This window comes from Salvia miltiorrhiza, chromosome 5, assembly GCF_028751815.1.
Source record: "Salvia miltiorrhiza cultivar Shanhuang (shh) chromosome 5, IMPLAD_Smil_shh, whole genome shotgun sequence".
In the NCBI taxonomy this organism is placed as follows: Eukaryota; Viridiplantae; Streptophyta; class Magnoliopsida; order Lamiales; family Lamiaceae; genus Salvia; species Salvia miltiorrhiza.
The window spans coordinates 557,354-629,442 of record NC_080391.1 but is presented as its reverse complement, the minus strand read 5'-3'; the positions used below and the strand labels follow the sequence as shown (position 1 = coordinate 629,442).

The window sequence follows — 72,089 nt, the reverse complement described above, 5'->3', positions numbered from 1 at the left end:
CTATGTTCTCTGGGGAAACATATGTCACTTTTCTATCATTCATCTGATCATAACATCATAGACTGCGAAAATATGCCATGAAAGGCAAAACATTCAACATTTCATCATAACATGCTCTTCACATAAACATATTCATGAAGCATTTTAGAACATTAACATCTTTAAAACGTTGAAACTGCAGTTACCTTCTTTCCTTGATTGAGCACGATGCAATGGAGTGTTAAGCGGTGCCATATGAACCCATGTAAGTATAAAGAATCAAACTAGACTCGACTCTTTAGAATAAGGTTTCTAGGGTCAGAGCGAACGAACCGCTCTGATACCACTCTGTCACAGCCCACTATCCCAATGACGGGTTAACCGGGGTTATGACTTGGGTGAACAATAAGAAATAGAAATGGACAATTACTTAACATTAAAGTATATGGAAATGTCACTCATAGATAAAATGCTAGGATCATATATGATTATTTGGATACTTATAAAACATACACATAAATGAGAACTGATTAAGGTGGTTTACCCAATAACACGTGTAACAATTTCATAACATAAAGTTATCCTAATCAAAGTGTTTTGCAGCGGAAACGTGTGAGATATACATATGAAGATGTATACTCAAGGTTACATTTCTTGAAATGTCAAAGGAACACCCGCTCAACATCATTCCATTCCATCAACTGCTCAACCTGCACATTTAGAAATACATGCAGGGCTGAGTATAAAAATACTCAGTGGGCATAGCCGAAAATACAACATGCATACATATATAAATTGAACTGCCATAACAGTAACACACAGGGGTTTTCTTAAATGACCTGCGCTTACTAAAATATTTCTTTCATTTTCATAAAGTCGATCGGCCGATCATTTTCCTTCATATGATCCATATCTGTTCCTTTCTGTCACGCGCCGGGAAGGAGGCCTCCTTACCACGGACGCCAAGACCGGTCGCAAGCGACTCGCGGTCTCCATGAGTGTACACGTTAACCCTAGCTAGCGACCTTTGTCTAGCATAGGATCCCAATTGGATTTCCTTTAAAGTTGGCGAACCAACACAGATAGGATACATATAAAACATAAACATTTTTGGCAGTCAATCATTTCATTTCATAAACATTTCATTTTCATTTCATAAGAGTCATTTATCATTTGGGCATAATAATAAACTGAAATTAACAGTTAAAATCATCTCATGCATATATTCGTATAAGAGGCCTACGACACGCAGGGGATCTCTATATACGTATAGTAAAAGTAATGCCCACCTGGATAGGCAAAGCCTGAAGATCATAATCACATAACCTGTCTTGGGAAAACAGTGCTAATCCCCTTGGTCCACAAAGCCTACAAGAAATTCTATTCTTAATAGGTCTCCTTGAATCTAATCTTAAGTCATGGTGTAGTGCTTAACATTCTATGATTCACTTAGCCGGGTTTTAATGAATAAATAATTAAAAACATTTCTCTTGAGTTAAGAACACCAACAATATTCTTACTCATCTTTCTTTAATAATTGGAATTATAAATAAAACCAATTAAATCATAAATACTTTTATTTCATGATGCAAATGAAATGTCATGTCATGCTTAGCATATGATAAGTAATTACTTAAAATATGCACTTAATAATAATTTAATATTATTATAAAAATTATCCTTTAAATAAATTAATCAAACTAATAATAGTTCAATTAATTAAAAATAAGAAAGCCCAATTTAATTAATTGAAGGCAATCCAAAGTCTTTAAAAATAATTAATCAAACTAATTAATAGTCTAATTAAATAAAATAGGGAAGCCATTTAAATAGATGAAATAGAGCTCATGCTTAAATAAATAATAGCCCATATAAATTTAAAAGATGAGGCCCAACTCAATAAAATATGAATGGCCCAGACTGAATAAAATAAATCGGGCCCAGCTAAATAAAATTAAAAATCGGCCCAAGCTTTTAAAAATCGCAGCCCAAATCTATTAAAAATCGAAGCCCATCACTTATAAAAATCGGCCCAAATACTCGGCCCAAATAAGGAAATAACAAAGCCCAACCTTTAAAATTTTCGGCCCATATACTCAAGCCCACTCCAAAGCCCAACACCCCATCCCCCTTTTCTTCCCTACTCCCTCTCTCGGTCACACTCACAACACAAACGCAGACACATCTAGCGGCTGCGCCGCCCAGCCTCCTTCTTCCTCGTTCTCTTTTCCGGCGTCGACGGATAAGCCGCCACCGCCGCCTGGACTCCCTCTGATCTCTCTCTAACTCACAACCATGGTCAAGACTCACACACCCACAAATCAGTCCGACTGCTCGCCTCTCTCGACTGATCCGCCGCCGCCTGCTCCAACCCCGGCGAGAATCGCCGGCTCAGACGCCTACAATGACCAGCCGCCCCCATCAAACTCCCAGCGACAAACGACGAGGTTGCTGCCGACAGCAACAACCAGCCGCACCGCCGTGGAAGCTCGCCGGGGAGCAGCGACAGCCGCTGACGACACTCGGTTCTCCCTCCTCAGATCGACGGCAGCAAGGCCGCCGGCCGTCACCCCTCTTCGGTCTCCAGCGAGCAAAACAGACGGCCACCACCGCCGTCCGCCGACTCCGACTCTCTCTCCCTCCTCGCTGCTCGTCTCCCTCTCGACTGCTCTCACGGCCGCTGGAGCTCGCCGGAGCAACGGCGACAACCACTACCCCTCGGTTCTCCCTTCTCTCGGCTGAAACAGGCCCGACATCCCACCGCGAAGAGCGGCGCCCGAGCCCTAGCTCCCTCTCTCTCACCGTGGCCGGGCGACAGCAGCGCCGCTGCCGTGCCGTGCCTCCGTCCACCTCCCGACTCAATTCACACAGCCACCACACTTGTCTACCCGACTCGACACAGCAGTTCGAAAACAATGATAAAAAAAAAACAGAGCTTCAATATCTACTTCTTTTCTATTTTTAAAAAAAAACATGCTTCATGTATGTATGTATATGCACAGAGGATAAATAAAAATCATTGAGTTTGGGTCTTGTTGTCATATGCAAATTTATATATGATGGAATCAGTGTACGTGTTATGTATGGGTTCTAACTTGAGTTTCTGTTTCAAAAGAAGTGCTCGAGTAAGAGAGTTAGAGGTTTAACCTTCAAAAGAAATCTGTTGGGTTATCATTCTGCAAATCTTCTGAATTTGTTCAGTAGCTGATGTGCTGAAAATTGATGAGGGAGATGAAATATGTGTGATGATTGTGGAGGATTGAAAATGGAAGCTCGGATCAACCAGCTATATTAAGTTTGCAAAAAGAAGGGAGTAGGTGGGTGTGAGAGGGAGTAGGTGGAAGGAAGTAGGTGGGAGAGTAATATAAAATAAGGTCTTCCGGGTTGTATTATGAAAACTGTAATAATCGTTCAGTGTTTGCTTAAATAAATAGCTCGTGTGGATGTTAAATGCTTAATATTCAATTTAAATAAATATGAAATGCATAAGAATTTAAATGACTAACATTTACAAAGAGGATTTTGCAAATCGTTTGTTGGAATTAAAATAAATTCATTTTCTTTATATCCGGCGTGAATCATCTTACTTCTAAATTTTGAAAATAAATTCTAAATTTAACTCAGGGAAACGGGGTATTACACCGTCTCGCCCGAACACCCTGAATTTAGCCTTAAGTTTATCAACTAAGTCTAAATGGGGGGAACAAATTTCACATACAAGGCGCAAGCCTGTCTCGCCCCGAACACCCTGAATTTAGCCTTAAGTTTAGATAACTAAGTCTAAATGGGGGGAAAAATATACATATACAAGGCGCACGCCCATTTCAACCCGAACAACATCAACTAAATCTTCAAAATAACATCCGAATCAAAATAGATGGAAAATAATACAAACACTTGAACATCAAAGTCATATATAGCCGATCCAGGGGGCGAACCTCCCGACGATCCGGACCTGCCGGATCAATAATAAGTACCATAAAAGTCTACACATAGTCCAATGACGTAGAAGAAAGTTTGAAGGTACGAAGGCTTAATAAAGCATAAAATACTAAGGGCACACTCGCCCTGCCAAAAACTAGAAGAATAAGACGACATCACTCACCATCGGCAGCACCATCATCGTCCGAAGGCTGAGTAGCTTGGCCTTGGATGTCCTTCCACAACTTCAGAGTAGTGGCAGTGTCCCAACCCTGACACGACCCATCCAAGTACTGCTGAGTCATCTCGGCCCTGGCCCGGACGTCCGTCTCATAACAGGCTACTTTAAGCTCGTTGCACCGAGACGCTTCCATCTCTGCTAATTCAGCCTTCAGACGGCTGATCTCCCTATCCTTCATGGCCAACTGAGCCCGAAGGTGCTCCTTCAAGTCCTCAACTTGCTTGTGACCAGCCTCAACATCCTTCTTGGCAAGTTGGAGATCCTTCCTCAGTGCAACCCTCTCGGCACGAAGAGACTCTAATTCTCTCTCACGCTCAACCATGAGTTGTTTCATATAAACAACGTGTTGATAGCCCTGCGCACACGAAAATAAGAAAGAATTAACCAACAATAGCAACACCCAAACTAAAAGAGATGGATAAATATTAATACCGCAAAGACTGTAGAGGCAGCCATGTCAAAAGCCTTGGGAGTTCCGTAATCCTCCATAACAGCCCTGTCTTCCTCAAGCAGAAGCTTCTCCAGCTGCCCGGACAACTCATGATACCCCGTCAGGGCTGAAGCGCCGGAAGGCAGAGACACGGTTACCGAACCGTCGGTCAAGAAAGTTGATTCGTCTTCGGCAACCCTCTTGCCCCTGGAACGACCTGAAGGAGTTTCTAGGGGACGATCAGTCTCAACAGCCTGACTACTCGGATTACCCGACTTTTCACCCTGCTTCTTCTTCTTCTTCTTCTGTTTCATCTCCAGATAAGCGTCACGGTTCATCTCTGACGGGTCGTAACGAAACTTTAGCTCTGCCATCCAAGTGTCTGCATACACTCGTTGCTCTGGGGTCAGTTTATCCAAAAAGATAGTATAGGATTCTTCCCCCAATATCTCTAAAGCTCTAAGACCTAATACGACACTAGATGCAGCAGAAGATTCGGGGATATAGGTACCTTGCGGGGGAGTAGGTACTGCAGCCCAAATAGACGTCTGCTTGATGTGTCTCTCGTCTAGAAGAAACTCCCAATCCCGATACCCCAAAGGAATGTTCAAAAACCTGTTGTTCCTCCCAGCAATGTCCAACTGCACCGGAATGGTTTTCAAGCGACCTGCATAGCATACATGTTAGGAAGTATAGTAAGGAAAAATGAACGACAAAAACAAAAGAACAATCAAAGTCCTAACACTCACAAGCGTTAGACCAAGCAGCGGGAACATGTTTCCCATCCGGAACACCCAGAGCATCATATTCTATGAAAAAGAACTTATCCTTCCAGTTCCTCTCACCATCCCCTATATTGGTAATCAACGGTTCAGCATCTCTCTTCCTGGGAAGCATGAAACGACCCTTCTCCTTTGGGACTTTCAGTAAGTCATAGTTACTTTTTATATCGGCGATTGTCACGTCGATGTTGTAAAACTCACTCAAAACCTGCAGACTCAGTAAGACCCGCCAAGCATTCGGCGTGAGCTGCCCAGGGGAAATACCATGATAATGGCAAAACTCCACAATCAAATGTGGCAACGGGAGACGTAGCCCCTGATCAAAAGGAGCCTGGTACATACACACCCAGCCTGGAGCATAAGAATTGGCCCTTAGATTACCCCCCGGAGCGTGAAGGGCAAATTGGCTCGGTATGCTATACTTCTTCCGAATACCCCACATCTTCCTTGGATCCACGAGGATAGACTTAGGGTTGGGGTTATCTATAAGCATCCCCGATATAGGCGTAGCTCCCTGAATCGAACCAAAGCTATGAACCCCATAACTCTCGGAACGACCGTGACAGTCGTCACTCTCTTGCCGCACCTCAATTTCGCGCCCTGTTACACCCGTAAGACCGTCAATGCAACTATCTTCATCTCGAAGGCACATAGCTTTACTAGAAGAACTGACGGAACCACCCCGATTGCCCGACATAGTGAGAAAATTTCCTAAGGCAAGAGAAATGCTAAGTTCAAACAAGCGAGACACCCCGATCACCCAACCACAGGGCCACAAGATATGAAGAAAGACATAAATTCGGAAAGGCGGCTCTTCGGTCGACCGTTGCCCATTTTAGCTTAAAACATATAGGAATCGATGATTGATAAAGAACAATACCTGTAACACCACGAAGACATGAATGAATCGCATAAATGTGGAAAAGAAGATCATCTACACACACACACCTTCGGCCGTATCACCCCAAGACACCCGCACGAGCTAGCTCTACACTACCATTTATACTTAGAAAAACTCTCTACATACTTCTACAAACAAATAAAATGCTCAAGCCAAAATAATCACAGATCAAACGGTACTTCTACAAACAAGGAATCAAAGTTATACAAGTGCACAATACGACAAAAAATACGACTAGTCATGCTCAGAATATTCGAAGAACACTTGAGGAACCTTCGAAGAAAATGGGGAGAAGAAACCAACCTCTAGAGCTCTCCCAAAATCTTCTCTCTACTCCTTCTCCAAGCTCCAAATACTCCAAGTGCTCCAAAATTTTGTGTGTAGGGAATGAGGAGACAAGCTCCCCATTTTATAGGGACCGAACGGACTCCAAAAAAAACAATATATGTTGAGGTACAACACAATAAGAGAACTTCAAATCCGCCTATGAGAGGTCCGTCCCCCGTATTTCGTACACACCAACTAATGCGGCCCCACACGCCCCGCACCGTCGAACCAACCAATGACTCTTTTTTGAAGAAAGAAAATAGCACGGCCCTGCACACCCGGCATCGGCGGACTTACCAAAGGTCTTTCTTTGTTGAAACTAGACAACGCGACCCTGCATCGTCGGGCCCACCGTGTTCTCCCTTTTGTTTTGAATGTAACATCAACACCCCGCACACCCTGCACCGTCGGGCCCACCATGCTCTCCCTTCTTTTGAAAGTGGACATCAACACCCCGCATGCCCTGCATCCTTCCATTGACCACATGGGGGGATCCCCAGCCGCGCCCTCCTACACCGCGCACGCCATGCACGCCCCACACGCCCTGCATTCTTCCATTATCCACATGGGGGGATCCCTAGCCACGCACTCCTACCTCACGCCCGGCACGCCCCGCACGCCCGGCGTTCCTCCATCATCCATGTTGGGAGAGCCCCCCAACTTTACCACCCCGCGCCCGGCACGCCCCGCACGCCCCGCGCTCTTCCCTCATCCATGTTGGGAGAGCCCCCCAACTTTACCACCCCGCGCCCGGCACGCCCGGCACGCCCCGCGCTCCTCCATGTTGGGAGAGCCCCCAACTTGACCACCCCGCGCCCGGCACGCCCCGCACGCCCGGCGCTCCTCCATCATCCATATTGGGAGAGCCCCCAACTTTACCACCCCGCGCCCGGCACGCCCCGCACGCCCGGCGCTCCTCCATCATCCATATTGGGAGAGCCCCCAACTTTACCACCCCGCGCCCGGCACGCCCCGCACGCCCGGCGCTCTTCCCTCATCCATGTTGGGAGAGTCCCCCAACTTTACCACCCCGCGCCCGGCACGCCCCGCACGCCCGGCGCTCTTCCCTCATCCATGTTGGGAGAGCCCCAACTTCACTACCTCACGCCCGGCACGCCCCGCACGCCCGGCGTTCCTCCATCATCCATATTGGGAGAGCCCCCAACTTTAGCACCCCGCGCCCGGCACGCCCCGCACGCCCGGCGCTCCTCCATCATCCATATTGGGAGAGCCCCCAACTTTACCACCCCGCGCCCGGCACGCCCCGCACGCCCGACGCTCTTCCCTCATCCATGTTGGGAGAGTCCCCCAACTTTACCACCCCGCGCCCGGCACGCCCCGCACGCCCGGCGCTCTTCCCTCATCCATGTTGGGAGAATCCCCCAACTTTACCACCCCGCGCCCGGCACGCCCCGCACGCCCGGCGCTCTTCCATCATCCATGTTGGGAGAGCCCCCAACTTCACTACCTCACGCCCGGCACGCCCCGCACGCCCGGCGTTCCTCCATCATCCATATTGGGAGAGCCCCCAACTTTAGCACCCCGCGCCCGGCACGCCCCGCACGCCCGGCGCTCTTCCCTCATCCATGTTGGGAGAGCCCCAACTTCACTACCTCACGCCCGGCACGCCCCGCACGCCCGGTGTTCCTCCATCATCCATGTGGGGGGAGCCACACCTTCACTACCTCACGCCCGGCACGCCCCGCACGCCCGGCGTTCCTCCATCATCCATGTTGGGGGAGCCCCAACTTCACCACCCCACGCCCGGCACGCCCCGCGCGCACGGCACTCCTCCATCATGATAGGGGGTCCCCAACCTCACCTTCTCACGCCGCACGCGCCCTACGATCCAGCTAAACTAGGCAACACGCCCTCCTCTTCTCCGGTAAGCCCCTCTCGAAAATTATGCCAAGGATATACGGATCACACGAAAAACTTTAAAACTCCATAGTTATAATATAACTAAGGAGTGGGGGACAAACTGTAATGGACAGAATCCGTGCAACCCGAAATCATGCGGCCCAATGGGTCGGCCCAATGAAGCATGTCCATACGTAAGTCAATAGTAGTTGGTGTAATGGACAGAATCCGTGCAACCCGAAATCATGCGTAACCTATATATGCACCAGCCCATTGACATAAAAAGGGAGGGTCAATCATTCATTCCGACTCTAGCACTCACACACGATCTCTCACTCCCGCTATCCCCGCTCTTCCGTTCCGCCTCCACGCTCACAACTCTCTAGGGTTTCGATCGTCCGGCTGGCCCCGCTAGCCCCGACGTCCGTCGCCCCTTGATCCATACCGCTCATTAGCTCTACCTCTGACTACTGGATCAACCGGATCAGTCGGAGAACTCTCTCATTACCATCATTTTTCTATCTTCTCTCCGTCGTTTAATTATTGTCATTACGTTACTTACGTTATTTTTCATATCAATTCACTGACTTGAGCGTCGGAGGCCCTTCCATCGACACCCCCACCGGTGCTCTTCGGAGGGCTCTAACGTTGCTTGTGGTTTCAGGTTGCTAGTGCCCATCGATCCAGACGTTACTGACGTCACTTCCGTAATTGTTGGATTCACCCCCTACACTTAAAACCCGTGTCACTCCCTCCTAGGACGTTCTTTCATGGACGGAGGGAGTATGTAATATGCATATCAAATTAAAGATCACAATAAAAGCTTTAATTTGACATATTGACAAATTGATTTTTTGGGCTCAATATGTCTTACTTATGCTAAATTTTTGAAAATTTGTCTTACAATTGCAAGTACGAAAAAATTTGTCCTAAATTTTCGGCTCCTAAAAATTATTGACTTATTCATCAAAATTATTGACTTGTTCAAGAGAGTTCTGAAGCATTCTCAATTCTCAAGCATTCTCAACGAAATTCATTTCTCTCTCTCTCTCTCTCTCTCTCTCTCTCTCTCTCTCTATATATATATATATATATATATAGGGAGTGGTTCAATTGAGAAGCTCAAATGTGTTGAGAAGTTGAGAAGCAATCTAATAGATGAACATGTCAGTACATTTTGATGAACATGACAATTAGACCCAGATCAATAAATTCTTTGAACATACCAAATATAACTGACGAACGCATGAATCTATTTAATTTGTTAAAAAATACGCCACCGCCAATGATTGAACCACAGATCAAACCCACGTTCATAAAAACTAATTGACATGTTCATCTATTGGATTGATTCTCAACTTCTCAACACATTTAAGCTTCTCAATAAAACCTAACCCTATATATATATATATATATATATATATATATATATACATATATATATATATATATATATACCCCGACCAAGAAATTCTCTCTCATTCCTGAAACCGCTGCCATGGCTACTGTACCAGTTAACCCAAAGCCTTTCTTGAATAATTTGACTGGGAAGCCTGTCATGGTCAAACTCAAATGGGGAATGGAATACAAAGGTTACCTCGTCTCTGTGGATTCATACATGAACTTGCAGCTTGCAAATGCTGAGGAATACATTGATGGGCAGTGCACTGGAAGCCTCGGAGAAATCTTGATCAGATGCAATAATGTTCTGTATCTTCGCGGCGTCCCTGAGGATGAAGAGATTGAAGAAGCTGACCGTGATTAGTCGGCTTTCACATCTATCGTATCATTGTATGCCTAATTGAATTGGAGTGAGATCTTGCATTGTGTAGTAGTTGTACTTGACAGGCATTCTATCTTTGTTCATGTAAAATTTGTGAACATGAGCTATGTGGAAGGGATATATTTGTTTTTAACTGTTTCAGATCAGTCCAGAAAATTAAAAATATATATATATATATATATATATATATACATATATATATATATATATATATACATATAGGGTTAGGTTCAATGAAAAAGGCCTAAATGTAAGAAAGAAGAGAGAAGTAATCTCATCCGTTGATCTTATCTAATCTAACGGACATGATTTATTCACGCCATGTTCAACGGATTTTTTCGTTGAACATTCGTGAATATATACAATATTTTTGGGGGTTCTGGGTTTCGACCCCCCATATGTTCAACGAAAAAATCCGTTGAACATGGCGTGAATAAATCATGTCCGTTAGATTAGATAAAATCAACGGATTAGATTACTTCTTTCTTCTTTCTTACATTTAGGCCTTCTTCATTGAACTTTAGCCTATACATATATATGTATGTATATATACATATATATGTATATATATATAGGGGAGGGCTACAGTAAAAACACTTTTTAAAATATAAATATAAACGTTTTTTAATGTACGAATTTTATCCAACAGGGTTACGAATTCATCCAACATGGTTACGAATTGTGAAAAATAAATTTTTGCTACCTTTGGGATTCGAACCCAAGACCACGTATTCATCCAAAAGGGTTACGAATCAACCGTAGATCTTGATGATCTAAAGGCTGAAAATCATTTATATTGATGAACAAGGCAGTATATACTGATGAACAAGGCAGTATATACTGATGAACAATGCAGTATATACTGATGAATAACAAAATTTAAAATATTCTACTCCCTCCAGGATTCGAACCCTGCGAAAAAAAATCACCCTCCAGATACAATATCAGCCATAGGATTGATGAAATAAACGCACCAGATCGTGCCCTAGATCTCACTAAAATTAGGGGGTCTCATTGGAGCACACCCCTATATATATATATATATATATATAATACATGATTATATATTAATAATACATTACAAAATATACAAAAATGCATCCATATGGCGGTACTACAAGAAAATTGTGGATCAATTTATCACTTTGTGGGCTTGATGGGTTGGGCTGCATAGCTGGGCCCTCAATGATGGGCTTCTTCAAGTTGGGCATTTCGTGGGCTGCCTCTGTGGGCCTTGTTCTCTCTCTTCTTGTTTGGACTTCGGCCTGCTTTGTTCAGTCTTTTGTATATTTTTTTATTTGTTTCTTATTTATCTTTTGTATGTTTCCAATCATACGAATTCAGCAGCCAATGATTTTTTCATATATATTGAAATCAGTAGCCAATCATATTTAGTTTGGCTTAGTTGTAAGATATTTGATATATATCTAATTATTTCCATTTTTGAGTCGAATTAGGAATCCCTTATATATAACTAATACTATAAACTAACTACAAAAACATAGGTATATCAAGATCCCAATATTTTGAAATAAGATTATCGATCGTTACATTATGTGCAATCTCAAAATCCAAGAACGTCCCTTAAAAGCACATATTGCAAACTGAGGAATGAACCTCATTAAAACCTTTATGTCGAAAATCCCATGGAAAAAACAACAGTAAAGAAAATATAGTAATTATAAAATACAAAGATGAACGAAAAGGAACAATACAAATCCATCATGAACCAAAATAGATGAAGCCCGATCCGAAAAGAGAAACATCTTCTTGTCTGCATTGAGCAACTCGTAACATAGCCGGAGTTGACTCTAATTCTTTCTCGGAGTTGTTGTTCGTGACATTCATCATGAAGATTGATTTCTCTATGGCTAACCCCTGACTTCATTTCCGGCATTTCATCAAATACTTGGTTTTAATACGTCAGGCATTTTATCGAACAGGTTCTGTGCACCCTGATTCTTTTTTATCACATTCCCTTATGTATCTCTCACGTTAGGTGTTTTCTATATTTTATGTGGAAATATATAAAATATATCAATTTGTAGTTGATTAAATGCTGAAATGCTTTCTACAAAACTGCACAATTAGGAATTCTTAATTAACATTATTATATACTTCATCCGTCCATTACAAATGTCTCATTACTTTTGAACACGGAGATTAAGAAATGTTTAATTAGTAGATAAAGTGGGTGGATGGAAATTGTTTAAATGTTAGGTATAGAGAGAAAATATGTTGCCAAAAACGGAATGAGACATCCCATTATAGAAACTGAGACATTTGTAATGGGGGAGGGGGAGTATTAATTAGTTGGTGTAAGCATATTACATACGGAGTAGGTTGGGATTTTTTTGACTTTCCAACAGAAACATTCGGTTTTCTTAATTTGATACATTCTTACATCGTCGTTGCATCACTTTGAGTAATGCTTACACCAACTCCGAACAGAAATGCTTCACTTTGAGCTAATGCTACACCAATATTACATCACCTTAAACAACCGAATACTTTCTTGGATTAATTTCTTTGGAATTTCAGTTGTATGGGTTGCGTTTCGAGCTGTAATTCTAGTGTCGCATGTGATGTCTATGTACTCTAAATATGTAGTGAACATCTAAACGGTGTAATAGAAGTTATAACAACCTTACTTAATTAGGATTTGGAGCGCTAGAGACAGAGCTAGGATATTAAGAAAGGGCAGATGAAATTAAAATTTTATATTTAGGAACAAAGTAATATGGACAGACGAAATTATATTATTATATATGTATAAAAAAATTTAAAAATACAATTTAAATATAATAATTGAAAAAAAATTGTCCGAATGATCGTCGGGCTTTGCCTAGGTCTGGCTCCGTCCCTGCGGAGCAAATCGGCGCGCACCTATAAATATTGAATAGAGTTTCTCATTAGATATGTGCATATATAGTGAAGGGCTCTTGTAGAAATTAAATCTTCTCAATTCTAGAAAAAGAAACTAATCTAGCTAGCCAATATACATCTTTCATTAAATGGATGCATGAGTACTATAATGTTTCTTTATATATACAATAATATTTTTTTAATGATAATCTATACCTATTATAAAAGAGCCTTATTTTACAAAATTTGATTTGCCTATTTTATCCCTCATATATATACTTAATTTAAAGTCAATTGTGTAATTTAATATATTATACATATAATATATCTATAAATATATTATGGTTTATCCTTTATATTTTAATACTTATTTAAGTAGTAGTATCCATTAGGACTCTTCATCATATAAGTTTTTATTTTTTATTATATAATTTTAATAATTTAGAATTAAAAAATACAAAGAATTACAATTTTAATTTTGCTAGAATCTTTGGAATTAAAATTAATTAAGATGAAACCTATAAAATAAATATGAAGACAAAATTAAGTGCTGTTTAATTAAATAAGATTAAAATTTTATTTTAATTTTATGAGTTCTATAACATTATACCTTTATATTTTAATAGTTATTTAAGTAGTAGTATCCATTAGGACTCTTCATCATATAAGTTTTTATTTTTTATTATATAATTTTAATAATTTAGAATTAAAAAATACAAAGAATTACAATTTTAATTTTGCTAGAATCTTTGGAATTAAAATTAATTAAGATGAAACCTATAAAATAAATATGAAGACAAAATTAAGTGCTTTTTAATTAAATAAGATTAAAATTTTATTTTAATTTTATGAGTTCTATAACATTATACCTTTATATTTTAATAGTTATTTAAGTAGTAGTATCCATTAGGACTCTTCATCATATATGTTTTTATTTTTTATTATATAATTTTAATAATTTAGAATTAAAAAATACAAAGAATTACAATTTTAATTTTGCTAGAATCTTTGGAATTAAAATTAATTAAGATGAAACCTATAAAATAAATATGAAGACAAAATTAAGTGCTGTTTAATTAAATAAGATTAAAATTTTATTTTAATTTTATGAGTTCTATAACATTATACTTTTAAAATATTAATCATAATTGGTTCAAAAAATACATTAAAATGATAAATATTGCTATAAAATAAAGTAAAATATAAATTTACACGCATAACAATTTATTCAATAAAGTACTCCCTCTGTCCCAATATTGTTGGCCACATTTCCTTTTTAGTTTGTCCCACTATTGTTGGCCACTTTCCTAAAATGGAAATATTTATCACATTCAATCTCTTACTTTATCACATTATCTCTCATACTTTATCACTTTATTACATTCTCTCTCCTACTTTATCACATTCTCTCTCATACTTTATCATTTTATTACCTTCTCTCTCATACTTTATCACATTCTCTCTCATACTTTATCACATTCTCTCTCCTACTTTATTACTTTTATACTATATTACCCACACACTTAAAATACTAATCTACAACTCCTTAATTCCCGTGCCGAAACCAAATGTGGCCAACAATATTGGGACGGAGGGAGTAATTCCTTTTTACGTGCGAACGCACGTCATCTCTGCTAGTGTTCCTAAATGGCTCTTTTTAAAGTGCCCCACATATATAGATATTGAGGTTGGTTATCGTGAAAACTACATTTTTTTGTGAAAACGTGAAAATACTGCACCTGGCGTATTAAATCATTGCACCGGCTATGATTTAGTTGTACTAGAAAATAAACATAATTTTGCCCCTCGTATATGGGATTCGAATCTAAGTGTTGTATTCATCCATCAAAGTAAAGTATTCATAGTAGATCTTGATGGTTGAAGGTTTGAAAATAGTTTTCCATTGTCACAATAATTAAGAGTTGTCATTTGAACCCTTTCATATACATATGTACGCAATAAAGTACTTCCTTCGCCAATTTCAATAGGCCACCTTACCTTATTTGGACAACCATTTGAATGGGTCACCTTGCGTTATTTGGACGACCCATTTCAATAGACGATTACTTAAAATGAAAATTCAATACATAACAAAAAATCAATATAAGTCATTATTTACACCACATGTCATTGTAGCCTATAAAAAATTATTCCAGCTCACATGCCATTACTACACTAATTGTAGCCCAATTACGATATACCAATATTTCTCTCTTCTCTATCCTACTTTATTAATTGAAATTAATCTTTCCCTCTTTTACTTATTTTGACAAATTGATATACTTTTTAACAAAGTTACATTCTTTCTCCTATTTTATTACTACCTCCGTCCCATTATAAGTGACACAAAACTTTTGAGCACGCGAATTAAGAAGAAGATGTAATTAATTTGGTTACAAGTGGTAAAATCTATACTTTTTTATGGGTCAATTTTTGTCATTTATGAAAATAGGTCACATATAATGGGACAATTCAAAATGGAATATATGTCACTTTTAAAGGGACATAGGGAATATAAATTACTTATTTCTTAACATGTGTACTCAAATCAAATCTAGAGACCTATTGAAATGAGAGGGAGGAAGTAGTATAAATAGGAGCAAGAGAGACCACCACCATCCATCCCATCAAACCAAAAACAATATTCTTTCAACATAATTAAGCAATGGCCAAGCTTCTCCAAACCCTAATTCCAATCCTTTTCTCCATCGCCTTGCTCCTCGCCGCAGCGCGCTCACAAACCATCTCCTTCACCTATGATTTCTCCGGCGATCAGCACCCAAAGGACCTAACCTACCAAGGCACCGCCCACTTTTCATCGGACACCACCTACCTCCGCCTCACTGACGCGAAGGCGGCCCAAGCCGGCCGAGTCTTGTACTCGAACCCGGTCCAGTTCTGGCAAACCGGGGGCCAGGTCGACTTTGAAACCACCATAAACTTTATCATTACTCCCATAGAGGACATATTACCGGCCGATGGCATCACCTTCTTCGTCGCCCCCGTCGGCTCCACCATCCCCGCCGGTTCCACCGGCGGAAACCTCGGAATCTTCAACTCCTCGGGCACCGGCCCCACTGTCTTCGCCGTCGAGTTTGACCCATATGCCAACGATCATTGGGATTCAAATTTCCGCCATGTTGGGATAGATCTCGGATCTAGGGTTTCCAGCAATACGACGGAGGTCGGTGGCGCCATAACCGGGCAGCAGGTGGGTTAGCGAACGGAGAAAAAAATCTTGATAGAGGCTGTATTTTCTTAATTTCGAGTTCAAAAGTTTTAGAATACAAATTATAGTTTGGAGGGAGCTAAAATCGAATTTTTCCCACGATAAGTTCGATTCTTTTTTTTTTTATAAGAATATAAGGTAAAAAGTAATTGGTTAGGGGTGCTTGAACTGATCCTAGAACCCCCTTATATGGGCATATGCACAAAACCTCGCTAAAATATATGACAATTTGACTATTTTATAAGAATAAAATATAAAAATTTTGAGTCTTGTGGGGGCTTAAGCCCCTCCTCACCTCTTACTATGTCCACCACTGCTAGGTGACTGCCCGAATCAACTACGAGGAAGCCACGAAGATGATCACCGTTCATGTCATTGCCGGCACGAAGAAGTTCGACGTCAGCTATGAGTTCGACTTGGGCAGCTTTCTTCCTGAGAAGGTCCAAGTCGGGCTCTCCGCCTCCACCGGAGACAACGTTGCCACCCACGACATTGTGTCTTGGTATTTCAGCGCCACCATGGTGAATATGAAGAAGAATATGGACGCCATGATTCGGCAATACGTGTGATGTGTGTGTGTGTGTTTGTTTGTACCGTGAATAAGGGCTAGGCTAGCTAGCGATTGATTTTCTCTCTTGTTAAGTCTAAAAATATGATGTACTATGTGATGCAGCTTAATTACGTGCACATTAAATATCCACTAAATAGTAATTACACTCTAATTGCGTGCAGATTAAGCCTTTGGAATATGATGATCATTTTTCCTGATTGTGGCGTTTCATCAAACATATCATGTCCATTCGATTCTAGAGTTCAAGCGTTTTAACAAACAGCTTCTGCTTATAGATTTTTTTATCACATTCCTTTATCTTTATATATGAAACCATTAGCACGAAGCCAACGAGCTCTTCATATTTCTATTTCTAGTTCAGGCGTTTTAACAAACAGCTTCTGCGTATACTGATTTTTATCACATTCCCATATCTTTATATATGAAACCATATTTCTATTTCTTCACACCTATAGCACCCTTGTGGGCTGATGCAGAAACAGTTACATTAATTAGATTATTCTTTCTTGATGTATTTAAAAAAAAATTAATTTCTTAAAGACACTAACCATTATGTCGGCAATACAGTAGAGAAGTATAAATACAAGAGATCTGGCAATGTTGCATCCAAAGCATAATTCATGTGAATAAACGAAATACTACTAGTATAAATTAATTCTGTATATGTATGTGTCCCAACAAGAATAGTTGGTGTCTAAATCGTCGTTGTCAAATCTTCATTTTACTAGTATATTGTTAAGGTGATATTTTGATTGGAATAATTAATCTGCTATGCATCAATCTGACAACTTTTATATCCGTTGGGTATTTTCAAAGCACGTCGTCCCCCACGTACCTATTAGCACGAAGCCAACGACACTTGCGCGACGGTGGGAGCTTCGGCTCAGACCCGTCTCCTTCTCTGAGCGCACAACAACGTGCACCACAACAATATCCGGCAGCTCCACACACCCACGACACCCATGACCCTCTCCGATAGTCCCACGCAGTAGTTGCGGCGTGAAGACACGAAAGGAGGGAGGACAAGCAAGACAGGAAGCTTCTTGTTCGATCCACATGAGGAAGGCTTAGCACTTCTTTGCTCACTTTTCCTCACTAAGCAATTAGGGCAAGGAGGCTTAAGAAGGCAAGAAATGGGCCTGTCGGGATGGGATGGGCTTTGGCGCGTCGGTTTGGACTTCCGAGGAGTTGGGCCAAATAAGACTCACAATATCTTTATAATATAAGATAAAAGGTATGATCCATGAGTTATGTTAAGAGGTATATTATATTTGTAATAATAATCAATTTTATATTGCAAACTTGCTGTTTATTTTTATTATCTACAGTATTATTTATCATAATAATAGGTACCATATATATGATGACGGCGACTCTCTCTATATATATATAGGATTGGTCTCTTAAAAAATAAAATACAAATTATTAAAGTATGATGAATGCATTGTGAAAAATTATGAATGCATACCAATTTATTCAATTTCGAATATGAATGATTATATTTTTCCCTCTTATTATTAGTCCGCTCATGTCATTTTCTGTCCAAACACATCTCCTTGTTACTATTATTTTAGAAATTGTTCGTTATTTTGTTCATTTTCGCAAAAAAATAGAGTATGCCATTAAGGGGCGGTTATGAGGGTGTGCAGGGTGGGCGATCGCACAGGGCCCCAAAAAATTGAGGGCCCCCGATTATATATAGGTTCATATATTTATATATACATATATAGTTGAAAAATAAATAACTTCATTAACCTAGTTCAGTGGAAGTATGCTTCTTTCACAGCTTGTTGACGCAGGTTCGAATCTTGAGAGCGGCATTTTAGTTTTTTTTTTTTGCTTTGACCTTTGGGCCTTTTTCCTTAACTAAGTGGCATGTATCAGAATTCTTTGGGGCCCTTTTCCATAACTAAAGTGGCGTGTGAAAGCAAAACCAAAAATAAATGAAGACTTTAGGTATTCCACCTCTCTAAATTATAAAGAAGGATCAAACCAAACGTCTCTTTCTCAGTTCTCAATTTTCTCCAATTCTATTTTCTCTTCTACTATCTCTCTCAAGTCTAAAACTCATTATCTCCATTCTCCAATTCTCTATACTGCAGTGTTTAACAAATAACAATCAACATTCAACAGACAACAAGCAAGGTAATTAGGTAAATCTTTTGTGTGAAATTTGTAATTATATTTTAATAATTTAGTTAATAATTATTTTCAATAATTTTTATTTTTTATGTAGGTTGGGATGTTAGTCTATGACTCAGTGGAAATTCAAATTCATTTATAGAGCAAGAGATTAGAGAAGAAATCTGAAATCATCAATTCATCGAGATCATTGGAGCCTGGTTCTATCATTCCTTTCTATTTTTTTTTACATTATATAGTTAATTTTACTTACTTTGATTGTGCTTAATAGTTAATATGACTCGAAAGTCTAAATCAGGATATGAAAAGCGCTGTAAAAAAAAGAAAGAAATTGAATTCATCGAATCTCAAAGGGGTGCTTTTCATAAGTTTTTGACAAAAAAACCTCAAGCAGGTGAAAAATCTGGTACTTCTAATGGGTTAGATGAAATTGTTGTTGATTGTGAGAATGCTGAAATTTTAAAAAATACTATTGATGATGTTAGCAAGGATATTACAAATAATTCAAATGATCTGGATGATATTTCTGGTGGTGAGAATGACAATACTAATGTTACACAAAATGATTCTATTTTAGTTGACATATATGATCCAAGAAAATGGGATGGTCTTGATTCAAATTTGATTGATGTTTTGGTAGTAAATGGTCCAAAAAGAGACTTAACTATAGTGAATGGCCCTAAATATAAATATTCTAGAAGATTCTCTTCAACTTTTTATACTAGATATTTGTCTAATGGTGAAACTTGTGATAGAGAGTGGCTTGTTTACTCAAAGGAGCTTGATAAAGTTTTTTGTTTTTGCTGTAAAATATTCAAAAAAGGTCATGGAAAAGGTCAATTAACAAATGAAGGCTTTAATGATTGGACTCACCTTAGTACTAGACTTAAAGAACATGAAACAAGTGTTGATCATGTATTGAATATGACTACTTGGTGTGACCTTCGATATAGATTGCCACAAAATGAAACAATTGATAAAGTTGCTCAAGAATTACTTAAAAAAGAAAAGGAATACTGGAAAGATGTTATAACTAGAATTATTATTATTGTGAAGTATCTTGCGAAACATAACCTAGCATTTCGCGGAAAAAATGAAAAGCTATATAAAACTAGGAATGGCAATTTTTTGGGTTTAATTGAGATGTTGGTGACAAACATGGTTTTCGTACCTCAATATCGCATGAATTGTTGTCATTTTCCCCCATGAATTGATTGTTAATATGTGTTTGTATCCCAATTTTGAGTTTTGTTGAATTTTGATTCCTTGGTGTAGTTTTGGAGTGATTTCAGGGAAAATCAAAGATTAATTGGAGGATTTTGAAGACATGAGATCTAAGTACGTATCGATAGGAATTCGTGAGCGCAAACGGTGACCAAATCCGAGTCCGGACGAGGGAGAACGGAGCCGAACAAGCGGACTGCGCATAAAGCCCAGGCACCCGCGGTCCGGGCCGCGGCCACGGGCCCGACCGCGGGCCTCTGCTCCAAAATTGCCCAGTAACCCGCGGTCCGGGCCGCGGCCACGGGCCCGACCGCGGGCCTCTGCTCCAGAGCAGTCCAGAACGTTTTTGACAGTCACCCGCGGTCCGAGCCGCGGCCGCGGCCCATGACCGCGGCCTCCCCTGCTTCCAGCCGCGTTTTCAACCGCGGTTCATGCCGTGACCGCGGGGAAGAGACGGGGATCCGCCTTTTGGTGGGCCCAGACGTGATTTTTAGCCCAAAACTCCATTTTTCCCCTCTTTTCTCATATCTAACAACACACACACCCACTTCATCTTCCCCAACTCTCCAATTCCAAACCCTAGCCTCCATTCTCTACCATTTTTTCTCTCTTCCACACACAAAAACAACACCAAAATCAAATAAAGAAGGGGAAGACTTGGAAAGGAGCTCATCAAGACTACATGATTGAAGATCAAGATTATAGGATTTGTCTATGAATCTCTATCTCTCTATTATTTATGTTTTCTTATGACTTGAGATTTGCTTTTATTATGAATATGCTTGGCTAAAATCTCTTATCTTAGGGATTAGATTAGATGGATTTGTAATGGATTGATTTCTTTGTTCAATATATATCTTGATTGTGCTTATTGTTATCTTTTCAAGTCCTAGATTTATCTCTTGTATGATTGGTTGGCCACCTTTTGTGCATTTCTAATTTGTGATTTGAATCGGGAGAGGATAATTACAATAGATTAGGAGTTTGATACATATCATCTCAATAAACCGGGAGGTTGAGAGGTGGGTGAGGGCTTGTTGATCTTTTGTGCTCTTGGGAGTTATAGGTTAGAAATTGACCGGGGACGGCAATTATGACCCGTAATCTACTGTTTTAGTCGTCCGGGAGGGGGCTAAAACTAGTGGGGAGATCGCCCTAGATAAGTAGGCCATATCAATATTTATATTGATTTAGATTGAAGTTCATTACGATCCATCGAAATCTAGTCCCTAGGATAACTTTCATTCGAGTCATTCCCCAATTTATTCACTAAGTTTATGTTATTGTTATTTTAGTTTACTTGCTTTAATTTAGCTTTGTTTTAGTTCTCAACATCACTTCATCTTTGGTTGTCTAAATAGATTGAAAACAATTTATTAATAGTATTTAGAAGTTTGAATTCACCAATCCTTGTGGGATACGACCTTGCTTCCACTTATTGCAACTACACCGTATACTTGCGGCGTGGTGAAAATAATAGCGAACAAGTTTTTGGCGCCGTTGCCGGGGATTGGTTGAGTTTTTACTTTTGATATTAGGAATAGTTGTTTTTATCTAATTTAGATATTGTTTTTATGTTCGTTTATTTATATGTTTATTTACTTTTGTTAGAGAAAATTGCTCCACAACCGAAAAAGCGGCACCAAAAATATTAAAATGGATGATGGAATGAATGAGTTGGTTGAGGAACTCCAACTACAATTGGCGATGATGCAACTTAAGTTGCGTGTTTTAGAAGCCAAAAGAAATTGTAGGCAACCATTGATCCAAGAAGCCTTCCAACCAACACCTTCTTATGGTGGGTATTATTACATGGGGTGCAATGCCATGGAGTGGAAATCACCTTCGGAGTATGAAGACCATTTCAATAGTTGGAATTATGAAAATTCTTATTTCACTCAAGAAGGCTTTCAAGGGGGAAAATGGTACTATCAAGAGGAGAAACCGAACGTTAGAGACGATCTTCTACAATGCTTCATAGCTACACAAGCTTGGATAGAAAAAAGTCTAGCAAAATCGGAGGTTATGCTAGAAGAGCAAAGAAGGTCTTTGGCTACCACTATGGAAAATCAAAAGCGAATTGATGATTTGTGTATGACCATTAGCCTTCAAAATGGAACCTTGTATGAGGAACCAATGCCAATGCTAAGTGAAGAGCCTCAAGAAGTTGAAGAAAAGTATGAAGAAGATGAGGATCAATTCTCCAAACCCCTTGAAGTCGAGAGCCCAACTTTTCCGACACAACCTCTTCAATTCCAAAAAGATGAAGATTTCACAAGCTTTAAAGAAAGCAAAGTCAAAAATTTTGTCGATCCTTACCTCGACACGGGCGATTCTATGAAGGCTTGCTTCTTTCACTTTTATTTATCTTCATCTTTTGATTTTCATTTTGATTTATCTAATAAGGAATTGTTTGAGTGTTGTGGTACTTTAGATGGTGAACGAGATTACCATGACGCCCGTGATGTCTCAAGAATTGCAAAGCCACCATATTTTTGGGTCACGGTGGATGGAGCATACAAATTTGATGAGAAATGGCCACCGCCTAAGCCTCCACCTTCCTTGTGAGTACGAGACAAGTAGCCATTTTCTTCTTCTTCGTCCAAATTTATTTCTCCTTTGTGTGAAATAAGTTTGGGGGGAGGGTGAAGACGGGTTACTTATCTCATTTATCCGTTGTTTATTTATTTTATTTTTTTTCTTGTTTAGTTACTTTAGTTTAGTTATTTTACAATAATTAGTTTTGTCTATGTTTTTGAGCTTTTCCTTGTCTTTTATTTTTGAGCTTGATTGTTGAAAAACATGAGTTGGATGAAATGTGTGTTGGGCTTATGATATGAATGTTGTTTTTGAAAAGAATTTGTTGTGTTTCTGTTCGCTATTATTTTCACCACGCCGCAAGTATACGGGTAGTTGTAATATATGGAAGCAAGGTCGTATCCCACAAGGATTAGTAGTTCAATCAAGTGATTATCCTAATTCATTTTACTCGACTATTTAGACTAAACGATTGAGTGATTGGTTTGATTATCTAACTAAATACTTAACAAGTGCAAAGACAAATAAAAATCAAATAAGCAAAGTGGATAAATAAGATGATTAAGGCGATTTAGGGACTAGGCATCAATGGTTAAGCAAAGGACTTCAATTATAGCTCAATACTAATCTCGACGATCCTAATTATCTAGAGTGATCTCCCAACTAGTTCTAGCCCCCTCCCGGACGACTAGAACGGTAGATTACGGGTTATAGTTGCCGTCCCCGGTCAACTTCTAACCTATAACTCCCAAAAGCACACAAAGATCGACATACTCTCACCCAACTCTCAACCTCCCGGTTATCGAATTGATATGTTTCAAACACCTTATCTATTGCAATTATCCTCTCCCGATTCAAAGTGCAAATTAGAAATGCATAGAATGTGGCCAACAATCCATACAAGAAATAAATCAAGGGTTTGAAAAGATAATGTGCAAAAGAACAAACAAGATTTATATTGAGCACAAATAATCAATCCATTACAATAATCATCTAGCCTAATCCCCAAATCAAAGAGAAATTTAGCCTAACATGTTCAAACACAATAAATCAAAGTTAAAGGTGTACATAATGAAAGAGAGAGTAAGAAATGACAAATCCTATTTATGAGCTTCTTCTTCCTTCTCTTCTCTTCAATGGTCTTCAATGGTAGATGGGTGTGTTAAAGGAGGCTAGGGTTTAGTGTGTGGAGTGTTGGGGAAGATGAGTAGTGAAGAATGAGAGAAAAAAGGGGGAAAAATGGGGTTTTGGAGACAAAATTCGCGTCTGGGCCCACCAAAGGGCGGATCCCCGCCTTATCCCCGCGGTCGCGGCACGAACCGCGGTTGGGAACGTGGCTGGAAAGGGAGGAGGCCGCGGTCGGGCCCGCGGCCGCGGCTCGGACCGCGGGAGATGTTCAAAAACCTTCTGAACTCGGGGCGCAGGAGGCCGCGGTCGGGCCCGCGGCCGCGGTAGGGACCGCGGTTCAGGCTTCTTCAGCCACGGCCGGTTGGGGTCCTGCGCAGCTGGCTTCCTCGGCTCCGTTCTCCCTCGTCCGAGCTCTGATTCCGGCGCCGTTCGCGCTCACGGATTCCTCTCGAGATGTACTTCACTCTTATGCTCCCACAAGTCTCCAATCAACTCTTGATTTTTCCCTGAAAATATTCAAAAACTATACCAAGCAATCAAGATTTCATAAAACTCAAAATTGGGATACAAACACATATTAGCAATCAATTTATGGGGGAAAATGACAACAATTCATGCAATATTGAGGTACGAAATCCATGTTTGTCAACCCCCCAAACTTAAAGCGTTGTTTGTCCCCAAACGACAAAAAGAAGAGAAATAAAAGATAACAAACATGTGAGAATGAATTGGTGTCATCTCAAGGGCTTCAAATTTTTCAAAAATATTTCAAAAGTGTATCACAAGTAGAAATGCATTCCAAGAAGTCACAAGCGATAATGAGTTCAACATTATAGCCTCCAAACTTGAATCCTCACAAAGGTGGATGTTTCAATTATGCACTCAACTCTCAAGTGTTTAGATTGGAAGTGTTTGCACTCAAATTGAATCATGCATGCAATCTTCCATAGGCTTGCCATTTATCCTAACTCTCTATACTTCAATGTGTTATAAATAAAGATCAAAAAGGGCTTTCCTTGGGTTGTAATGAGGGCTCTTTGGTAAGGTGAGTAGTTTTTAGGCAAAGTGACTCATCCCACGATCAAATAATCATAATGAACAAATCGACTTCACTATTTCTCTTATCAAACAAAAACCAAAATCCCTACATTTCATATTTTCATCCTTAGTGATATCTATCATGGCCATGATTCAAAAGGTAAATCACTCCCCTTTATGCTCTTTTATTCACATTCATTTTCATTTCTTTTTCTTTTTCTTTTTGAGCTCATAGGGGACTAGTGATTTTCACTCAATCAAAGCTTGATAAACACTTTCAATCATTTCCCAAACTTTTCTTCATCAAAGCAACCACCAACACTCTAGGTTCTACCCCTTTATTATTGGTTCATTCAAAGAAAGGCTACAAGGCACAAAATGGGTGAACTAGGATCATATGAGAGTTTGGACACAATTTGAGTTAAGTGGCTAACAAAGATGGCCTTAAATCACTTCAATATTAACAACACATCTACTTTTATTTTCAAGAGAGGACTCATGGCAAGTTCTAGAGATCAACACACATGCTCAAATGATTTACACTCAAGAATAAAATGAGATTGTAATTGTATGACAATCAAAGGCTCAATTCTCACAAGCTCATTTTCATTTTCAAGTTCTTGGAGGTATAACATTTAGCTCATTGTCACGAGTTCAAACCCGACATGCAAAATCAACAAGTGACACAAAACAATTTCTTTTCAAAAACACAATCATATCATAAGCCCAATAACAAACAATTCATCCTCACAAAATTTGCTACAATTATCCCAACACAAACCAAAACATCAAAAAGTCTCAATCTTCCAATTATTCAAAACAACAACAAAAACAAGATAAAACTAAAACATGCAAGAAACACATCCAATTATTCAAAACAACAACAAAAACAAGATAAAACCAAAACATGCAAGAAACACAAGATAAACGAGACAACTAATCCATCTTCCCCCTCCCCCCCAAACTTATTTCACACAAAGTGGAAATGAGGTTGGAGGAAAAGAGAAGGAGAAGTTGTCTCGTACTCACAACGGGGACGGGCACGGCTACGGCGGCGGAAAGGGGCCATGCAAGGTGTGGAAGTGGCGCATGTGCTCATCATAGCGGCGCCGCTCCTCCTCTTGATATTTCAAGAAAGCTTCGTAATGCCTTCTTTGCTCTTCTTGAATTGCATCAAAACGGGCTAAATTGGCGGCTTGGAAGGTGTCGAAGCGGCCCATCATCCTATCCTCAAATCCGGCACCCCATCCCGGATACGCCGGGGGTGGTTGAGGTATCGCACCACCTTATTCAAATGCTTGTTCTTCCTCCTCGCCCTCGGGGGCGTGTTGAGCGGCATGGAGATTTGGAATGATGGAGGCGAGGTGGGCGGCTTCTTTCAAGCCAAGGTTGGTGGCTTCGCCGGGGCCCAAGATGGTGGTGAGAGCCGGATTGGGCAAAGGGAAGTACACCAAATGGTTGTACTCCTTGAGAACCCAAAGCAAGCGGGGACTGGCGGCGAGGAAATGATTTTGCACGAGGCAACGCCGGTCCAGGAGGATGTCTTGGGAGATTGGCTCCTCGGTGATGTCAATATTAAAACGCCCCGCTATGGGGGTGATCATCCCTCCAACACAAATCTTCCCGCTTGTGATGCGGGCTTGGGAAGCAAATTGGTCCGCAAGGAGGCAACCAATGGACAACGAGCGACGGGCGAGAGCTCGCCGAATGAGCAAAAGCTCATTTACACGGCAAAAACCTACGTTCTCTCGAGCGAGGAATGTGAATCCAAATGCTCGTTGGAGTAGGCGGATCACCGGGTTACGGAGCGAGCTTGCCTTTGCCTTCTTGGAGTCATAGTAGGCGACCTCATCCACTTCGCCCCGGGTCATCAAAGACCAACTGTATTGGGCATTGAATTCGAGTTCTCCCACATAAGGCCCGCCTCGCGGACAACCCATCAAGTCGTCCAGTTCATCGATTGTTAGCTCCCGGGGCTCACCCCCAAGTTGAAAAGTAATTCGAGATGGAGCTCCATTCTCCTTTTGGAGGGTAAACGTGGAGAGAAACTCCAAGGTGAGCCCTCGATAGCTTAACCACCCGCCGGTGACGGCCCTCCGCCATCCGCCTTGGTCCGCCAAGGTCCACACATCATTGGCTATGCCCATTGCTTCAATGGTATCCGAGCAAATGTAGCGACATTGCCGTTGAGGGAGGGCGCTTAGTTGCTCCCACTTTTCACGAGCGGCTCGGTTTGGAAGCTCAATGCCATAAAATTGAGGTTGGCGTGTCGTAATGATGTCCTCTTGTGCTGCGGCGCGTGAGCTAGACGCTTTTTCTTTGCCCTTCCCTCTAGTCAATCATGGGGCCATAGCAAAAGGTGCCTACAAAATCAAAAGTGAGTTTTTATTTTACAAAGACAAAACAAAGATAAAGACACTTCAACAAAAACACAACAAACAACTAACATATTGAACTAAACAAATTAACCCGGAAAAAGGGTGAATTCTTATTCTAAAAGCATCATAATTTCCTCACCTTATCACAACTCATCTCAAAACACACATAGCATCAATATCAAGTCCACAATCACCAAAAATATCCCCCCAAACTTAGGCATTTATCCACACTCAACACAAGCAAATTCTCAAGCAAAAAAAACGTCAATTAAGCATAAATTCACCGATTAAATTGCAAATAAATAAAAGACCCATCATCCTAGACATGTATATAAGCAATTAAAAGCATCAATTCAACAATGTAGCACAATGTAGGAAAAATCCTAATTTTGAGCCATAATTGCATACAAACATGTAGAAGGCAAAATATCACAAAATAATCGGTAAAAATCTTCTAAATCATGCTTAGAATGCATAAATGAAGGAATGAGAGCAAGTAAAACATACCTTGAAGTTGGATTTGGAAGTGAAAGTGGAGAAGAAAAGAGTGTAATTTCGTGGGTGTGTGTAAAATGGGTGAAAAGTGAAGTGAAAGAGTGAAAAATTTGTATTTTTGGGGTGAAAACAGTCGGTCAAAACGGTCAACGGACGGGCAGGGGACCCGCGGTCGGACCCGCGGCCGCGGTCCGGACCGCGGTCCCTCGCCCAAAACTCTCTGGACTCCGCTCGACATGAGCCGCGGTCGGACCCGCGGCCGCGGGCGGGACCGCGGGCGTACTGGGCGCAGCATGAAAGGGTAGTGGGCAAGGCCCACGGCCGTGGGCCTGGTCGCGGCCGCCCTGGGCGAGCCCAACACCAAAAAATCCGATTTTGCATGCCTTTTTCAAGTTTCACCCCTTCAATTCTCCTTTTTTTTTTTATTATTATTATTATTATTAGGAAGAGAATTGAGAACACTAATCAAAGGAGACCCACACACATATATAAATATATACATAGATTAATATATAAATACCTATGTATGTGTGTGTTTATTGAACTTGCGAAAATTAAAAGATACCTTGTTGGGGTGCCTCCCAACTAGCGCTTAGTTTAACGTCGTGAGCTCGACGTCTTCATGATCGTGTCATGTCCTTGGTTCGGCGAAAGTGATGACGGACACTTTATCTCGTGGCTCGGCTCGAAAATATGCCTTGATGCGTTGGCCATTCACCACAAAAGTGTGTCCGTCGTTGCCCTTCAATTCAATAGCTCCATTGGAGGAAACCTTGTTGATGAGGAATGGGCCCGACCATTTTGACTTGAGCTTTCCCGGAAAGAGTGAAAGGCGGGAATTGAAGAGAAGGACCTCATCCCCGGGTGCAAATTCCCGTTTGTGGATCATCCTATCATGAAACCTCTTGGTCCTCTCTTTGTAGAGGCTTGAGCTTGCAAATGCCTCACTTCGAAATTCATCCAACTCATTGAGTTGAAAGACTCTAGCTTGGCCGGCCTTCTTGAAATCAAAATTGAGCTTCTTGACCGCCCAATATGCCCTGTGCTCTAACTCTACGGGGAGATGACATGACTTCCCGTATACAAGTTGGTATGGTGACATGCCAAGCGGTGTCTTGTACGCCGTTCGATATGCCCAAAGTGCGTCATCAAGCAAGAGAGACCAATCCTTCCGGCTCCCATTCACCGTCTTCTCTAGCACTTGTTTAATCTCCCGGTTTGCCAACTCGGTTTGACCATTGGCTTGGGGATGATAAGCCGTTGTCACTCTATGCTTCACCCCGTACTTTTTTAGAAGTCCTTCCATCCACTTGTTGCAAAAGTGGGATCCTCCATCGCTTATCAAGGCCCTTGGAATTCCATGCCTTGTCAAAATATTCTTTTGAAGGAACTTGATCACCACTTTGGAGTCATTGGTTTGAGTAGGAATTGCTTCCACCCATCTTGAAACATACTCCACGGCCAACAAAATGTATTGGAAGCCGAAAGACATTGGGAATGGGCCCATAAAGTCTATGCCCCATACGTCAAAGAGCTCAACTTCAATCACATTGTTAAGGGGCATCTCGTGCTTCTTTGATATTCCTCCCATTCTTTGGCATTGATCACAACTCAAAATAAATGAGTGGCAATCCTTGAAAATAGTTGGCCAATAGAAGCCACTTTGAAGCACCTTAAAAGCGGTTCGGTTGGTGCCAAAGTGCCCTCCACTAGGGGAAGAATGACACTCCCTCATAATAGCTCCCCATTCCTCTTCGGGTACACACCGCCGGATGATGGTGTCGGCACATCGTCGATACAAGAACGGCTCATCCCATAAGAAGAATTTCACATCATGAAAGAATTTTTTTCTTTGGTAACGATTCAACTCGGGTGGTGGATGAATGCCGGATGCAAGATAGTTGACGTAGTCCGCATACCATGGGGTGTGGGTCTTGACTTGCAAGATTTGCTCATCGGGAAAATTCTCATTTATGGGCACATCGGCATTTTCCCCTTCCACGGGATTCTCAAGTCTTGAAAGGTGATCCGCCACAACATTTTCACATCCTCTCCTATCTCGGATTTCAATATTAAACTCTTGAAGGAGGAGGATCCACCTTATCAACCTTGGCTTGAGCCTCTAACTTCTCATCCGTTCTTGTCATGTGAGCTTGAGTCGTGGTCATGAACTTCATCAATATTTCTTCAAGGTTGAGCTTCTTCTCTTCCTTGATCATGCCATGGCTCACTGCAAATCCGGGCGGTGGTTGCAAGAAATTATTTGGATTGCTATAGGAGAGGTTAGGGTGGCGGTTAGGTTGGAATCCTTGAGTGTATTGCCCTTGCCCTTGGTAGCCACCTTGTTGTTGGGGCCGGAAGTTCGCATAGCCTCGGTTGTTGTTGTTGTTGATGTAGTTCACATCCTCGAAGCTAGTTTGTTCTTCAACCACGGGCTCTACCCTTGACATTGATATAGCATCAATCTTGCTATTCATGGCGGTCAATTGAGCCGTCAAAAGAGCTATCGGATCCGAGCTTGTTGTAGCCGCCACCTTCTTCAAGATGATCCTCTCCGTTGGGAATTGATGGCAATTGGTGGCCAAGTTCTCTATGATGTGAGCGGCCTCCGCGTGGCTTTTCTCCAACAATGCTCCATTGGCCGATGCATTCATGTCTCTTTGCATCTCACCACTACACCCGGTGTAGAATACACAAATGATTGTGTTTTGATCTAAACCATGGTTAGGGCACTTCCTTAGCATCTCTTTGAATCTCTCCCAAGCTTCGTAGAAGGATTCTCCATCAAATTGGTGAAATTGGACTATGTCCTTCTTCATCTTCATGGTTCTACCCGGAGGGTAGAACTTGTTGAGAAACTTTTTAGCCATGTTCTCCCATGTAGTGATAGAACCACCCTCTAAAGATTGGTACCATGTCTTGGCCATGCCCCTTAGCGAAAAGGGGAAGAGTCGAAGTCGAATGGCATCCTCCGGGACTCCATTTATCTTGATGGTGCCGCATATCTCCAAGAAGTTTCCAAGATGTCCATTCGGGTCATCTTGGGAAAGACCGGCGAATTGGTTTTGTTGTACCATATTTATGAGGGCCGGCTTGAGCTCAAAATTGGTGGCGTTGATTCTCGGGGCATGCACTCCTCCTTGTTGGACAATGGGTTGGAACATATTGCTAATAGGTGGTGGTGGAGGTGTATTTCTTAGAGCTTCTTGCTCATTGATTTGCCCTTGCATGACTTCTAATTGCATTTGAAGTTGACGGATTAAGTCGTGATTTTCCACCATAGCTTCCTCCAACTCTCTATCTCTTCTTGTTCTTGCTTTGTTGTGTCGACAAAAAGCTTCAACCTCAAGGTTTATAGGTATAAGAGGTGCACCCTTAGATCTTGTGTTCATACACTCCTATCAACCAACAAGAACAAGAAGTCAAAACACAATCTTAAAATAGAAAACAAAAATTAAAGCAAGTAAAATGTCTAAAGTAGTTAAGCACAATGAAACAAAATATCACAAGCAAAGAAACTAAACTAATCCCCGGCAACGGCGCCAAAAACTTGTTCGCTATTATTTTCACCACGCCGCAAGTATACGGGTAGTTGTAATATATGGAAGCAAGGTCGTATCCCACAAGGATTAGTAGTTCAATCAAGTGATTATCCTAATTCATTTTACTCGACTATTTAGACTAAACGATTGAGTGATTGGTTTGATTATCTAACTAAATACTTAACAAGTGCAAAGACAAATAAAAATCAAATAAGCAAAGTGGATAAATAAGATGATTAAGGCGATTTAGGGACTAGGCATCAATGGTTAAGCAAAGGACTTCAATTATAGCTCAATACTAATCTCGACGATCCTAATTATCTAGAGTGATCTCCCAACTAGTTCTAGCCCCCTCCCGGACGACTAGAACGGTAGATTACGGGTTATAGTTGCCATCCCCGGTCAACTTCTAACCTATAACTCCCAAAAGCACACAAAGATCGACATACTCTCACCCAACTCTCAACCTCCCGGTTATCGAATTGATATGTTTCAAACACCTTATCTATTGTAATTATCCTCTCCCGATTCAAAGTGCAAATTAGAAATGCATAGAATGTGGCCAACAATCCATACAAGAAATAAATCAAGGGTTTGAAAAGATAATGTGCAAAAGAACAAACAAGATTTATATTGAGCACAAATAATCAATCCATTACAATAATCATCTAGCCTAATCCCCAAATCAAAGAGAAATTTAGCCTAACATGTTCAAACACAATAAATCAAAGTTAAAGGTGTACATAATGAAAGAGAGAGTAAGAAATGACAAATCCTATTTATGAGCTTCTTCTTCCTTCTCTTCTCTTCAATGGTCTTCAATGGTAGATGGGTGTGTTAAAGAAGGCTAGGGTTTAGTGTGTGGAGTGTTGGGGAAGATGAGTAGTGAAGAATGAGAGAAAAAGGGGGAAAAATGGGGTTTTGGAGACAAAATTCGCGTCTGGGCCCACCAAAGGGCGGATCCCCGCCTTATCCCCGCGGTCGCGGCACGAACCGCGGTTGGGAACGTGGCTGGAAAGGGAGGAGGCCGCGGTCGGGCCCGCGGCCGCGGCTCGGACCGCGGGAGATGTTCAAAAACCTTCTGAACTTGGGGCGCAGGAGGCCGCGGTCGGGCCCGCTGACAAACATGGATTTCGTACCTCAATATTGCATGAATTGTTGTCATTTTCCCCCATAAATTGATTGCTAATATGTGTTTGTATCCCAATTTTGAGTTTTATGAAATCTTGATTGCTTGGTATAGTTTTTGAATATTTTCAGGGAAAATCAAGAGTTGATTGGAGACTTGTGGGAGCATAAGAGTGAAGTACGTCTCGAGAGGAATCCGTGAGCGCGAACGGCGCCGGAATCAGAGCTCGGACGAGGGAGAACGGAGCCGAGGAAGCCAGCTGCGCAGGACCCCACGGCCGCGGCAACCGGCCGTGGCTGAAGAAGCCTGAACCGCGGTCCATACCGCGGCCGCGGGCCCGACCGCGGTCCCTACCGCGGCCGCGGGCCCGACCGCGGCCTCCTGCGCCCCGAGTTCAGAAGGTTTTTGAACATCTCCCGCGGTCCGAGCCGCGGCCGCGGTCCCCGACCGCGGCCTCCTCCCTTTCCAGCCACGTTCCCAACCGCGGTTCGTGCCGCGACCGCGGGGATAAGGCGGGGATCCGCCCTTTGGTGGGCCCAGACGCGAATTTTGTCTCCAAAACCCCATTTTTCCCCCTTTTTCTCTCATTCTTCACTACTCATCTTCCCCAACACTCCACACACTAAACCCTAGCCTTCTTTAACACACCCATCTACCATTGAAGACCATTGAAGAGAAGAGAAGGAAGAAGAAGCTCATAAATAGGATTTGTCATTTCTTACTCTCTCTTTCATTATGTACACCTTTAACTTTGATTTATTGTGTTTGAACATGTTAGGCTAAATTTCTCTTTGATTTGGGGATTAGGCTAGATGATTATTGTAATGGATTGATTATTTGTGCTCAATATAAATCTTGTTTGTTCTTTTGCACATTATCTTTTCAAACCCTTGATTTATTTCTTGTATGGATTGTTGGCCACATTCTATGCATTTCTAATTTGCACTTTGAATCGGGAGAGGATAATTGCAATAGATAAGGTGTTTGAAACATATCAATTCGATAACCGGGAGGTTGAGAGTTGGGTGAGAGTATGTCGATCTTTGTGTGCTTTTGGGAGTTATAGGTTAGAAGTTGACCGGGGACGGCAACTATAACCCGTAATCTACCGTTCTAGTCGTCCGGGAGGGGGCTAGAACTAGTTGGGAGATCACTCTAGATAATTAGGATCGTCGAGATTAGTATTGAGCTATAATTGAAGTCCTTTGCTTAACCATTGATGCCTAGTCCCTAAATCGCCTTAATCATCTTATTTATCCACTTTGCTTATTTGATTTTTATTTGTCTTTGCACTTGTTAAGTATTTAGTTAGATAATCAAACCAATCACTCAATCGTTTAGTCTAAATAGCTATAGCATAATGAATTAAGGTAATCACTAGAATTTGACTACTAATCCTTGTGGAATACGACCTTGCTTCCCTATATTGCAACTACACCGTATACTTGCGGCGTAGTAAAAATAATAGCGAACAAGTTTTTGGCGCCGTTGCCGGGGATTAGTTTAGTTTCTTTGCTTGTGATATTTTGCTTCATTGTGCTTAACTACTTTAGACATTTTACTTGCTTTAATTTTTGTTTTCTATTTTAAGATTGTGTTTTGACTTCTTGTTCTTGTTGGTTGATAGGTAGTGTATGAACACAAGATCTAAGGGTGCACCTCTTATACCTATAAACCTTGAGGTTGAAGCTTTTTGTCGACACAACAAAGCAAGAACAAGAAGAGATAGAGAGTTGGAGGAAGCTATGGCGGAAAATCACGACATAATCCGTCAACTTCAAATGCAATTAGAAGCCATGCAAGGGAAAATCAATGAGCAAGAAGCTCTAAGAAATACACCTCCACCACCACCTATTAGCAATATGTTCCAACCCATTGTCCAACAAGGAGGAGTGAATGCCCCGAGAATCAACGCCACAAATTTTGAGCTCAAGCCGGCCCTCATAAATATGGTACAACAAAACCAATTCGCCGGTCTTTCCCAAGATGACCCGAATGGACATCTTGGAAACTTCTTGGAGATATGCGGCACCATCAAGATGAATGGAGTCCCGGAGGATGCCATTCGACTTCGACTCTTCCCCTTTTCGCTAAGGGGCATGGCCAAGACATGGTACCAATCTTTAGAGGGTGGTTCTATCACTACATGGGAGAACATGGCTCAAAAGTTTCTCAACAAGTTCTACCCTCCGGGTAGAACCATGAAGATGAAGAAGGACATAGTCCAATTTCACCAATTTGATGGAGAATCCTTCTACGAAGCTTGGGAGAGATTCAAAGAGATGCTAAGGAAGTGCCCTAACCATGGTTTAGATCAAAACACAATCATTTGTGTATTCTACACCGGGTGTAGTGGTGAGATGCAAAGAGACATGAATGCATCGGCCAATGGAGCATTGTTGGAGAAAAGCCACGCGGAGGCCGCTCACATCATAGAGAACTTGGCCACCAATTGCCATCAATTCCCAACGGAGAGGATCATCTTGAAGAAGGTGGCGGCTACAACAAGCTCGGATCCGATAGCTCTTTTGACGGCTCAATTGACCGCCATGAATAGCAAGATTGATGCTATATCAATGTCAAGGGTAGAGCCCGTGGTTGAAGAACAAACTAACTTCGAGGATGTGAACTACATCAACAACAACAACAACCGAGGCTATGCGAACTTCCGGCCCCAACAACAAGGTGGCTACCAAGGGCAAGGGCAATACACTCAAGGATTCCAACCTAACCGCCACCCTAACCTCTCCTATAGCAATCCAAACAATTTCTTGCAACCAACGCCCGGATTTGCGGTGAGCCATGGCATGATCAAGGAAGAGAAGAAGCTCAACCTTGAAGAAATATTGATGAAGTTCATGACCACGACTCAAGCTCACATGACAAGAACGGATGAGAAGTTAGAGGCTCAAGCCAAGCAATTGAAAATGCTTGAGATACAAGTGGGACAAATTGCCGAGTCTATAAACAATCAACACCAACAAGGGCAATTCCCAAGCAACACAATCGTGAATCCCAAGGAGCATTGCAAGGCCATTGCTATAAGGAGTGGGACAACATATGAAGAGCCCAAGATGCCCGACGAAGAAGATAGAAGTGGTGTTGTGGTTGAAGTTGGAGATGGCAACCCTTCCAAGGAACAAGGAGATAGAGGAAAGAAGAAGGAGGTGTACGTGGCTCCACCACCTTATTGCCCACCAATCCCTTTTCCTCAAAGACATCAAAAGAAGAATGTGGAGAATGAATTCTCCAAGTTTCTTGAGATTTTTCGAAAGGTGCACATCAACATTCCACTTATTGAAGCTTTGAAACAAATGCCCTCCTATGCAAAGTTCCTAAAGGAGGTCATATCAAACAAGAGGAAGATGGGAGAGAATGAGACGGTCAATCTAACCGAAGAATGTAGTGTCGTTCTCCAAAGAAAAATCCCCACCAAGATCAAGGACCCCGGGAGCTTCACAATCCCTTGTGATATTGGGAATGATCGTTTTGGGAAAGCTTTGTGTGATTTGGGAGCAAGTATAAATTTGATGCCGCTCTCAATCTTCAACAAGCTAGAGATTGGCACCATCAAGCCAACCACAATTGCCCTTCAAATGGCGGATCGTTCCGTTTCCTATCCAAAGGGGATAGTAGAAGATGTCCTAGTGAAAGTCAACAATTTCATTTTCCCGGTGGACTTTGTTGTTTTGGACATGGTGGAAGACAAAGATGTGCCTTTGATTCTGGGGCGCCCTTTCTTGGCAACGGGGAGAGCCCTCATTGATGTTGCTAAGGGCGAACTCACCCTTAGAGTGAATGACGAGAGCTTCACATTTTCAATCCACAAGGCTCTCAAGTACAAGGAGGAAGAAGAAAGGAGGGTTGGTGAATGCAAGATGATGCAAGTGATAGAGTCTTGCATCAACATGGAGGAGTACCACATCTACAACAATCCAATGGACACTTGCCTCCTAAACCCTCTATTCTCTTTTGTTGATAATGATGAGTTTAATGCTTCTAACTTATTTATTGAGGCTAATGAAATGAACTTTGTGCAGAAAATTTCACAAGGAGAGGCATGTTTCTTGGACTTGAGAAATGGAGAGCCGAAAGATGAAGGAGTGGAGAAGAAGACTCCCAGCTTGGAGTTAAAACCTCTCCCCGAACACTTGAAATACGCCTTCCTTGGTGAGGATAAGGCGTATCCGGTAATTGTATCATCCTACCTTTCTCCTCATGAGCTTGATCAATTGCTAAATGTTTTGAGGAAGTATAGGTCCGCTATAGGATGGTCAATTTCCGATTTAAAAGGGATTATCCCATCCATTTGTATGCATAGGATTTTGATGGAAGATGATTTTAAACCTAGGAGGCAAGGCCAAAGACGGTTAAACCCTATTATGCAAGAAGTAGTAAGAAAAGAAGTTCTCAAATTGCTAGATGCGGGAATTATTTTTGCTATTTCGGATAGTGAGTGGGTTAGTCCCACTCAAGTTGTTGCTAAAAAGGGGGGGATAACCGTCATAAAAGATGAGCATAATGAGCTAATTGCAACTAGGTTAGTAAATGGATGGAGGATGTGTATTGACTATAGGATGTTGAACACAGCTACTCGAAAAGATCACTTTCCTCTTCCTTTTATTGACCAAATGCTTGATAGGTTGGCGGGGTATGAATTTTATTGTTTTCTTGATGGGTACTCCGGGTATAATCAAATCATGATTGCCCCGGAGGACCAAGAAAAGACCGCTTTCACTTGTCCTTATGGCATTTTTGCTTATAGACGCATTCCATTTGGTCTTTGCAATGCCCCCGCTACTTTTCAACGATGCATGATGGCCATTTTCCATGATTTAATTGAAAATGTAATGGAAGTTTTTATGGATGACTTTTCTATCTTTGGCAATTCTTTTGATCATTGTCTCCATAATCTATCTATTGTGTTGCAAAGGTGTGAGGAAACTAACCTTGTATTGAATTGGGAAAAATGTCATTTTATGGTTAGGGATGGAATTGTGCTTGGACACAAGGTCTCCAAAGCCGGATTGGAGGTGGATCGAGCAAAGATAGTGGCCATTGAGAAGCTTCCACCACCATCCAATGAGAAAGCCGTGAGAAGCTTCCTTGGACATGCCGGGTTCTATCGAAGATTCATCCAAAATTTCTCAAAGATCACCAAACCCTTATGTCACCTTCTTGAAAAAGATGCAAAGTTCAACTTTGATGAAGATTGTTTGGTGGCCTTTGAAAAACTCAAAAAGGCTTTAGTGAGTGCTCCCATCTTGATCACACCGGATTGGTCACAACCGTTTGAGCTCATGTGTGACGCAAGCGACATCGCCGTCGGGGCCGTGTTGGGGCAAAAGAAAGACAAGCTATTTAGAGTCATCTACTACGCTAGTAGGACTCTAGATAAGGCTCAATCAAACTACACCGTCACTGAAAAGGAACTTTTGGCGGTTGTGTATGCCTTCGACAAATTCCGCTCCTACCTCATTGGCACAAAATCTATTGTTCACACCGACCATGCGGCCATCCGATATTTATTTGAGAAGAAAGATGCCAAGCCGAGGTTGATAAGGTGGATCCTCCTCCTTCAAGAGTTTAATATTGAAATCCGAGATAGGAGAGGATGTGAAAATGTTGTGGCGGATCACCTTTCAAGACTTGAGAATCCCGTGGAAGGGGAAAATGCCGATGTGCCCATCAATGAGAATTTTCCCGATGAGCAAATCTTGCAAGTCAAGACCCACACCCCATGGTATGCGGACTACGTCAACTATCTTGCATCCGGCATTCATCCACCACCCGAGCTGAATCGTTACCAAAGAAAAAAATTCTTTCATGATGTGAAATTCTTCTTATGGGATGAGCCGTTCATGTATCGACGATGTGCCGACACCATCATCCGACGGTGTGTACCCGAAGAGGAATGGGGAGCTATTATGAGGGAGTGTCATTCTTCCCCTAGTGGAGGGCACTTTGGCACCAACCGAACCGCTTTTAAGGTGCTTCAAAGTGGCTTCTATTGGCCAACTATTTTCAAGGATTGCCACTCATTTATTTTGAGTTGTGATCAATGCCAAAGAATGGGAGGAATATCAAAGAAGCACGAGATGCCCCTTAACAATGTGATTGAAGTTGAGCTCTTTGACGTATGGGGCATAGACTTTATGGGCCCATTTCCAATGTCTTTCGGCTTCCAATACATCTTGTTGGCCGTGGAGTATGTTTCAAGATGGGTGGAAGCAATTCCTACTCAAACCAATGACTCCAAAGTGGTGATCAAGTTCCTTCAAAAGAATATTTTGACAAGGCATGGAATTCCAAGGGCCTTGATAAGCGATGGAGGATCCCACTTTTGCAACAAGTGGATGGAAGGACTTCTCAAAAAGTACGGGGTGAAGCATAGAGTGACAACGGCTTATCATCCCCAAGCCAATGGTCAAACCGAGTTGGCAAACCGGGAGATTAAACAAGTGCTAGAGAAGACGGTGAATGGGAGCCGGAAGGATTGGTCTCTCTTGCTTGATGACGCACTTTGGGCATATCGAACGGCGTACAAGACACCGCTTGGCATGTCACCATACCAACTTGTATACGGGAAGTCATGTCATCTCCCCGTAGAGTTAGAGCACAGGGCATATTGGGCGGTCAAGAAGCTCAATTTTGATTTCAAGAAGGCCGGCCAAGCTAGAGTCTTTCAACTCAATGAGTTGGATGAATTTCGAAGTGAGGCATTTGCAAACTCAAGCCTCTACAAAGAGAGGACCAAGAGGTTTCATGATAGGATGATCCACAAACGGGAATTTGCACCCGGGGATGAGGTCCTTCTCTTCAATTCCCGCCTTTCACTCTTTCCGGGAAAGCTCAAGTCCAAATGGTCGGGCCCATTCCTCATCAGCAAGGTCTCCCCCAATGGAGCTATTGAATTGAAGGGCAATGATGGACGCACTTTTGTGGTGAATGGCCAACGCATTAAGGCATACTTTCGAGCCGAGCCACGAGAGAAAGTGTCCGTCATCATTCTCGCCGAACCAAAGACATGACACCATCATGAAGACGTCGAGCTCACGACGTTAAACTAAGCGCTAGTTGGGAGGCACCCCAACAAGGTATCTTTTAATTTTCGCAAGTTCAATAAACACACACATACATAGGATTTATATATGTGTGTGGGTCTCCTTTGATTTGTGTTCTTAATTCTCTTCCTAATAATAATAATAATAATAATAATAATAATAATAATAAAAAAAAAGGAGAGTTGAAGGGGTGAAACTTGAAAAAGGCATGCAAAAATCGGATTTTTTTTGGTGTTGGGCTCGCCCAGGGCGGCCGCGACCAGGCCCACGGCCGCGGGTCCTGCCCACTACCCCTCAAGCTGCGCCCAGTACGCCCGCGGTCCCGCCCGCGGCCGCGGGTCCGACCGCGGCTCATGTCGAACGGAGTCCAGAGAGTTTTGGGCGAGGGACCGCGGTCCGGACCGCGGCCGCGGGTCCGACCGCGGGTCCCCTGCCCGTCCGTTGACCGCTTTGACCGGCTGTTTTCACCCCTAAATTCAAATCTTTCACTCTTTCACTTCACTTTTCACCCATTTTACACACACCCACGAAATTACACTCTTTTCTTCTCCACTTTCACTTCCAAATCCAACTTCAAGGTATGTTTTACTTGCTCTCATTCCTTCATTTATGCATTCTAAGCATGATTTAGAAGATTTTTACCGATTATTTTGTGATATTTTGCCTTCTACATGTTTGTATGCAATTATGGCTCAAAATTAGGATTTTTCCTACATTGTGCTACATTGTTGAATTGATGCTTTTAATTGCTTATATACATGTCTAGGATGATGGGTCTTTTATTTATTTGCAATTTAATCGGTGAATTTATGCTTAATTGACGTTTTTTTTGCTTGAGAATTTGCTTGTGTTGAGTGTGGATAAATGCCTAAGTTTGGGGGGATATTTTTGGTGATTGTGGACTTGATATTGATGCTATGTGTGTTTTGAGATGAGTTGTGATAAGGTGATGAAATTATGATGCTTTTAGAATAAGAATTCACCCTTTTTCCGGGTTAATTTGTTTAGTTCAATATGTTAGTTGTTTGTTGTGTTTTTGTTGAAGTGTCTTTATCTTTGTTTTGTCTTTGTAAAATAAAAACTCACTTTTGATTTTGTAGGCACCTTTTGCTATGGCCCCACGATTGACTAGAGGGAAGGGCAAAGAAAAAGCGTCTAGCTCACGCGCCGCGGCACAAGAGGACATCATTACGACACGCCAACCTCAATTTTATGGCATTGAGCTTCCAAACCGAGCCGCTCGTGAAAAGTGGGAGCAACTAAGCGCCCTCCCTCAACGGCAATGTCGCTACATTTGCTCGGATACCATTGAAGCAATGGGCATAGCCAATGATGTGTGGACCTTGGCGGACCAAGGCGGATGGCGGAGGGCCGTCACCGGCGGGTGGTTAAGCTATCGAGGGCTCACCTTGGAGTTTCTCTCCACGTTTACCCTCCAAAAGGAGAATGGAGCTCCATCTCGAATTACTTTTCAACTTGGGGGTGAGCCCCGGGAGCTAACAATCGATGAACTGGACGACTTGATGGGTTGTCCGCGAGGCGGGCCTTATGTGGGAGAACTCGAATTCAATGGCCAATACAGTTGGTCTTTGATGACCCGGGGCGAAGTGGATGAGGTCGCCTACTATGACTCCAAGAAGGCAAAGGCAAGCTCGCTCCGTAACCCGATGATCCGCCTACTCCAACGAGCATTTGGATTCACATTCCTCGCTCGAGAGAACGTAGGTTTTTGCCGTGCAAATGAGCTTTTGCTCATTCGGCGAGCTCTCGCCCGTCGCTCGTTGTCCATTGGTTGCCTCCTTGCGGACCAATTTGCTTCCCAAGCCCGCATCACAAGCGGGAAGATTTGTATTGGGGGGATGATCACCCCCATAGCGGGGCGTTTTAATATTGACATCACCGAGGAGCCAATCTCCCAAGACATCCTCCTGGACCGGCGTTGCCTCGTGCAAAATCATTTCCTCGCCGCCGGTCCCCGCTTGCTTTGGGTTCTCAAGGAGTACAACCATTTGGTGTACTTCCCTTTGCCCAATCCGGCTCTCACCACCATCTTGGGCCCCGGCGAAGCCACCAACCTTGGCTTGAAAGAAGCCGCCCACCTCGCCTCCATCATTCCAAATCTCCATGCCGCTCAACACGCCCCCGAGGGCGAGGAGGAAGAACAAGCATTTGAACAAGGTGGTGCGATACCTCAACCACCCCCGGCGTATCCGGGATGGGGTGCCGGATTTGAGGATAGGATGATGGGCCGCTTCGACACCTTCCAAGCCGCCAATATAGCCCGTTTTGATGCAATTCAAGAAGAGCAAAGAAGGCATTACGAAGCCTTCTTGAAATATCAAGAGGAGGAGCGGCGCCGCTATGATGAGCACATGCGCCACTTCCACACCTTCCATGGCCCCTTTCCGCCGCCGTAGCCGTGCCCGTCCCCGTTGTGAGTTCGAGACAACTTCTCCTTCTCTTTTCCTCCAACCTCATTTCCACTTTGTGTGAAATAAGTTTGGGGGGGAGGGGGAAGATGGATTAGTTGTCTCGTTTATCTTGTGTTTCTTGCATGTTTTGGTTTTATCTTGTTTTTGTTGTTGTTTTGAATAATTGGAAGATTGAGACTTTTTGATGTTTTGGTTTGTGTTGGGATAATTGTAGCAAATTTTGTGAGGATGAATTGTTTGTTATTGGGCTTATGATATGATTGTGTTTTTGAAAAGAAATTGTTTTGTGTCACTTGTTGATTTTGCATGTCGGGTTTGAACTCGTGACGATGAGCTAAATGTTATACCTCCAAGAACTTGAAAAAGAAATGAGCTTGTGAGAATTGAGCCTTTGATTGTCATACATTTACAATCTCATTTTGTTCTTGAGTGTAAATCATTTGAGCATGTGTGTTGATCTCTAGAACTTGCCATGAGTCCTCTCTTGAAAATAAAAGTAGATGTGTTGTTAATATTGAAGTGATTTAAGGCCATCCTTGTTAGCCACTTGACTTAAATTGTGTCCAAATTCTCATGCTATCCTAGTTTACCATCTTGCCTTATAGCCTTTCTTTGAATTAACCAATGATGGGTAGAACTTAGATTGTTAGTGGTTACTTTGATGAAAATGTATGAGAAATGATTGAAATTACTTGTCTAACTTTGATTGAGTGAAAATCACTAGTCCCCTATGAGCTCCAAAAGAAAAGAAAAGAAAAAAAAAAAATGTTGAATAAAAGAGCATAAAGGGGAGTGATTTGCCTTTTGAATCATATCATGATAAGTATCACTAAGGGTGAAAAGAAGAAATGTGGGGATATTGGTTTTTGATTGATTAAAAAAGAGAAATGGTGAATTTGACTTGTTCATTGTAATTGTTAGATTGTGGAATATGAGTCATTTGCCTAAAAACACCTCACCTCACCAAAGAGCCCTCATTACAACCTTATGAAAGCCCTTGTTGATCATTATTTATAACACATTGAAGTATAGAGAGTTAGGATAAATGGCAAGCCTATGGTAGATTGCATGCATGGTTCAATTTGAGTGCAAACACGTCCAATCTAAACACTTGAGAGTTGAGTGCATCATTGAAACATCCACCTTTGTGAGGATTCAAGTTTGGAGGCTATAATGTTGAACTCATTATCGCTTGTGACTTCTTGGAATGCATTTCTACTTATGATACACTTTTGAAATATTTTTGAAAAATTTGAAGCCCTTAAGATGACACCAATTCATTCTCACATGTTTGTTATCTTTTATTTCTCTTCTTTTTGTCGTTTGGGGACAAACAACGCTTTAAGTTTGGGGGGTTGACAAACATGGATTTCGTACCTCAATATTGCATGAATTGTTGTCATTTTCCCCATAAATTGATTGCTAATATGTGTTTGTATCCCAATTTTGAGTTTTATGAAAATCTTGATTGCTTGGTATAGTTTTTGAATATTTTCAGGGAAAATCAAGAGTTGATTGGAGACTTGTGGGAGCATAAGAGTGAAGTACGTCTCGAGAGGAATCCGTGAGCGCGAACGGCGCCGGAATCAGAGCTCGGACGAGGGAGAACGGAGCCGAGGAAGCCAGCTGCGCAGGACCCCACGGCCGCGGCAACCGGCCGTGGCTGAAGAAGCCTAAACCGCGGTCCATACCGCGGCCGCGGGCCCGACCGCGGTCCCTACCGCGGCCGCGGGCCCGACCGCGGCCTCCTGCGCCCCGAGTTCAGAAGGTTTTTGAACATCTCCCGCGGTCCGAGCCGCGGCCGCGGTCCCCGACCGCGGCCTCCTCCCTTTCCAGCCACGTTCCCAACCGCGGTTCGTGCCGCGACCGCGGGGATAAGGCGGGGATCCGCCCTTTGGTGGGCCCAGACGCGAATTTTGTCTCCAAAACCCCATTTTTCCCCCTTTTTCTCTCATTCTTCACTACTCATCTTCCCCAACACTCCACACACTAAACCCTAGCCTCCTTTAACACACCCATCTACCATTGAAGACCATTGAAGAGAAGAGAAGGAAGAAGAAGCTCATAAATAGGATTTGTCATTTCTTACTCTCTCTTTCATTATGTACACCTTTAACTTTGATTTATTGTGTTTGAACATGTTAGGCTAAATTTCTCTTTGATTTGGGGATTAGGCTAGATGATTATTGTAATGGATTGATTATTTGTGCTCAATATAAATCTTGTTTGTTCTTTTGCACATTATCTTTTCAAACCCTTGATTTATTTCTTGTATGGATTGTTGGCCACATTCTATGCATTTCTAATTTGCACTTTGAATCGGGAGAGGATAATTGCAATAGATAAGGTGTTTGAAACATATCAATTCGATAACCGGGAGGTTGAGAGTTGGGTGAGAGTATGTCGATCTTTGTGTGCTTTTGGGAGTTATAGGTTAGAAGTTGACCGGGGACGGCAACTATAACCCGTAATCTACCGTTCTAGTCGTCCGGGAGGGGGCTAGAACTAGTTGGGAGATCACTCTAGATAATTAGGATCGTCGAGATTAGTATTGAGCTATAATTGAAGTCCTTTGCTTAACCATTGATGCCTAGTCCCTAAATCGCCTTAATCATCTTATTTATCCACTTTGCTTATTTGATTTTTATTTGTCTTTGCACTTGTTAAGTATTTAGTTAGATAATCAAACCAATCACTCAATCGTTTAGTCTAAATAGTCGAGTAAAATGAATTAGGATAATCACTTGATTGAACTACTAATCCTTGTGGGATACGACCTTGCTTCCATTTATCTTGATGGTGCCGCATATCTCCAAGAAGTTTCCAAGATGTCCATTCGGGTCATCTTGGGAAAGACCGGCGAATTGGTTTTGTTGTACCATATTTATGAGGGCCGGCTTGAGCTCAAAATTGGTGGCGTTGATTCTCGGGGCATGCACTCCTCCTTGTTGGACAATGGGTTGGAACATATTGCTAATAGGTGGTGGTGGAGGTGTATTTCTTAGAGCTTCTTGCTCATTGATTTGCCCTTGCATGACTTCTAATTGCATTTGAAGTTGACGGATTAAGTCGTGATTTTCCGCCATAGCTTCCTCCAACTCTCTATCTCTTCTTGTTCTTGCTTTGTTGTGTCGACAAAAAGCTTCAACCTCAAGGTTTATAGGTATAAGAGGTGCACCCTTAGATCTTGTGTTCATACACTCCTATCAACCAACAAGAACAAGAAGTCAAAACACAATCTTAAAATAGAAAACAAAAATTAAAGCAAGTAAAATGTCTAAAGTAGTTAAGCACAATGAAACAAAATATCACAAGCAAAGAAACTAAACTAATCCCCGGCAACGGCGCCAAAAACTTGTTCGCTATTATTTTCACCACGCCGCAAGTATACGGGTAGTTGTAATATATGGAAGCAAGGTCGTATCCCACAAGGATTAGTAGTTCAATCAAGTGATTATCCTAATTCATTTTACTCGACTATTTAGACTAAACGATTGAGTGATTGGTTTGATTATCTAACTAAATACTTAACAAGTGCAAAGACAAATAAAAATCAAATAAGCAAAGTGGATAAATAAGATGATTAAGGCGATTTAGGGACTAGGCATCAATGGTTAAGCAAAGGACTTCAATTATAGCTCAATACTAATCTCGACGATCCTAATTATCTAGAGTGATCTCCCAACTAGTTCTAGCCCCCTCCCGGACGACTAGAACGGTAGATTACGGGTTATAGTTGCCGTCCCCGGTCAACTTCTAACCTATAACTCCCAAAAGCACACAAAGATCGACATACTCTCACCCAACTCTCAACCTCCCGGTTATCGAATTGATATGTTTCAAACACCTTATCTATTGCAATTATCCTCTCCCGATTCAAAGTGCAAATTAGAAATGCATAGAATGTGGCCAACAATCCATACAAGAAATAAATCAAGGGTTTGAAAAGATAATGTGCAAAAGAACAAACAAGATTTATATTGAGCACAAATAATCAATCCATTACAATAATCATCTAGCCTAATCCCCAAATCAAAGAGAAATTTAGCCTAACATGTTCAAACACAATAAATCAAAGTTAAAGGTGTACATAATGAAAGAGAGAGTAAGAAATGACAAATCCTATTTATGAGCTTCTTCTTCCTTCTCTTCTCTTCAATGGTCTTCAATGGTAGATGGGTGTGTTAAAGGAGGCTAGGGTTTAGTGTGTGGAGTGTTGGGGAAGATGAGTAGTGAAGAATGAGAGAAAAAAGGGGGAAAAATGGGGTTTTGGAGACAAAATTCGCGTCTGGGCCCACCAAAGGGCGGATCCCCGCCTTATCCCCGCGGTCGCGGCACGAACCGCGGTTGGGAACGTGGCTGGAAAGGGAGGAGGCCGCGGTCGGGCCCGCGGCCGCGGCTCGGACCGCGGGAGATGTTCAAAAACCTTCTGAACTCGGGGCGCAGGAGGCCGCGGTCGGGCCCGCGGCCGCGGTAGGGACCGCGGTTCAGGCTTCTTCAGCCACGGCCGGTTGCCGCGGCCGTGGGGTCCTGCGCAGCTGGCTTCCTCGGCTCCGTTATCCCTCGTCCGAGCTCTGATTCCGGCGCCGTTCACGCTCACGGATTCCTCTCGAGACGTACTTCACTCTTATGCTCCCACAAGTCTCCAATCAACTCTTGATTTTTCCCTGAAAATATTCAAAAACTATACCAAGCAATCAAGATTTCATAAAACTCAAAATTGGGATACAAACACATATTAGCAATCAATTTATGGGGGAAAATGACAACAATTCATGCAATATTGAGGTACGAAATCCATGTTTGTCAGTTTCACTTGTTGATTTTGCATGTAGAGTTTGAACTTGTGACAAATGAGCTAAATGTTGTACCTCCAAGAACTTGAAAACGAAAATGAGCTTGTGAGAATTGAGCCTTTGATTGTCATACATTTACAATCTCATTTTGTTCTTGAGTGTAAATCATTTGAGCATGTGTGTTGATCTCTAGAACTTGCCATGAGTCCTCTCTTGAAAATAAAAGTAGATGTGTTGTTAATATTGAAGTGATTTAAGGCCATCCTTGTTAGCCACTTGACTTAAATTGTGTCCAAATTCTCATATGATCCTAGTTTACCCTCTTTATGCCTTGTAGCATTTCTTTGAATTAACCAATGATGGGTAGAACTTAGATTGTTAGTGGTTACTTTGATAAAAATGTTTGGGAAATGATTGAAATTGCTTATCAAGCTTTGATTGAGTGAAAATCACTAGTTCCCTATGAGCTTAAAAAGAAAAAGAAAAAAAAAGAAAAAAAAATAAAAATGAATGTGAATAAAAGAGCATAAAGGGGAGTGATTTGCCTTTTGAATCATATCATGATAAGTATCACTAAGGGTGAAAAGAAGAAATGTGGGGATATTGGTTTTTGATTGATTAGAAAAGAGAGATGGTGAATTTGAATTGTTCATTGTGATTGTTAGATTGTGGGATATGAGTCATTTGCCTAAAAACACCTCACCTCACCAAAGAGCCCTCATTACAACCTTATGAAAGCCCTTGTTGATCATTATTTATAACACATTGAAGTATAGAGAGTTAGGATAAATGGCAAGCCTATGGTAGATTGCATACATGATTCAATTTGAGTGCAAACACGTCCAATCTAAACACTTGAGAGTTGAGTGCATCATTGAAACATCCACATTTGTGAGGATTCAAGTTTGGAGGCTATAATGTTGAACTCATTATCACTTGTGACTTCTTGGAATGCATTTCTACTTGTGATACACTTTTTAAAGATTTTTGAAAAATTTGAAGCCCTTGAAATGACACCAATTCATTCTCACATGTTTGTTATCTTTTATTTCTCTTCTCTTTGTTGTTTGGGGACAAACAACGCTTTAAGTTTGGGGGGGTTGACAAACATGGTTTTCGTACCTCAATGTCGCATGAATTGTTGTCATTTTCCCCCATGAATTGATTGCTAATATGTGTTTGTATCCCAATTTTGAGTTTTGTTGAATTTTGATTCCTTGGTGTAGTTTTGGAGTGATTTCAGGGAAAATCAAAGATTAATTGGAGGATTTTGAAGACATGAGATCGAAGTACGTATCGATAGGAATTCGTGAGCGCAAACGGTGACCAAATCCGAGTCCGGACGAGGGAGAACGGAGCCGAACAAGCGGACTGCGCATAAAGCCCAGGCACCCGCGGTCCGGGCCGCGGCCACGGGCCCGACCGCGGGCCTCTGCTCCAAAATTGCCCAGTAACCCGCGGTCCGGGCCGCGGCCACGGGCCTGACCACGGGCCTCTGCTCCAGAGCAGTCCAGAACGTTTTTGACAGTCACCCGCGGTCCGAGCCGCGGCCGCGGCCCATGACCGCGGCCTCTCCTGCTTCCAGCCGCGTTTTCAACCGCGGTTCATGCCGTGACCGCGGGGAAGAGACGGGGATCCGCCTTTTGGTGGGCCCAGACGTGATTTTTAGCCCAAAACTCCATTTTTCCCCTCTTTTCTCATATCTAACAACACACACACCCACTTCATCTTCCCCAACTCTCCAATTCCAAACCCTAGCCTCCATTCTCTACCATTTTTTCTCTCTTCCACACACAAAAACAACACCAAAATCAAATAAAGAAGGGGAAGACTTGGAAAGGAGCTCATCAAGACTACATGATTGAAGATCAAGATTATAGGATTTGTCTATGAATCTCTATCTCTCTATATCTTTATTTATGTTTTCTTATGACTTGAGATTTGCTTTTATTATGAATATGCTTGGCTAAAATCTCTTATCTTAGGGATTAGATTAGATGGATTTGTAATGGATTGATTTCTTTGTTCAATATATATCTTGATTGTGCTTATTGTTATCTTTTCAAGTCCTAGATTTATCTCTTGTATGATTGGTTGGCCACCTTTTGTGCATTTCTAATTTGTGATTTGAATCGGGAGAGGATAATTACAATAGATTAGGAGTTTGATACATATCATCTCAATAAACCGGGAGGTTGAGAGGTGGGTGAGGGCTTGTTGATCTTTTGTGCTCTTGGGAGTTATAGGTTAGAAATTGACCGGGGACGGCAATTATGACCCGTAATCTATTGTTTTAGTCGTCCGGGAGGGGGCTAAAACTAGTGGGGAGATCGCCCTAGATAAGTAGGCCATATCAATATTTATATTGATTTAGATTGAAGTTCATTACGATCCATCGAAATCTAGTCCCTAGGATAACTTTCATTCGAGTCATTCCCCAATTTATTCACTAAGTTTATGTTATTGTTATTTTAGTTTACTTGCTTTAATTTAGCTTTGTTTTAGTTCTCAACATCACTTCATCTTTGGTTGTCTAAATAGATTGAAAACAACTTATTAATAGTATTTAGAAGTTTGAATTCACCAATCCTTGTGGGATACGACCTTGCTTCCACTTATTGCAACTACACCGTATACTTGCGGCGTGGTGAAAATAATAGCGAACAGTTGGCCAAGATTGATCCTGTGATGAAAGAGCATGTTCAGCGTATTGAAAGTGGAAAGATTCATCATCATTATTTGAGCCATGATATTCAAAATGAATTGATACTCTTAATTTCTTCTAGAATAAGATCTGTTATTATAAAAACCATAAAAGATGCAAAGTATTTCTCTTTAATGTTGGATTGTACGCCTGATGCTAGTCATGATGAGCAGATGACCTTAATTCTAAGGTGTGTTGATAGCTCTTTTGAAATAAGAGAATATTTTGTTGAATTCTTGCAAGTTGATGATACGACTGGTCAAGGGCTTTTTCAAGTGTTAGAAAATGTTTTGAAATCTCATGATCTTGATATTGATAATTGACAAACATGGTTTTCGTACCTCAATTCCACATGTTTTGTTGTCATTTCCCTTCATGTTTTGCTTGTGAATGCTTGTTTGTGCCCGAATATTTAGTTTTATGAAGATTTGATATCTTTGTGTAGTTTTGGAGTAATTTCAGGAATAATCAAGGATTAATTGGAGGATTTTGAAGATATGATATTGAAGTACGTCTCGAGAGGAATCCGTGAGCGCAAACGGCGACCAAATCCGAGTCCGGACGAGGGAGAACGGAGCAAAACGAGCGGACTGTGCAAAACGCCCAGTACCCCGCGGTCACCACCCGCGGCCGCGGGGTAAGACCGCGGGTCAGCTGTTCCCGACTCAGGAGACACCCGCGGTCACCACCCGCGGCCGCGGGGCGGGACCGCGGGTCCCCTGAGCATCCCCCATGTTTGAAGGCCGCGGACTCGGGCCGTGACCGCGGGAAAAGAGCGGAGCATCCCCAAGTGGGCCCCAGTCGCGTTTTTCAACCCTTAAACCCAATTTTTCCCCTTTTCCTCACATTATTCATCATCCCCTACATTCAATACTCATTTCCTACCTCCATATCCAAGCCCTAACCCCCATTAATACTCATTCCTACCCATTTGAAGAAGGCATTGAAGAGGAGAGAGGATTGAAGCAAGCTTCTCAATAGGATTTGTTCATTCTTTCTCTCTCTTTCATTTATGTTTCTCTTTTCATTGGGTATGTTATTGTTGAACATGATAGGCTAAATTTCTCTTTGATTTGGGGATTAGGCTAGATGATTATTGTAATGGATTGATTATTTATGCTCAATATAAATCTTGTTTGTTCATTTGCACATTATCTTTTCAAACCCTTGATTTATTTCTTGTATGGATTGTTGGCCACATTCTATGCATTTCTAATTTGCACTTTGAATCGGGAGAGGATAATTGCAATAGATAAGGTGTTTGAAACATATCAATTCGATAACCGGGAGGTTGAGAGTTGGGTGAGAGTATGTCGATCTTTGTGTGCTTTTGGGAGTTATAGGTTAGAAGTTGACCGGGGACGACAACTATGACCCGTAATCTACCGTTTTAGTCGTCCGGGAGGGGGCTAGAACTAGTTGGGAGATCACTCTAGATAATTAGGTTCGTCAAGATTAGTATTGAGTTATAATTGAAGTCCTTTGCTTAATCATCGATGCCTAGTCCCTAAATCGCCTTAATCACTTGTTAATCCACTTTGCTTATTTAATTTTATTTGTCTTTGCACTTGTTGAGTATTTAGTTGATAATTAAACCACTCACCTCCTTGTTTAGTCTAAATAGCTCTAGCATAATGACTTAAGGTAATCACTAGAATTTGACTACTAATCCTTGTGGAATACGACCTTGCTTCCCTATATTGCAACTACACCGTATACTTGCGGCGTAGTAAAAATAATAGCGAACAATAATGTTAGAGGTCAAGGATATGATAATGGAGCTAACATGAAAGGTAAAAATCAAGGTGTGCAGAAAAGACTATTAGATTTGAATCCTAGGGCTTTTTATACTCCATGTGGTTGTCATAGTCTTAATTTAGTTTTGTGTGACATTGGAAACACTTGTACGAAAGCAAGAGATTTTTTTGGAATAGTCCAACGTATTTATACTTTATTTGCTAATTCTACAAAGAGGTGACATATTTTAAAAGAACATGTGAAAGGTCTTACTCTAAAATCATTGTCGGCCACACGATGGGAAAGCCGTGTTGAAAGTGTTAAGGCTATTAGATTCCAAATTGTTGAAATACGAGAAGCCGTACTTGAAGTAGCTGCTATTGATAACGATACTAAAATACAAAGTGAAGCGAAATCCCTAGCTGTTAATGAGCTTGGTAATTTTGAATTTTTGCTTGCTATAACTATTTGGTATGAAATTTTATATGCTGTGAACTTGGTTAGCAAACATTTACGGTCAAAAGACATGTTGATTGATACTGCCATGAGCGAGATAAAGGGTTTGGCTTCTTTTTTTAAAAGTTATAGAGAAACCGGATTTTCAAGTGCTATGGAAACTGCGAAACAATTAGCAAATGAATTAGGAACTGACCCTATATTTCCTCAAAGGCGTATAATACGTAGAAAAAGACAATTTGATGAGATGGTTGGTGAGGAAACATCACTATCTTTAGAGGAAGAATTTAGAATTCAATACTTTTTATACATTGTAGATCAAGCAATTGCATCATTAGATAAGAGGTTTGAACAATATGAGTTATATGAGAATATTTTGTTCGATTCTGAGAAGCTCCGATCACTTGATGATATTAAACTTCAATCTTGTTGTAGTCACTTTGAAGATGCACTTAGAAAAGGTGAGGTATCAGATATTCATGGACATGATCTATATATTGAGTTAAAATTGTTTAGAGAGATGTTGCCTAAAGAAAAAATGGGAGCAAGGGATTTATCAATATTTTTGAAACGATTTAATTGTTTTCCAAATGTAATGATTGCTTATAGAATCTTACTTACGGTTCCTGTTACTGTTGCTTCAGCAGAAAGAAGCTTTTCAAAGTTGAAGTTGCTTAAATCACACTTACGGACAACTATGTCGCAGGAAAGACTAAATGGCCTTGCTTTGATGGCGATCGAATGTGATCTTTTGGAAGAAATTGATGATGGAAGTGTTATTAGTGATTTTGTTTCAAAATTTACAAGGAGGGCAACACTTTTCAAGTGAATGTCTTAGTTTTTACATGCTTATTGTGTAATTTGATTTTTAAAAAAAACTATCGTTCAAATATATATTTTTGTTTTATATTTTTGATATATTTTTAGCTATAGAAAAGGGCCCAATTTTAAATTCTGCACCGGGCCTTCCGTGGGTTAGCCCCGCCCCTGATGCCATTTATGCAGCGCACGGACCATTTCCTTTCCATACGGCAACGGACCATTGCCACCCTCATCTCCTTTCTCTTCAGACGGCAACGGACCATTGCCACCCTCTGTTCCCGGCGATAAACCGCCACCCCTCTACTCTCTCTCATATCACTCTCTGAATCTACCCTTCCCTACTCCGGATGGAATGACGGTATAGCCGCCGCCGCCGAGCCCGCGAATTTCAACCCTCGATCACTCTCCGACACGAAGCCCTCCATCAGTTGTCGCTCACCAGACCCGACATACACATGCAAAACAAAGTTCAAGAAGGAAGATCATTGTCGTCAATGGAAATTGTCGTCGGTGGAGGAATCTCAACCAGAGCACATCATCCAGTAGCGGCGGCGGTAAAGAAAACCCTAAATCTCCAAATTCCAATAATTTACAAGGTTTTTTGGCAATCTTGAACCGTGTTAGTTGCGGTTATTAAAATACTATAATTGAACAATATTGTCCGATATACTATTGGGCTCTTGTAGAAATTAAATCATCTCAATTCTAGAAAAAGAAAGTAATCTAGCTAGTCCAATATACTATTGGGCTGAAGTCCAAATTAATATTGTGGCCCTTAGGGTTTTGGCATTCACTCGTAAGGGTGAAAAATTAGTTTCTATTTTTTGACGAAATATAGCTGAAGTTAACCAGCCAGCGTTTCCGGCATTTCATCAAACAGTTGGGATTCATTCTTGGTATTTTATCAACACAAATACTCATGTGCAACCGGTTGCACAGTGCAACTGGTTTCCAAAATGAAACTACTTTATTCGGAAAATGGCACTTGAACATTTTCGAATGACACTCTTCAAGTATCATTTGTATGTTGAAGTAGTGTCATTCAGTTTTGCGCGTCATGATCCTTTTGTTACACTCCCATATCTCATATATTATCAACTTTCTCTTTTCCTTTTCGACTTTCTCTTTTGCATAACAAAATTACTAATCATAAGCATAATCATAACTTTTTTTTAACGAGGTGATACTTGAATACATAACCAAGGGATTGAGCATAAAGCTCTTATTTAATTTCTAGACTTAACGAGAGAGCATACTCGCTCGATCGCTAGTCCTTATTTACGGCATACATTATATAATCACACAACTTGACGAATGCCGCTGCTGCCGTTCACGGTGTTGGGGGTAGTGGAGAATTCCCAGGATATGAGGTCGTGAACGGCGACTCGGTCACCGGTGGCGGCGGAGAATCCGAATTGAACCTCCTGCGGAAGAACGGTACTCAAGTCTTTCACATAGCTCACCTCATAAGTCTTCGAGCCGATGGTGACTTTAACGCTTATCACACTTGTAGCTGCCTTGTAGTCGATGCGGGCGGTCACCACCTGCCCAATAAGCTCGTTGCCGACCTCCATGGTTACTACCGAATCAATCGTTTCAATGTCGATCCCAACATGGGGGTAGCTCGGATCATTTCTGTCTTGGTGGATGTCGAATTCGATGGCGAAAGTTGAGCGCTTCGAACCGAAATAGTTGAACTCTCCGAAGCTGGCGCCATTGGCACCCATGGGGGCGTCCACGGGCTCGATGAAGAAGGTGAATCCGTCGGCCGGATCAGTGTCACCACTGTTGGGGTTGATGATGAATTTCATGGTTGTTTCGAAGTCCACCTGCCGCAGGAACCGAGTTAGGATTTTAGAAACAAATTTGGATAGCAAAATTACAAATTAAAAATCAAAGACAATAAAGCGCATAATGTTGGTAAGACGCTTCCTCTCCAACCAATAAGTTGGGTTAGTGTGTGAGTGTGTTTTTCATTCTTTGGTAATAATATATTTATATAGAGTTTGCCCGGAGCTTGGCTTCGTATCTGCACCTGCATCCCGTCTCCCCAGAATTTGAATGGGACCAAGTACACGGCTCGCCCGGCACTGTAATTGAGCGCCTTGCCCGACTCGTCAGTTTTCGTCAAACGGATTAAGCCAATCTCGTCGGTGTCTTTGAGGTAGTGGGCGTCGCCTTGCAGGCTCATGGAGTTCAAAGGATCCGGCTTTTGGTTGAAGTTGTAGGAGAAGGAGGTCGCATCGCCAGGTGTGGTTGCCAGGGCGAGGAGGAGGGTGATGGAACAAACAAGAGGAATTAGGGTATGGGGGAAAGAAGCAGCCATGGCTTTCAAATACTACGTACTATTTGAGAGTGAGTACTAATTGTTTGCTCTCTTGCTCCTATTTATACTACTAGTACACGCACAATTGTGGATCGTTTATTGCTCCAATAACTAGATATTTTATTATTTCAATCCTAAAAATATTGCCGAGCTCAAATTATTTTGTCCACAAATAATCGTGGAGTTATCTTTTATCTTTTATTTTTTAAATCTTTATGGCTATTTTGATAAAATAGCAAAATATATATTTTATTGAGGCCAAGTTTGAGATAGCTATTATAATTTGAGTTAATAATCTTTAATTTGTATCATGCATCAGTCAGCGGCCTTTTGGTAGAAGTCGTAGGTGAAGGAGGTTGCATTGCCCGGCAACGCCGTGGTTGCCAGCACAAGGAGGAGTGATGGAACAAACAAGAGGAATTAGGGTTTGGGGGAAGGAAAGCAGCCATGGCTTTCAAATACTCATGCTCACTTTTATGATATTATTCTTATTTTCTTATCAATATCCAAAACTAAATCTTATCTACCAAATGTAAACAAACAATTGTGGATCGTTCATTGTTTCTTCACATGCCACAAAACAGGAAGAAAATGAGAAAGAAGAAGTCAGTTAACCATCATGGTCCCAACTCCTCGTGGTCCAAACATTATACGCTTCTTAAATGGCACGTTTTTTTTCAAGTAAATATATTAAAATATTTATTATTTCATAGTAAGTCCATTAACTTTTACGTTATCTTTATATTAGGAAGATGTTTTATGGATGATGATATAGCGGTTGGTGGTTAATGTCCAAAGCTTGAGGTCCTGGGTACGTGTCCACTGTGGCGCGGTCTTTAAATTTCTTTATTTGCTTGTGTAATTTATCATAAAAAAGTCAATTCTCGAAAAAAAAAAAGGTGAGTTTTACTCTTAGAGGCATTCACTTTGAATGATATGATAGATTGATAAAATATAGAATTGAGTATTTTAAGGATAAAGTGGGTCAAACAAGTTTAAAACTAATAAATTCAACAAAGTAAATAGTAGATTAACTTTGATTAATTTTATCTATTCATCCTATCATTCAATGTAAACACCTAAGGGGGTGCATTTGCTTTGGTTGCAAATTTATCATAAAGAGAACGCACCCTTAAGGTTTTGGCGTTCACTCGTAAGGCGGCAAAATTAGTTTCTATTTTTTGACGAAATATAGCTGGACTTAACCCTGCCAGCGTATCTGGCATTTCATCAAACCCTTGGGGTTCATTCCTTCAGGCATTTTATCAAACAGTTGTGCGCAGCCGGATCCTTTAGATCACACTACCATATATGAAACCGCATTTTCCATTTCTCATGTTTGGTGTCTTTTAGCTATAAAACGACGTAGTGTTCTCCAATTGAAAAACAACGTCCTTTAATTTATTACCACGTAGGCGCCATGTCAGCTCAAAGCTTCGCCGGAGATGAAAGTTTTGGAAAAATTGAACGCACCATTAAATTTATGGTATTCCAGACAATATTTAAAGTTCATGCAAAAGTTGGAAATTAGAGCAAAATTCATGAGTTTTAACATAATTAACCCTTATTATTATTATTATTATTATTATTATTATTATTATTATTATTATTATTATATAAACCTATTTGTTCACCAAGTCCCCCTTTGGAGCATCGAGGACTGAGGATAAACCACTTCTCTATCCAAGGCCGACACTCTTTTAGTCATAGAAATTGTTACGAATTATTATCAATATTACATAACTACGGCTAACCCCTGCCTTCGTTTGGGGCATTTCATCAAACATTCGTCATATTTGCTTCTTTTTTTTTTCCTCGTCACAGGAAGAAAATGAGAAAGATGAAGCCAACTAACCATCATGGTCCCAACTCCTCGTGGTCCCTTTTTGCAGAATTAAATATCAAGAAAATATAGAAGAGTCCAACTTCATAAATGGCACGTTTTTGCCAAATATAGAAATGTAGCATCTTCGTTGGGACGGCCCAAAAAGGAATATGTAGCATCTTGGGCGGGACGGAGGGAGTATAAAAAGTAAGAATATTTGAAATAGTTAACCGTAAATTGCTTATTTATTTTTTATTTTCAAAATTATATTAAATGGGAGTAGAAATAAGTAAAATATTGTATTTTGGATAAATATCATTTTAAATTCCAAACTATTTTCGCACTATTAATTATATTATGAACAATCGAAAATATTATTTTAAACCTTGAACTATTAATTTTGATTCAATTTTACTCTTCATCCATTTTTCACTCTTTGATTTTTCAGTTAATAAGGCGTATAATGATGTTGTTTTGTACAATATAGGTTAAAAAGGTATAATTCTAAATATATTGTGGGATTCGGTGAGCCACGAAATTTTTTATATATTAATATAGTAGATATTAAAAAATATAACAAAAACATATTCATTAATTGCATTACCTTATCCAAAATCTATTTGATATATATCTAACATTCTTTTTTGAATGCTGAAAAAGATAAATATGTTATAGAATATAACTACTTAACAAGATAAAAGAAAATAACAAAAAATCACTATTATATAAATAAATAGGGCACATATCACGTTTACACTAAATTGTGGAGTACTATGTAAATGTTATCATACATTGATATGTATGTGTTTGAAAATTCAGTATGAATGCTAATTTTTTTGAAAAATGCTCTATAAATTAATAACTTGGAGACCTAAGGATTTTATTAATTTAGAGAGATATTAATATATCAATAAATTAAAATTTTATTAATTTCATATTATTGGAGATCCTAATAATTGAAGATGATTCAACAATAGATTCATATCTTAAGAAGTTGCCATAATATTCATAATTGTAATATTTGGAAAATTATTAACTTATAATTAAAGAGGATCTCTAAAAAATTATTATTTTATTATTTTATTAATATTGATGATATTTTAACTGGCCCAAGTTCGGATCGTAGAAGTTTATTAATTCACTTAATACTATTATTTTAAAGAGGTCTTACTTTAGTTGTGTAACATAGACCATATTACTAATTAAAAATAATAAATATTATATCGATATTCTTTTTATTTGATCAAATAAAATAATACTCCCTCGCCGTCCCCTATAAATATGCATGGTTGATCATGGCACAAATTTTAATAAAAAGTTGTTTGAAGTATTGATAGTGGAGAATGGGTCCTACATTGAACGTACTGTTCAGAAATATAACCAGGACCACATTTGCTCTCCATTTTTTTAAAAAAAATTATTTGTCGTTTTATAATTGAGAGCTGCTACTATCTCGTCGGCAGAATTTACTAGGAAAGGAAAACATGGCTGATGGGTACTTTTATTTTCAAGATCGTATGTTTTTGTAAAATAAGGAAATCTACTGAGGATTTGTAAGGATGAAAGGACCAATATCACCTACAAATGAGGTTCCAAGAACTACCAACAGGACCACATTTTAGTAGTATTAATTATTGTAGAAATTGATCGCTATATTGTTCACTTCTGCAAAATAATAATTAAATATAGAAGTTTGGGAAAGAGATTATATAGATCTCTTAGCCTCCCATAGAACCGTAGATCCACTTAATTAACATTGAACAATATGAGTCAGAGGATTTTTTAGGACAATAACTTATGTTGATTTGAAAATTAGGACAAAAACTTTCGGATTTGTAAAAATAGGACACTAATTATTTTTGTAGTTATTGTCCTAATTTCCAAATCAATCTAAGTTACTGTCCTAAAAAACCCTCGAACTCTGAACAATATTAAATACAAAAAATGCATAATATTGATCTAATATTGGTGGAGTGATTAATGCCTAAGGCCAAAAGTTTCATATTCAAGTCTACTGTCACGGGATCTTTAAATTATTTGTTCATACATAAAAAAAAGTAGAATACTGAACACAAAATGCATATATGAATTCAAAAGCTCATAAATGCCTAACTCAAAAAACATATTACAACATTATGCATATGATGCATTATTAAAATATACATTATATATATATATATAGGGGGCCGCTCCAATGAGACCCCCTAATTTTAGTGAGATCTAGGGCACGATCTGGTGCGTTTATTTCATCAATCCTATGGCTGATATTGTATTTGGAGGGTGATTTTTTTCGCAGGGTTCGAATCCTGGAGGGAGCAGAATATTTTAAATTTTGTTATTCATCAGTATATACTGCCTTGTTCATCAGTATATATGTCTTATTCATTACCAATTTTTTAAATTTTATTTTTCATCAGTATATACATCTTGTTCGTTAGATATACGTCTTGTTCATTAGTATTATATGTCTTATTCATTGTACTCATGTTACACGAAAAATAGGGGGTCTCACTGGAGCGCGCCCATATATATATATATATATATATATATATATATATATATATATATAGGGGGTCGCTCCAATGAGACCCCCTAATTTTCGTGTAACATGAGGCATGATCTGGTGCGTTTATTTTATCAATCCTATGGTTGATATTGTATCTGGAGGGATATTTTTTTTCGCAGGGTTCGAATCCTGGAGGGAGCATAATATTTTAAATTTTGTTATTCATCAGTATATACTACATTGTTCATCAGTATATATGTCTTATTCATTACCAATTTTTTAAATTTATTTTTCATCAGTATATACGTCTTGTTCATTAGTGTTATGTCTTATTCATTGTCATCATATTACACAAAAAATAGAGGATCTCACTGGAGCGCGCCCATATATATATATATATATATATATATATATATATATATATATATATATAGGGAATGGATCAAAAAAGAATACTAAATGTAGAGAGAATGAAGAATGAATGTGATCCATCAGATTTATTAGATCTCACGGTCAATATCAATTCCTTTTAATGTCATCCGTTTTTTCCATTAAGGCCATTTGTGTAATTTTGTTTTTTTTTAATTAACCGTCTCCCGTAAATTTAGGTTGACCGAATCTCATTGTTTTTTGGATTTAATTATGAAGATATCCACCATTACTTCTATATAGTATTTATTTCTTAATCATTCGTCCTTTTTTCGAATTATATATATATTTTAATTTTTTCTGTTTTTGATATATTTATTGATTTTTCTTGAACTTGTTGTATGTTTCGAATTAATTTTTTTTTTTATGATTTTATTGTATGTGCTTAACTAGTTGTAGTGTTTGTTTCTGTTTTCTCGTTTTCATTTATTTTATTTGGTTTGTTTTTTTTGTTTATGAAATTTTATTTGGTTTGTTATTGTGTTTAGTAATTCATGTAGCATTTTATTTTTTTCATTATTTCAAAACCTGTACATATTAATTTGGTTATTTGTATGATAATAAATAATTATATTGTATTTGAATATTGTTCAAAACGTACCAAAATAAGAATTATATTTTTGTGAATACAGATACTAATTTGATGAATAACGTAACTGTTACTCATAAATTATGAATAAGAAAAATATTAGTTGAATAAAGTAACATTATTCATGAATATATCATTTTCGAATAAAAATCATATTTATGTGAATAAGGAATAAAGTTTGCTGAATAATTTATATGATACTCATAAATTGTGAATAAAGAACTATTTTGTTGAATAAAGTACCATTTTTCATGCATAATCGTATCTGAATTTTGTTCAAGATTTATCGAATAAAAATCATATTTATGTGAATAAGGAACAAAGTTTGTTGAATAATTTATATGATACTCATAAATTGTGAATAATAAACAAATATGACATGACCAATATGGACCCAATAAAATTTTTTTATTGAATAAAGTAGGATTATTCATGAATATATCGTATTCGAATATTGTTCAATACGGACCCAATAAAAATCATTTTCATGCAAATAAGGACAATATTATACTGAACAAAGTTGAAATACAGTTGAAGAGCTTGACATCCCATGCGGGTGCCCTCACCCAAGTCCAACTCTTAAAAATTTAACAAATATCTAAAGGGAGGCAGCAACGGCATTGATAGTTTAAATTATCTATTTCCATCAAAACATTGATAGTTTAAATTATCCATGCCAAATCTATACACTAATACGCGATTCGTATTTAATGAATATGTCATATAAGATATAGAATAACAATACAAATTTTCTGAATAAAAACAAATGTTATACAAGTTCGTGAACACAAGTTAAAGAGCGTGACATCCTAGATCGAACGCCGCTAATCGAATATGTACAGAGAAGACAATGGAAATTTTCAGTATAATCAAACTGCTACGGCGGTGCCTGAGCGTTCGTCTGTGCGAGAATCCGGCCATCTTTGGTTAACAGTGCACGCCAGGCGCGGCGGCGCTCGCCCGGAAATATGAATTTTGTCTGTATATATTGTTAGAACCGGGTACACGATCGAGATATTACAAAATAAATATTTTGAGATATTACAACTCAAAATAATTGAAAATATTACAAAGAAAATAATTTGAGAAATTACAACTCAAATAAATGTATACAACTGAAATATACTGTATAAATAAATTATACGTATAATAAGTCGAGTCGAGATGAATCTCTTCCCGCAAGAAGATTATCGCCCCGGTAGTGCTCTTCGGTTTAGGCGTATCTTCCCCAAAGGTAAAACGACTTCGTCTCGTCGGATGTAGCACCACAATCCGGCGAGCTCCGGCGAACTGAATAAGGATCGAGAACTGAGCTAGACTTATGTTGTGAGTTGTGTGTCGTGAGTTGTGAATTATGATTCGTAAGTTGTGAGTTTTCAGAGTGAATTCTAAAGCTCACTACACACCCATATTTATAGGTGTTAAACCGAGTGTGAACGGATCGGCAGTCAACTCCGGCGGCTGCGGTAGGTGGCCGCAATCGTTGAACGCAGAAGTTGAAACAGTCAATTCCGGCGGCTGCGGTAGGTGGCCGCAATCGTTGAACGCAGAAGTTGAAACTGATTTTCCCTCTTCAACATCCAAACTTTGACATACAATATCTCACTCACCGGAAATCGGTTTTGAGACTTCAAGTATATCACGTTGATCTACTCGAGATGTAGATTAACATCCAATTATTATTTTAATTAAATAATAAATATTTAATTAAATAATAATTTTCAGATTTGGCATAAAACCATATTTCCAACAATCCCCCACATGAGTGAGAAATCAGTATGCGTATGTATGCAGACATTTAGCTCAGTCTTCTTAAGAAACAACATTGCTTTTGGAAAGGTAGCTTGTGGCTTTGAACCTGCCATAGTCAATATTATCGAGTATACCGGCGGCCTAGTGGATTGTGTTCCTTGAACTAGTCCTCCTCGGTGTATACTTAGTCAATAATATTGACACAATATTGCTTCAATCCTTATTCGTTCTCACGTTTGTGTCCATTACTGGCCTTGGAACACCTCTTTGGATTCATAAGTGTTTCAATCGAAGCGGCCACACTTCACACTTACATAGGTGACTCTTAACTCAAGTATCCTGCTATACTTGTCCTCTTCGAGGAGTTCTAGAGTCATTAAAAGTCAAAGACTTAACCTCACCACGTGCAGGTTTCCGAACACTCACTGTTCTACAAGGAATAGGCAATTCGAGTGTTCAACACACGGATTTTCATAACTTAGTTGTCCCATTGAACCAAGTTCTTGGGATCCTCCAGTCATCATGGTTGGGTTGCCACTATGATTATCCTTAATTTGTGGACTTCAAACCCATTCCCCCTAACAGTTTATACATCTGATCTCGATGGATACTTTTTGTCAAAGGATCCGCTATGTTATCAATTGATCTTATATAATCAATTGAGATAACTCCACTAGTGATCAAATGTCTCACGGTATTATGACGTCGACGAATATGTCTCGACTTACCGTTATACAAATGGTTTTGTGCTCGTCCGATAGCAGCTTGACTATCACAATGAATTATCACGGACGACACAGGTTTCGACCAACATGGAATATCCTCGAGGAAATTTCTAAGCCACTCGGCTTCTTCACCAGCTTTATCCAAAGCTATGAATTCTGATTCCATGGTCGATCTTGCAATACATGTTTGCTTCTTGGATTTCCAAGACACAGCACCACCCCCCACAGTGAATACATAACCGCTCGTTGAAAACGAGTCTTTGGCATCAGATATCCAATTTGCATCACAGTACCCTTCAAGTACAGAGGGTTCCCTAGTATAATGAATCGCATAGTTTTGAGTATATTTCAAATATCTCAAAACCCTTTCAAGAGCTTTCCAATGTTCATTACTAGGGTTAGCTGTAAAGCTGCCCAACTTGTTGACCGAGCATGCTATATCGGGACGAGTGCAATTTGTTAGATACAACAAGCTCCCAATAATCTTCGCATATTCTATCGCGTCAACAGGTTCTCCCTTGTGTACACTCAAATACACACTAGGTTCCCATGGTGTCTTAGCTATTGGCTTGTCAAAAGCGTTGAATTTCTTTAACACTTTCTCAACGTAGTGAGATTGTGTTATAGTAATACCTTCAGGTCTTCTTAGAATTTTAATTCCAAGGATAACATCAGCTAAGCCCATATCTTTCATGCTAAAATTTTTACTTAGCATGCCTTTGGTTTCTTGAATCACTCGGGAATTACTTCCCATGATGAGCATGTCATCTACATAAAGACAAACAATAACATATCCGTTATTAGAATTCTTAATGTAGACACATTTATCGCACTCATTGATTCTGAATCCATTTGACAACATTACACTGTCAAATTTTAAATGCCATTGAAGCGGTGCTTGCTTCAACCCATATAAAGACCTTTGAAGTTTGCATACTTTGTGCTCTTGCCCAGGTACTACAAACCCTTCAGGTTGCTTCATATATATTTCATCTTCCAACTCGCCATACAAGAATGCAGTTTTCACATCCATTTGGTGAATCTCGAGATTGTGCAAGGCAGCAATAGCGAGAAGCATCCGAATAGATGTTAGTCTGGTCACAGGTGAATAGGTATCGAAGAAATCGTACCCTTCTTTCTGCCTGAAACCTTGAACGACAAGTCGGGCTTTGTACTTATCTATAGTACCATCAGATTTGTACTTCTTCTTTAGGATCCATTTGCATCCTAAAGCTTTACTTCCAGGTGGTAGATCCACTAACACCCAAGTATGATTCTGCATAATGGAATCAATCTCAATATCGATGGCTTCTTTCCAGAGAGCTGCATCTGAGCCAGACATAGCTTCTTTAATCGTCACCGGTTCGCCATTTAGCATCAAGACAACATAATCCGGTCCATAGACATTAGCTTTTCTAACTCGTTCCCCACGTCTCGGTTCTACATCCATAGGTTTAGACCTTGGTCTTTTCCTATTAGGTGGTACATGATTAGAACCCGTGGCATCATCTACTTGAGTAGAATTACTAGCTACTTCCATAGGTTTAGAACCTGTAGCATCACCATCAACTCCATCATTAGAGTTCGATGTACCTTTATCCTTGTTAGGATAGATATTTTCAAAGAATATAGCATTCCTTGATTCTATCGTTGTCCCAACATGTATATCAGGTATCTCCGATCTGTGCACTATAAAACGATAGGCACTGCTATTAAGTGCATGACCAATGAAGATACAATCCACCGTTTTAGGTCCTATTGTAACTTGCTTTGGTAAAGGCACTTCTACCTTGGCTAAACACCCCTACACTTTGAGGTATTTATACGAAGGTTTCCTTCCTTTCCATAGCTCATAGGGAGTTACATCTTTCCCTTTGAGTGGAATCTTGTTCAAGATATAGTTGGCTGTCAAGACAGCTTCCCCCCACATGTTCTGGGGTAATCCTGAACTAATCAACAAGGCATTCATCATCTCCTTAAGAGTTCGATTCTTGCGTTCAGCAACGCCGTTAGATTGTGGTGAATAAGGAGCCGTCGTTTGATGGATTATACCACTTTCGTTGCATAATTCAGCAAACGGAGCTACATATTCTCCACCTCTATCACTTCGAACCATCTTAATTCGACATTCAAGTTGATTCTCGGCTTCATTTTTGAAGTTTCTAAAAGCTTCAATAGCCTCATCTTTACTTTTCAATAAGTAAAGGTAACAATACTTTGTGCAATCGTCTATAAAGGTGATAAAGTACTTCTTGCCACCTCTAGTTTGCATGAACTTTAAATCACAAACATCGGTGTGAATAAGTTCCAATGGTTGAGTGCTCCTTTTTACCGATTTAAACGGTAACTTAGCCATTTTGGCTTCAACACAAACTTCACATTTTTCTTGTGATTTGTATTCATCAACTTTTAGTAAATTCATTTTTACTAATCTCTTTATAGCATTTAGATTAACATGTCCAAGTCTACAATGCCATAAATCAGAACACTCAATCAAGTAAGCAGAAGAGGTTGATGCATCTTTATTGATTTTAGCCTTGGCAGGCTTACAAGCTCTTACACCAAGTTTGAAAAGTCCTTCGGAGGCATAGCCTTTCCCTAGGAACTTTCCCCACTTGCGTATTACAACATAGTCAGATTTGAAAAACAATTCAAAATCCTTATTCGTAAGCCTAAAGCCCGAAATTAAATTCTTTCGGACAGTTGGAACGTGTAATACGTCTTTCAATGTGATCTCCACGCCCGACGTGAGTTGAAGAATCACATCTCCCATGCCAAGGACTTGGGATGTCCGTTCGCTAGCCTCCATTATCGTTTTGTTTTCCACTTCTTTGTAGTTGTGGAACAACTCACGATTTATGCATATATGGACGGTAGCGCCGGTATCCACGAACCAAGCGTTCGGGTTGTCCACATGATTCACCTCGGAGATCATGGCAGCAAAGTCATCGTGGTTCCAATCGTCGAAGTCCTTCTCGACGTTGTTCACATTGCTCTTTGCCTTCTTCCGCTTTGGCTTGTGGCAATCCTTAGCCATGTGACCTTGTTTGTCACAATTATAACATACACCATCAAACTTTGATGGTTGATGTCCGCCTTGCTTCCCTTTACCCTTATTATTAGGGTTAGGGCGACCACGTTTGTTGTAGGGACCGCCTTTCTCGGCGAGATTGGCCTTTGCCTCCATCGGAGCTTTTCCCTTTTGATCACGACTTCTCACGTGATCCTCCATTTGAAGCTTGGATAACAATATCGGCACGGACATCTCCGAGCGCTCATGCTTCAAAAGGTTTTGAAATTTCCTCCAACTAGGAGGTAATTTCTCTATGATGATTGCAATGAGCAATGCATCCGCCAAGGGCATCCCTTCGGCTTGAACCTCATGTGAAAGATTTTGGAACTCTTCCACTTGGTCCATCAATGGTCGGGAGTCAACCATTTTATATTCCAACCATTTGGCGACAATATACTTGGTAGTATTTGCCTTGTCCACTTGATATTTCAAATCAAGGGCCTCCCACAATTGTTTCGCGGTTTCATGAACCTTGAAAACACGGTAGAGCCGTTCGTCCAGAGACATGAGAACGGTGTTACGGCACAAGTAGTCGCCGCGGCACCAGTTCAAATATCCGGCACGAATTTCTTGGCTTGTCTCCCCTTCCCCTTCACTCGGGGTTGGAGGTTTATCCTCCATTAAGAATCCGGCAAACCCCACGGTTGTGAGGTAGAATAGCATCTTCTCTTGCCAATATTTGAAGTTCTTGCCTGAGAACGTTGATGGTTTCTCGGCAAGACCAATAGTTCTAGATGTTGACGATGAAGCCCCCGTTGATGCAAACGAGGAAAATATTGACGACGTGGTTGAACCGATGGTTGCAGAGGTGGTGGAGCCATCCATATTGACGTCGGTGTGAGCCATTTCTCGAACGTGTATCAACGGCAGAGAGATAATCTTCTTGCGATTGTTAGAACCGGGTACACGATCGAGATATTACAAAATAAATATTTTGAGATATTACAACTCAAAATAATTGAAAATATTACAAAGAAAATAATTTGAGAAATTACAACTCAAATAAATGTATACAACTGAAATATACTGTATAAATAAATTATACGTATAATAAGTCGAGTCGAGATGAATCTCTTCCCGCAAGAAGATTATCGCCCCGGTAGTGCTCTTCGGTTTAGGCGTATCTTCCCCAAAGGTAAAACGACTTCGTCTCGTCGGATGTAGCACCACAATCCGGCGAGCTCCGGCGAACTGAATAAGGATCGAGAACTGAGCTAGACTTATGTTGTGAGTTGTGTGTCGTGAGTTGTGAATTATGATTCGTAAGTTGTGAGTTTTCAGAGTGAATTCTAAAGCTCACCACACACCCATATTTATAGGTGTTAAACCGAGTGTGAACGGATCGGCAGTCAACTCCGGCGGCTGCGGTAGGTGGCCGCAATCGTTGAACGCAGAAGTTGAAACAGTCAATTCCGGCGGCTGCGGTAGGTGGCCGCAATCGTTGAACGCAGAAGTTGAAACTGATTTTCCCTCTTCAACATCCAAACTTTGACATACAATATCTCACTCACCGGAAATCGGTTTTGAGACTTCAAGTATATCACGTTGATCTACTCGAGATGTAGATTAACATCCAATTATTATTTTAATTAAATAATAAATATTTAATTAAATAATAATTTTCAGATTTGGCATAAAACCATATTTCCAACATATATATCCCTAATGTACACCAAAAAAATCGAAGAGAAGATGAAAGTCCGAAGAAACCGTGATCTTCCATATTTATCTTCGTGTGTAAATTTCCTAATAACACCTTCTGATCATTAATAATTAAATGCATTTAATGCTACACGTTTTTGTTGACTAAATATTTCAATAAGTTTAATCCGTCCGATTTAGTAGATCTAATGGTGTAGATCAATTCTTTATTCTCTACTAATGTGGGATTCTCTATAGATCCCTCCCCTATATATATATATATATATATATATATATATATATATATATATATATATATATTAATTATATATAATAATACATTACTAAATACACACAAATTGAGGATCTATCTCTTCCTAGTACTCTAAATTTGTGGATCAAATTTCACGATTATTTGCGAATTTCCTTGTCACAGGAAAAAGACAACCATCATGGTCCCAACTCCTCGTGGCTTTTTGCAGAATTAAATATCAAGAAAATATGTGAAAGAGTCCAAATTTTATATGCTTCATAAATGGCACGTTTTAGTTGTAAGTTAATATATTTAAAATATCACAAATTCTTGTGTCAGACCGGTCTCATGTATAAGATCGGATATAGCCAGTATTTTACCCGTTAAATTTGACCCATTTTATATATAATATCTGACCCGATTCATATTCTGTCTGCCTTCATAGAATCACAGTTTTGAGTGAGCTCTTGAAGAAAAACATGAGACCCCTCACTTTTTTCCATACTCATCACAATAATAATTACTTTTCAAGACCGTATCTAGCCTTCCTAAATATTTAGCATTCTCTATGGATCTTCTCCCTATATATATATATATATATATATATATATGGTTAGGATCAAGTGAGAACCACATCTTTTCGTGAGAATAGAGAACCATAAATAAACACATAAAATACATGAACAAGAGATGGTGAGATCTTGTATGCATGTTATAATTGATTGCTCACGATACTCTCTCTTGTTCATGTATTTTACATATTTGTTTATAGTTCTCTGTTCTCACGAAAAGATGCGGTTCTCACATGATTTTTTACCTATATATACATATATAGTATTAATAATGCATTACTAATTAAATAAACGAAAATTGAGGATTTACCCAATCCTATTCCCATAAATTTGTGAATCAAATTTCATGATACCTAAACCACAATTATTTGAGAATTTGCTCGTCGTAGGAAGAAAAAGTGAAAGAAGAAGCCAATTAAATATCATGGACCCAACTCCTAGTGGTCCCTTTTTGCACAATTAAATATCAGTCCAAACATTAAATGGCACGTTTTTTTTTAAGTTAATATATTAAAAAGTTTATTATTTCATTGTAAATCCATTAACTTTTACGTTGTCATTGTATTAATTATTTATTTCTTTTTTTCACCAACTCATTTTGAAATTGAGTTACAATAATATCGTATCGATATCAAGAAACATAGAAGGAATGAGAAATTCATAGCAGTAAAAAAGCAAACACAAGGTTTGCCTAGTATTCGTGCAGAGATTGCAACTCCCCGCGGCGGTGAGGTTTTCTGAAACTATTTCCATTTGTTTTTGTAGTAATATTAATCAATAGTTGGATTTTTCTAAAGAATTTGATATGTATAAGTATAAAAAGTAAGAATATTTGAAATAGTTAACCGTATATTGCTTGTTTATTTTTATTTTCAAAATTATATAAATGGGAGTAAAAATAAGTAAATTACTGTATTTTGGATAAATATCATTTTAAACCCAAACTATTTTGTACTATTAATTATATTTTGTACAATTGAAAATATTATTTTAAACCTTGAACTATTACTTTTGAATCAATTTTACTCTTCATCCATTTTTCACTCTTTGAATTTCCAGTCAATAAGGCGCATAATGACGCCGTTTTGTACAATGTAGGTTAAAACGTATAATTCTAAATATATTGTGGCATTCTGTGAGCCACGTCAAATTTTCGAAGTATGAAAAAAATAGGAATAGTACAATTGATACAAAATTGATAGTGTTAGAAGTTATATGTCCCACCCTTTTATTTTTTATAAAAGAGAGAAGACACCCTTAAGGTTTTGACGTTCACTTATAGGGATGTCAATCTAGCCCGAAACTTGTGGGCTGGCCCGATAAACCCGCCAATCCGAGAGGGTTAGGGCTGAAATTTTTTAACCCTATAAAAATTACAACCCGATTAGCCCGTAACCGAATAGCCTGACTCCCGATAGCGTCGGCCCAAAATTAACCCGAAACCCTATAGGACTGACCCGAAAATAATATGTTCGCTTGATTATATGAAAATTTTCTCGTTATTTGAGTTTCAACTTTATTACTTTGCTTATGGAAATTAGTATAATTAATAAGATAGTTTTTCAAAAGTTTGTGGATTGCATTTTGATTTAATATGCATGAGAAAGTTAACGTTATATTTATCATTTCACTTCGCTTTATTTTTAATCCAATACGTAACATAAAATACTTATATATAAAAATTTAAAAAATGATACTTATTTAATAAAAATATCGCATCTTTATATCATATTAGTTATTATGTAAGTCGATGTTGCAATATTACTTATTTATGCGTGTATTTATTTATCATAAATATAATATTGTTAAGAGAAATATATTAATTAATTTTTTAAAAATTATATTTTGAGCCCGATTAGCCGGCTAACCCGAAACTCGAACATTTAGGATTAGGGTTCAAAATTTATAACCCTAAAAAATTTACAACCTGATTAACCCGTAATACAAGAGATGTTATGAATTAATAGTTGTGTTAATAGCTATAGATATATATCATATAGATTTAGTGTAATATCTAATGAATTAATATATTCTTATAATATATAATATGTAAATTAATATTAAAATGAAATATATAATAGAGGTAAAATAGGCAATCCGCATATTGTGCCAAAGGCTCTTTTTTTTATTAGTATGGATTTATATTTTTATGAATTAAGATATTAGATGGATTATGTTTAGTTATGTCTTATGTTGAGTGGGTTATGAAGGGTAGCCGGAGTTAACCCCACTCCTAACCCCTTCCTGCGTTTTCGGCATTTCATCAAACAGTTGGGATTCACTCCTTCAGGCATTTTATCAAACAGTTGTGCGCAGCCTGATCCTTCTGATCACATTCCCATACCTCTCTATATATAAAACTGCATTTTCTATTTCTCATGTTAGGCGTTTGCTATATTATATTTTCATCAACTCAAGCTCGACAATTCTTCTTCTAGCAAAATTATCATTTCAAATGCACTCTTTTCCTTTCTACTTTCTCTTTTGCATAACAAAATTACTAATCGGCCATAAACATAATCATAACTTGTTTTATTTTAATGAGGTGATATAGGAATACACAACCAAGGGATTGAGCATAAACCTCTTATTAAATTTCTAGACTTAACGAGAGCATACTCGCTCGATCGCTAGTCCTTATTCACGGCATACATTATACGGTGTTGACGGGTTCACCGCCGGTGAAAGACCAGTATATGAGGTCGTGAACGGCGACTCGGTCGCCGGTGGCGGCCGAGAATCCGAATTGAACCTCCTGCGTAAGAACGGTACTCAAGTCTTTCACATAGCTCATCTCATAAGTCTTTGAGCCGATGGTGACGTTAATGCTTATCACACTCGTAGCTGCCTTGTAGCCGATGCGGGCGGTCACCTCCTGCCCGAGAAGCGCGTCGCCGAGCTCCATGGTTACTACCGAATCAGTCGATTCAAAGTCGATCCCAACATGGCGGTAGCTCGGATCATTTGTGTTTACGTAGATGTCGAATTCGATGGCGAAAGTGTTGGGCTTCTTGCCGGACGGGTTGAACACTCCGAAGCTGCCGCCATTGGAACCCATGGGGGCGCCCACGGGCTCGATGAAGAAGGTTAATCCGTCGCCCGGGTCAGTGTCACCGCTGTTGGGGTTGATGATGAATTTCATGGTTGTTTCCAAGTCCATCTGCCGTAGGGACCGAGTTAGGATTTTAGAAACAAATTGGACAGCAAAATTACAATTTTAAAAATAAAAAAATCAAAGACAATAAAGCGCATTATATTGGTAAGAAACTTCCCCTCCAACCAATAGATTGTGTTAGTGTGTGATTGTGTTTTTCTTTTTTCGATAACAATATATATATATATATATATACCTGCATCCCGTCTCCCCAGAATTTGATTGGGGCCAAGTACACGGCTCGCCCGGCACTGTGCTGGAGCGCCTTGCCCGACTTGTCGGTTTTCGTCAATCGGATGCAGTTGGTGTCATTGAGGTAGTGGGCGTCGCCTTCCAAGCCTATGGAGTTGAAATTCCACGGCTTTTTGTAGAAGTCGTATTCGAAGGAGATTAGGGTTTGGGGTAAGGAAGTAGCCATGGCTTTCAAATACTACTATTTCAGAGTGAGTACTAACTGTTTGCTATATTGCTCCTATTTATACAACTAGTACATGTTCACTTGCATGCTTACTTTTATTATATTATTCTTATTTTCTTATTAAAATCCAAAACTAAATCTTATCTTCCAAATGTACACACAAAATTGTGGATCGTTTATTTCACATGCCAGAAAACAGGAGCCATGCACACAACAAAATATCAACCATTATTATAACTCCAAATTAATTTGTGGTTAAGGACTATCATATCCTTTAATACTGGACCACACACTACATTTATCATCTTTGCT

General features: G+C 40.0%; 5 protein-coding genes, 1 long non-coding RNA gene and 2 other non-coding genes across 8 annotated transcripts; 4 read left to right on the top strand and 4 right to left on the bottom strand.

Annotated features, from left to right (window-relative positions):
• Positions 1-394: 394 nt before the first annotated feature.
• LOC130984934 (uncharacterized) lies at positions 395-3,574 on the bottom strand. Its single transcript, XR_009088822.1, has 3 exons — positions 3,127-3,574; positions 1,269-1,347; positions 395-689 (listed from the first exon to the last, which is right to left on the bottom strand). It is a non-coding gene; the product is annotated as an uncharacterized LOC130984934 (long non-coding RNA).
• Positions 3,575-9,901: 6,327 nt separating this feature from the next.
• LOC131026577 (probable small nuclear ribonucleoprotein F) lies at positions 9,902-10,387 on the top strand. The gene has a single exon (XM_057956465.1). It carries the CDS (start codon positions 9,940-9,942, stop codon positions 10,204-10,206), a length of 267 nt encoding a protein of 88 aa, XP_057812448.1. The 5' UTR covers positions 9,902-9,939; the 3' UTR covers positions 10,207-10,387.
• Positions 10,388-15,693: 5,306 nt separating this feature from the next.
• Positions 15,694-16,948, top strand: LOC131026576 (lectin alpha chain-like). Its single transcript, XM_057956464.1, has 2 exons — positions 15,694-16,300; positions 16,639-16,948. Exons 1-2 carry the CDS (start codon positions 15,755-15,757, stop codon positions 16,885-16,887), a joined length of 795 nt encoding a protein of 264 aa, XP_057812447.1. The 5' UTR covers positions 15,694-15,754; the 3' UTR covers positions 16,888-16,948.
• A 1,902-nt stretch (positions 16,949-18,850) lies between these two features.
• LOC131024727 (uncharacterized) lies at positions 18,851-22,236 on the top strand. The gene is made up of 3 exons (XM_057954264.1): positions 18,851-19,034; positions 19,126-20,192; positions 22,162-22,236. Exons 2-3 carry the CDS (start codon positions 19,308-19,310, stop codon positions 22,234-22,236), a joined length of 960 nt encoding a protein of 319 aa, XP_057810247.1. The 5' UTR covers positions 18,851-19,034; positions 19,126-19,307.
• Positions 22,237-30,547: 8,311 nt separating this feature from the next.
• On the top strand, positions 30,548-30,654 carry LOC130987310 (small nucleolar RNA R71). The gene has a single exon (XR_009089698.1). It is a non-coding gene; the product is annotated as a small nucleolar RNA R71 (small nucleolar RNA).
• Positions 30,655-34,707: 4,053 nt separating this feature from the next.
• On the bottom strand, positions 34,708-34,814 carry LOC130987309 (small nucleolar RNA R71). The gene has a single exon (XR_009089697.1). It is a non-coding gene; the product is annotated as a small nucleolar RNA R71 (small nucleolar RNA).
• Positions 34,815-53,658: 18,844 nt separating this feature from the next.
• Positions 53,659-54,887, bottom strand: LOC131026575 (lectin alpha chain-like). The gene is made up of 2 exons (XM_057956463.1): positions 54,550-54,887; positions 53,659-54,343 (listed from the first exon to the last, which is right to left on the bottom strand). The coding sequence occupies exons 1-2, from the start codon at positions 54,838-54,840 to the stop codon at positions 53,813-53,815; spliced, it is 822 nt and encodes a 273-aa protein (XP_057812446.1). The 5' UTR covers positions 54,841-54,887; the 3' UTR covers positions 53,659-53,812.
• A 15,829-nt stretch (positions 54,888-70,716) lies between these two features.
• On the bottom strand, positions 70,717-71,816 carry LOC131026573 (agglutinin-2-like). Its single transcript, XM_057956462.1, has 2 exons — positions 71,556-71,816; positions 70,717-71,365 (listed from the first exon to the last, which is right to left on the bottom strand). The coding sequence occupies exons 1-2, from the start codon at positions 71,775-71,777 to the stop codon at positions 70,859-70,861; spliced, it is 729 nt and encodes a 242-aa protein (XP_057812445.1). The 5' UTR covers positions 71,778-71,816; the 3' UTR covers positions 70,717-70,858.
• Positions 71,817-72,089: the final 273 nt, after the last annotated feature.

What these genes read in the sequence shown, in the direction of transcription:
- LOC131026573 (XM_057956462.1), bottom strand. Translation starts at nt 71,777, where the DNA reads ATGGCTACTTCCTTACCCCAAACCCTAATCTCCTTCGAATACGACTTC. An exon ending in TCTGGGGAGACGGGATGCAG is followed by an intron (nt 71,366 to 71,555) that starts GTATATATATAT and finishes TCCCTACGGCAG; the next exon opens with ATGGACTTGGAAACAACCAT.
- LOC131026576 (XM_057956464.1), top strand. Translation starts at nt 15,755, where the DNA reads ATGGCCAAGCTTCTCCAAACCCTAATTCCAATCCTTTTCTCCATCGCC. An exon ending in GCGCCATAACCGGGCAGCAG is followed by an intron (nt 16,301 to 16,638) that starts GTGGGTTAGCGA and finishes CACCACTGCTAG; the next exon opens with GTGACTGCCCGAATCAACTA.
- LOC131026575 (XM_057956463.1), bottom strand. Translation starts at nt 54,840, where the DNA reads ATGGCTGCTTCTTTCCCCCATACCCTAATTCCTCTTGTTTGTTCCATC. An exon ending in TCTGGGGAGACGGGATGCAG is followed by an intron (nt 54,344 to 54,549) that starts GTGCAGATACGA and finishes TTCCTGCGGCAG; the next exon opens with GTGGACTTCGAAACAACCAT.
- LOC131026577 (XM_057956465.1), top strand. Translation starts at nt 9,940, where the DNA reads ATGGCTACTGTACCAGTTAACCCAAAGCCTTTCTTGAATAATTTGACT.
- LOC131024727 (XM_057954264.1), top strand. Translation starts at nt 19,308, where the DNA reads ATGACTCGAAAGTCTAAATCAGGATATGAAAAGCGCTGTAAAAAAAAG. An exon ending in AGATGTTGGTGACAAACATG is followed by an intron (nt 20,193 to 22,161) that starts GTTTTCGTACCT and finishes TCACTCAAGAAG; the next exon opens with GCTTTCAAGGGGGAAAATGG.